Source organism: Cryptomeria japonica, chromosome 3, assembly GCF_030272615.1.
Source record: "Cryptomeria japonica chromosome 3, Sugi_1.0, whole genome shotgun sequence".
NCBI classification, from domain to species: domain Eukaryota; kingdom Viridiplantae; phylum Streptophyta; class Pinopsida; order Cupressales; family Cupressaceae; genus Cryptomeria; species Cryptomeria japonica.
Window position 1 is genome coordinate 46,200,012 of NC_081407.1, and position 63,590 is coordinate 46,263,601.

The window sequence follows — 63,590 nt, forward strand, 5'->3', positions numbered from 1 at the left end:
GTTGCGAGGTATAGCAGCCCAGTTGGAAGTCATGGAGATAGCCCAAAGAAGAGGCCGACATATTGAAGATGTCGGTGAAGATGAAGGAGAAGAAGCCCCGATAGAACAAGCAAACCCATCGGTAGTTGATCCGGATGAGGAAAGGTTTTTTGAGGGTTTTGATTAGGGCGAATACTATTGGCATAACTGATGCAGATGAGGTGATGCAGTTAAAGACTGATGAATGAACCGGTAGAGAATAGAAGACTATTTGTGATGAAGAGATTGAGATTTTGTGATTAAATGACTTGATTAGTTATTTGTGTTGTCATTGATGGAAACTGATGTTAAATGATGTTAACTGATGTTTCCTGATGATTGGTTTGTCATCTAAGTCATTTAGTCTACCAGAGATAGGGTTTATCGGCAATATACAGAAGATTGTGAGATAGGACTTAAATCGATATATGTAGAGATGTTTTACTTGAAGCGGATGATTGGTGATGATTGGTGATTTGCGGTTTGGAATGTAAGATTTAATCTTGGTAATGAGTATTTGACCGGAACCACATCTTGTGATGACTATCAGAAGGCATGTTTCTAATTTCTGATGAAGTTTTGCCAAGGTCTTAGAATCGGTGAAGAAATCATAAAACTGGTAATGATTTTTGGTATGGCGGTGATCGAAATCAAGTCTACACATTGATGATAACGCGACACAAATCATATGAAATATTTGAAATATGTTTTGGCACATTTGGAGAGGGAATTTCTTGGGAATGTGCAAAGTGGATAGAGGATTGAGCTAAGGGTTTGACTTTGTACAAGATCGACTTGCCGTGATGACTTATGATAATTCAACAACTGATATTGATTTGTAATTGATTGTAATGTTCTATATGATGATCTGTAATGTGTTGTAAATATCTGTGATGATCTATGATGTAATTTAGGGTTTAGTGGCTGAACTAGTGGAAAGCATTATTTATGCTGGCTTAGTTGATGTTCATTGTGTTGGTGGTCTTAGAGAAGAGTTTGAAGCCGTTCTAGAGAAGAGTGAGATCTATCTGAGAGTTCCAGATAGTGGAGTATAACTGGATCTGATTTAGCAAGCTGAGAAGTGCAAGTAACAGATCTCTTTTTCACTTTTGTTTCTATAGATAGGAATCTAGAAATCATCAAAGCAAATAGGAAATTGGTCTAGCTCAATCATGAAAACTAAAATGCAGTGACAAGAATCCTAAAAACACTCAATAGAGATAGGGAAATAAAACATTCAAATGAAATGCAAACCATCGCAAACGTGAATGTCTCCTCCATGATTCTCCATTGTCCTTCTTTCTCCTTCAAATAGCTTTGTTTTGTGGATCTCACCTTCAAGTGCATAAGTATAATGTGAAAGCAAAATTGACAAGATGAGACGACAACATAAGGGTACTATAAGTGTGATTGATTCGACCAGGGACTCGAAAATGTGATCAATTGGGATTGAAGAAATTCATCCAATTTATAGATAAATTGGATAAAAGACAAGATTAGCATGAATTAGATTCAAATGGAAATTGCAAATCAAGAATGACAAACATGACAAATTATGACAAATTTGCACTTTCTATGCAAAATTGACTGATTGTCAATTATGACAAAATTATGACAAATTTCTATGTCAAAATTGATTGATTGTCAATTATGACAAATTATGACAAATTGAAATGTCATTCCCATAAAATTAGGAGAAAAAAGGAGAAAATTGAAATTAGATGAATTAGAAATTAGGAAATTAGAAAATTGATGAAATTAGGAATTAAGTGAATTAATTAACAATTTTTCATTTATTAATTAATTCACAAAGAGGGATGAATTATTTAGCCAATTAAATAAACATTTAATTGTGACAAGAAGACTTAGGATAAATAAATAAATTATTTAACCTAGAGGGAGAAATGACAAACAAGGTTAAATGAATAAATCATGAAACCCTAGAAGATGAATTAGAAATGCAAGGATGATAATTAGGTCTTGATTGAAGGATCGATTTGATCATGATTCTAACTTGATAAAAGACCAATGCTGATAAATGATTTGGTTGATAAATGCACCAATTGACGAGGAACAATGACTAATTGATCCATATTGACATGATTAAGAAAGATGACGATCGATGACAAATTGATCGCAAGACGACAAGATTGAAAATGACAACGATCGATGACAAATCGATCGCAAGACGACAAGATTGATGACAATTTGATCAAAGGACAAGGATCGATGATGAATCGATCACAAAATGACGAGATTGACAAGTTGATAAGAGATTGACAAGATCGACCAAAATCATGATTAAAGATTGCTATCGACAAGACCTAATTCGAAAGCGAGAAAAATGAGGAATGCAGAAGAAGGACTCGATTCTCGCAAATGATAAAGACCAAGTGCGCGACATAGAAGAAATGTTAATGTGACGCAAAAACCTAAAATAAGGCAATGCGCCAATGTTAAAATACGACTCTGCAAGTGTTGACCATTTTTAGACGTCTACATTTTGCCCCTCTTTGAGACAATGTGATTTTAAGCGTTGTTTCAAAGAACAATAATGAAAATGCCCTAGATGATAACAATGACATATGCATGCCCCCTCAAGGAATTGGCTAGAAAAATCCAGAAAAGAGGCCAAGTGATCGATAAGAATGACAAAAGACGATAGGTTCGAACAGATCAAACGGATTGCCAAGACTGACGGAAGAAATGTTAGTAAGAAGAAATTAGACAAAGGATAGTTAGAGATGAAGGAAAACTTGCTTTCACAAATGCACATAAGTAGGTGAGAACCTTTATTTATTGTAGAAAAGTGGATGCAAAGCATCATGGCATTGAAGGCCAGAGCTAGAATGCAACCCCTTTTGCTAAAGACAGACACATCGCACACAAGGAATGAGTGAAGCATCCTAGGGTGCATACATCAAGGGTTGAGGTATGTGCGGCGTTCACAAAGAGAACGTACTTATCACAGACACCCAATGATATAGTTGCCCCAGTTTGTGACAAACATTCCATAAATAGAAAACACAACAAAAAAGGAAAGGGACCATGAACCATCCTGGTCACTCTAAATCACTCAGTGACATCATCGAGCAACATAGGAACATGATTGAAGCCAAAGATAAATCAGTAAAAAGATAAGACGCACAAATTCAACCAAGTCAAACAAACAATCTGATCATCATTGTCAAAAGTGAAAAACAAGAATGATCATGCTGTCTGGTTTCAGGAAATGTGGTACTCCGTCTAAGATAGGACACAGTCTGGTTTCGAGTATACCACACCCTGTATAAGACCCATGATAATAGTGACAAGGACAAATGATATTGATGTTGATTGATTGATATGACAATTTTGATCAATTTGAATGTCTGGTTTGATTGAAAAAGTTCATCTGTTAATGCATGATTTCATTAAAGCACAATGCGTGATTGCATGTCATTAGAGGGATGCTCAGTGATCTGTCTTATGCACCAAGAGGATATATTTTTTGTTGTTTTGCTTTTCGAGTGTGTACAATTTTTTTGTGTTCATTTTTTTTCAGGACTTTATTTGACTTTTTAGGGATTTTTTTCAGGACATTATTTAATTTTTAGGGATTTTTTCAGGATATTATATGATTTTTTTAGGGATTTTTTTTTTCAGGACATTATATGATTTTTTTGGATTATTTCAGGATATTTTTTGATTTTTAGGGATTTTGCCCCCAGTGTCTAGCAAGGAAAGGAATATGATAGGTGAATAAATAGGCTTGCTAAAATGTTGGTGGATAGAGGGAAGACAAAGGCCTTTTATTATGGAGACAACGTGGATGCAATTTTCAAGGGCTATTGCATGATGGGACAAGAGACTGGATATGACAATGTAAAGTAGTGACATGGCATGAGGGACATGTCAAGAGGTTTTTGAAACCATGTTTAAATTTTGCGTCTTTATGTCAGATCAAGATCAAGGAATGAAAAAGGGTGTATGGATAGTGATAAGATATGGATAGGATAAGCAAGACCAAGAATGGATAAGGGACATGGACTGAAGGTTGGGATAGGATACGAGATAGTGACAGAAAGCTACAATAAGCTAGGGAATATAGATGAAAGGTTGTAATAAGAAAATGGATAAAAACCAAAAGCTATGATGGACTAAAAGCTGCAAATAAGATGCATGATGCTCATGACGGTCCTTAGCCTTGTCAAGATCAAAGGTGGAAAGAAGAAATGGACATGAGGGACAATAGGATAATGGAGGAGTAAACCTGCCCCCAAGTGTGGTGTGCAAGAAGTTCATAAATTACGCATGACGCCTGTTTGCCAGGTTTTCATCATGGTACTTTCCCAAGGTGCCTGTTTGCCAGGTTTTCACCAGTGGACGAATTATTTTTGCTTTTACTTTTTTTCTTTTGTCTTTTTTTTTTTTTTTTTCAATTTTTTTTTGAATTTTTTTTTTTTGTATTTTGACTTTTTCAATAGAAGATGGACACATGATAGGGTATGGAAGAAGGACTCAAACATCTTTTTGTTTGGATAGTAGCTTTGAAAAAAATAGACCATGACATGGAAAAAGAGGTGAAACTAAGGCAAGGATTTATGTAAAGGATTGGATCAAAGGGATCGAAGGATGGAAAATATGCATTGGATAATGGATAGGGTATTGGAAGAATTGGGCTTCAGTGGATGGAAATGAAGGCAAGATCAACATTGGCACACACCTTGAAGGGTGATGGACTGATGGAGAAAAAAAATGTATTTTGGATATTGAGATTTGGATGGAGGAAAGGATATGGATTTTGGGACATAAGGGCCCAAAATGGATAAAGAAGGTGATGGAGGAATAGACTTGGAATGTTTGGATGGAGGAATAGCAATTGTTGATGCCAATTTTGATGTTTCTTTAGGATTTTGTGCTTCAAGGAGCCGCTTAGGGATCCACATGGTTTTTGATTTTTCATGCTTTTGTGGTTCCTTGGAGTGCATTGCCAACACAAGGGATTTAGGAACCCATATATATTTTGACTTTGCTTTATTTTTCTCAGTGGGCCTTTGTGGCCGTTTGGATATTTCTTTTTCTTTATAGATCATATTGTTCTTTTTTTTGACATGTCGATTATATTGGACATGTTGATCCTTGAATACATGTGGATTTTTAGACTTATGACTTTTACACTTGGCATCCAAATTGCTTGGAGGGGGAAAGGAATGCATGGATGGATAGGAATGAAGTGGACTTCTTTTGGGTTGATGAAATTTACTCAAGGATGTGTGCCTTTGCTGACCTTGCATAGAGGACAAAGGAATATAAGGACCTAAGATGGATGGAAGGGATGATGGGGAAGGTGTATGTTTTGATTTTGATGGAGGGATACCAACGTCTTGAGAGTGAGTTGTGTAGACATGACCCTTAAGATTTTCTTTGATATGGAGGGGTTCTTTCTCATGAAGGTCTACTCCTTTGCCTTTATGAATATCTTGACTTGTAGGATACTCTTTTCTTTGGGAAGAAGACGCGAGTCCATTATGAGGTGGATATGATATGAGAGAAATAATGAGATCTTGAAGTGGATCGGATTGCACCAAAGTGGAAGAACCCAGTATGCATGTCGAGGGTTCATGAACATCTTGCACTGACACATTAGAATCATGAGGGGTATCAGGATCATGAGGGGAACTAGGATCATGTACTGGACATGGTTCAATGAGAGGCTCTTCAAGAGATGGAATGGGAGAAATAATGGGATCATCAAAAGAAATGCGATCTTGGAGTGTATATGGAGCATTAAGACAAGGAGATGGAGGAACAAAAGGATCTTGTGGAGGATTTAAAGGAATAATTTGATCTTGACAAGGAGGAAGATCATTGGAATCCTCTTTAAAGTTGCTTTTCTCTTGACTTTCAATGGGATCATCGGAAAGGATGGAAAGGATACCTTGATCTTTCTTAGGAAGTGGAATGTCAATAGAATTTGAAAGGACATTGGGTTCTTGGATAGAATGGACAGGAATAAGTGAATCCTTGCGAGTGTCTGGGGAAATGGGATCTTGGTCAACAATTGGATGGGATGATAAGGTTTCAAGATCTTGATCTTCATCTATTTCAAGATGCATTTCTTCATGCTCTGAATTATCTTCTTGACATGGGGTTGGACTTTGGATATGCACGGGGGATTTTGACAAGGAATCAATGTTTTGGCATGAAGGAAATGCACTTTGAACATTTGTGATGGATTCTGGCAAGGAATCAATGCTTGAACATGAGGAAGAGGGACTTCGAATGGGGTCCTCTAAAATAGATAATGGCAATAAAGTGCATGGTGGCATTGGGTCTTGTATTTCTAAAACATGACAAGGATGTGCATCATGAATTGGATTATCTTGGCAATCAATTATGGATAGCCCTTGGATAATTGCATCCTTGGGTGTATTGTTTGATGAGGACAATATAGAAGGTTCTTGTGAAACTTCTAAAGGTGTAGGGATAGATGCCACTGGAGAGTCAATTTGTTTGTGGGGGGATGAGGTATTGCTAGACATAATTGTATTATCTTGATCTTCCTCAAAGAACTCACTTGGTAGTTTCCTTAAGATCATTGCAATAAAGCCACCTTTCTTTCGAGGTTTTGACATAGTTGTATTTGGAATTTGAGCTTGTTTGCAAAGGAGTTGGTTCTGGTCTGATGTCATGTTTTGATATTGGACTTGGTTCAATTGTTCCAACATGTTTGAAACTTGGCTTGGTGTGTGCTGCAACCTTTGTTTTTGAATGTTTGGTTGTAGTTGTTGACATTGATATTCCACCATTGGTTGAACCATTTGTTGACATTGTATAGTTGGTTGGACATATTGTTGAAATTGGACCATTGGTTGTGTTGGTTATATATGTTGGAACTGTTGAACAATTGGTTGTGATGGTTGAAAATGTGGGAACTATTGAACAATTGGTTGTGATGGTTGAAAATCTGATTGATAGTAAACATCTTCTTGTTCTTGTTGTGGAGGCAAATAATGTTGAAATTGATGTTGTCTCTTTTCTTGAAATTGTTTCATCATCTCTATTTGTGAGAGGAGAGCTGGTATGTCTGATCGTTCAAGAAGAGATCTTACATCAATTGGCTCAATCTTTGGATTTTGACCTGGAAATTTTTGAAACATTTTGGACATTTGTGATCTATTCTTCTCAATGTTTTTCACTCTTTGTTCCAATATCTCCTCTTCTTGAGCTAGTTTCTCCTCTAGTTTTTGTATTTGGACATTTACATCATCATGATAAGTTTGATCCAAGTTCTGAGACATGATTGATTGCTCAATTGTGATGACATGGATTCGTAAGAAGGTTGAGACCTCATTTCAACAAATATGTCACTATGCAATGCAACTAATGGGACTGACAAATGCAACCTAAAGGATGACAATGCAGCTTAATGTTTTTGTTGTTTTTCAGGATTTTAACAAACTCATGAATGCAATTCTAAAAATGAGACCCTTAGGAAATTGAAATGATGTCTAGACCTCAAAGGACAAAAGGACCAAGTGACAATAGGACAAATTGACAATGTCTCTCCTATATGCTTGTATACTAAGCTAGGTTTGACCAAATGACATTGATGACAAAAAGACAAAAGTTTGATAAGGTCAAGACTTCCTAACAATAACTTAGGGTTTATCAAAGATTTTCATTACTCAAGTATGACAAAACCTAGTTTTGACACTATATGCAAAGGGACAATTACTATGCAAATGACCCTAATATGATATGATAATGACCTAAGCTTGATGAAGAGACCTAGGGTATGCAAATGCAAATGTATGACAATGTCAACCTAAAGTTGAATTATGAAATGGTATTACTCTAATGCAAGAGGACACATGCAAATGAATGACCCTTATTGATATGCGAAAGGAGTATGACCTAGGTGAAACCTAACCTTGGCACTTGACAATGACTTTGCAAAATGCAAACCTAGGATGAACCTAAATCTAAGTGACATGAATGTTGAGACAAGATTTTGAAAAATGTTTGACAACCATGTTCGAAGATGTTTTGAACTTTGTTGGATGAAATGTTCTTGTGTTTAACCTTGTTTGAATCAATTTGTCTTGGTTTTGAAATGAGACACAACTCAACTTTTGACAAACAAAGAAGACAAGATATTTCAACTTAGACTCAAGATAATCATGCTCATTCACACATTTCTTATGGTAGGCAAGGGCAGTAGGTACTTGAGAGGTAGACTCATTATGAGATTCAAGGAGAATACATAGATGCTTGACCCCACGGGCTCCCCTCCACGACACTCACTTCTCAAGGCAACCAAGCATCAGTCCCCATGGAAATCTCCCCATGGCGAACTTAGTATCTCTTCCAAGTATCTAAACTTGTCGTTCTCAAGAAACTAGAAGGATTTTTGGCCTCTAAATACAAGGTGTTTAGTCAAGATTTCTATTAAGCGTTACTCCTTGGTGTCACGCAAGCGTGATTGAGACATTAAGCCCACCAAGATACCAAACAAATGTAGTCACGCAAGCACGCTTTAGACTGTGAGGTCCTACTTAGATGTTGATATGAGAAAGAGTCCAAGGGTCATCACTTCCCAAGTAACTACAATTCCCACGTAACCCTTCCTTTAAAGCTTTTGCCCATCAGGTATTTATTTATAGTGAGTTAGAATGCCAAGGTATTCTAGCTGTACTCACTTTGGGTCGTTCCCTTCTCATGATTATCACTTGCTTGCAAAAGAAAGCAAATGGTCGGGAAGGCAGGCCCTCTAAAGGTAACAAACAATCTAAACCAAGAGAATGGTATTGAAGATTTGGATTTCTAATCACCCTAAGAAGGATGAGAGCATACTCTCCTACTCCGATGTCAAACTCAACAATCAAAGCAAACACAAATTCATTCCATCCTATTTAGCAATAATACTAAGTGCCTAATTATGAATTACAAACACCCAGTTTAGTTGGAGTGTAAGGCAACCTGCAAAACCACCAAGTCAGAAGTTTGATTTTCTTAGTCTTTGACTAGCGAACCTGCATAGAATGTGTTATTAGTTTCATTTGTTGTCTTTGTCATGTGTATGCCAAGGTGCTGCACAGAGAATCAGTACCAAAAACCAAAAAGCAGAAACAGAATGCAAAACAAAATAATTTGCAAGTAAAAAAAAACACTGCCTTTTACCTCTGTTTCTGGCCCTACACAGGCACATAATGTCTCACACAGGCACAAAATGCTTGACACAGGCGTAGACTATCCTTGACACAGGCACAAAATGCTTGACATAGGTGCAGATTATCTCACACAGGTGCAAAAGTTCTCAGAAAACCCTGCATTACCCTGTTTCTTGGGTTTTTCACCTGCAAATCAACTCAAAAGCATGATTAGGGGGTTAGTTCACATTGGGTTCACCAATTAATGTAGATAGGAATCTGGAAATCATCAAAGCAAATAGGAAATTGGTCTAGCTCAATCATGAAAACTAAAATGCAGTGACAAGAATCCTAAAAACACTCAATAGAGATAGGGAAATAAAACATTCAAATGAAATGCAAACCATCGCAAACGTGAATGTCTCCTCCATGATTCTCCATTGTCCTTCTTTCTCCTTCAAATAGCTTTGTTTTTTCAATCTCACCTTCAAGTGAATAAGTATAATGTGAAAGCAAGATTGACAAGACGAGACGACAGCATAAGGGTACTATAAGCGTGATTGATTCGACCAGGGACTCGAAAATGTGATCAATTGGGATTGAAGAAATTCATCCAATTTATAGATAAATTGGATAAAAGACAAGATTAGCATGAATTAGATTCAAATGGAAATTGCAAATCAAGAATGACAAACATGACAAATTATGACAAATTTGCACTTTCTATGCAAAATTGATTGATTGTCAATTATGACAAAATTATGACAAATTTCTATGTCAAAATTGATTGATTGTCAATTATGACAAATTATGACAAATTGAAATGTCATTCCCATAAAATTAGGAGAAAAAAGGAGAAAATTGAAATTAGATGAATTAGAAATTAGGAAATTAGAAAATTGATGAAATTAGGAATTAAGTGAATTAATTAACAATTTTTCATTTATTAATTAATTCACAAAGAGGGATGAATTAGTTAGCCAATTAAATAAACATTTAATTGTGACAAGAAGACTTAGGATAAATAAATAAATTATTTAACCTAGAGGGAGAAATGACAAACAAGGTTAAATGAATAAATCATGAAACCCTCGAAGATGAATTAGAAATGCAAGGATGACAATTAGGTCTTGATTGAAGGATCGATTTGATCATGATTCTGACTTGATAAAAGACCAATGCTGATAAATGATTTGGTTGATAAATGCACCAATTGATGAGGAACAATGACTAATTGATCCATATTGACATGATTGAGAAGGACGACGATCGATGACAAATTGATCGCAAGACGACAAGATTGAAAATGACAACGATCGATGACAAATCGATCGCAAGATGACAAGATTGATGACAATTTGATCAAAGGAAAAGGATCGATGACGAATCGATCGCAAAATGATGAGATTGACAAGTTGATAAGAGATTGACAAGATCGACCAAAATCATGATTAAAGATTGCTATCGACAAGACCTAATTCGAAAGCGATAAAAATGAGGAATGCAAAAGAAGGACTCGATGCTCGCAAATGATAAAGACAAAGTGTGCGACATAGAAGAAATGTTAATGCAATGCAAAAACCTAAAATAAGGCAATGCGCCAATGTTAAAAAATGACTCTGCAAGCGTTGACCATTTTTAGACATGTACAGTTTCCTATTAGTTGTAGCAGATTAAATCCCTTAACCAAGTAGGTCCTGACATGCCTTAATCTTATAAATCCCTTAACAGGGTATCTCTCAAAAAGAGTGGTAAATCCTCTCACGAGGTTGATACTAAACATGTCATTAAGTTCCTAACTAGTTTGCACTTCCAAATCCCTTAACCAGGTGACTCCTAACAGGGTTTGCTCCTAACAGGGCATATTGTAAGATCCTAACAGGGCTAAGCTCCTAATAGGGTGTATTTCAAAAGAGTACAATTCTTTGTGGGTACTAACTCCTACCGTGGTTTTTCCCTATTTGGGTTTCTATGTCAAAAATATGGTGTTCATGTGTGGAATGATTTTCATGTGATATTATTGATTATCTTTAGTTTATTCATTTTTTTGAATACATCGATTATAGCAATTTATCATAGATTTATCAGTGGTTACCAGTACTATTTAATGAATTGGCATATGTGCTAAATGAAGTTGGATTTGTTGTAAGTTTGATGTGGAGTTTAGAATTTAAAATTGGTGTTAATACTAATTCACCCCCACTCTCAGTATTAACCAGATCCTCATAGAATTAACAATTGGTATAAGAGCTTTGGTCCTTTGTGTGCAGAAATCCTAACCGCTTGAGGGAAAGATTTTGAGGAAGTCAAGATTATGAAGAAAGAGGGTCCTAAATTCAATAAGTATAACTACAAGATCTGGAAAGATAGAATGAAGATCTATATCAAAGGTCTTGGTGTACAATTTATTGGAAGCAAATTGAAATAAAATATGTTGCTCCTACTACTACTCCCCCGACACTAGATGAACTCAAAGAGTAGCAAGAGAACATGCAAGCCTTGGAAGCTATTGTTAGTGTATATACATTATTCTTCTATTAAATAGTTTTTTTTTTTTTTAGGAAAAAGTGGCAAGCCACTATATTATTTATTAATCTGATTCAAAGAGGTCAACTGGGAAAGAATCAGTGAAGAAAACCCAGCATCGTCCCTAATATTTACATATATTTAGATATTCTGAACAAGTGATTACAAAGGATTATCACCCATCGTTATACCAAAACCTGAAGATAAACAACACTAATCTTTGGCAATCTCTAGATACAATAGCTTTGGCATCAAGTACCTAGACATAGAACTTCAACATACAAGACTAATCACCAGTTGAAGACTGCTTATCCAGAAAGGTACAATTAGTAACACAATTGACTCCCAGAGATTCTGATCAATTGGCTGCAAATTTACTGTCGCTATAGTCGGCTGCATGGAATTTGATATATTAGGATCCCTTTGCAATTCAATCATAGCCAAGCCCACTGAGTTTATTCTTTCCACCAAGAAGCTCTACACCAATGATGTGCCGAATAGCTCTTCGGACTGTGTTTATAGTAAAAATTATCCTGCTGATTTGAGATTATCCTGCTAATTTGAGATTTGATGAAGATATAGAGCAATGTTCCATTATTGAAAATGCTGCACATTCAAACCTGTGGCTCTCCAAGCAAATGCTGAATATTTTTGCCTAGTTGAAAGATTGATAATTTTTGGGGAAATTAAAAACCCCATCCTCGGAAAAATTGCTTCTGCCGTATAATTTGACAATTAACTAACCAAATGTGAAATTGGAAATAAAGAATCATGTTTCATATTGAATAATAGTGGCTTCCTCTATGACAAGCCATTCTATTTCCCCATCGCCAACTCCTCTGGTTCCTGAACAGCTCTTGATCTTTATTTTCCAACAGCGGTTGAGCACCAAAGCAATATCTGATGCATTGCTCTGGGTACCAGTCAAGCCTCTTCTTGAATTTAAGATAGGTTCTATCAACATTCAAAGCCCTGGCATGCTCATATTCTTCCCCTTCCCAGGTTTCACCATTTGCATCTTCAGAGACATAATTATGTGCTGCTTGATAATCTAGAAATGTATGCAAAGCGGACAAATATTTTTACTCAGTGCAACTGTCATTCCAATAGGAGAGGCAAATTGACCCTATGGTTCCAAATCAACATCAACATGTCTATATTTACTGCTAAAACTGTGCTCTGTCTCAAGACCAGTGCCAAGCTTGTGTTGCGAGTTGATCAGAGACCCGTGGAGTGAAGATGGAAAGGCAACCTAAGGTAGCATAGTTGTTTTGAAGCCATGAGAGTCAACAATCTTTTGAATGTCCTTGTCCACGGTTGAGAAATCCTGCCGAACTCGAACATGGGTGAGAACCTGTCTGCTCACATTCATGATAATTGGAGGGGAGCCGTGAGTTAGCTGCTGATAGGAATGATTAGGCGGTGTTCCTACAACAATTTGTGGATTTGGCTCATACTGACAATAATTGGATAGAACATCCATTGTGTGAGTAGTTTGATGGCCAGTGTCAGTGTCTTCACTCATAAACTCCTTGCGAGCTTGTCTGACGGGATGTTCTATAATCTTGTGTGCAGCATGATGAAAAATGCGACCATGCTCGCAGTCCTCTGCATTCTCCTGATGCCAAGGGTCAAGATTATCATCGAATTGGATATAGACTTTCGTGCATTGACCAGCTGTACCAATATTTCTAGTGCAGGAATCTTTGGAGGTAACGTGCCTATGAATGTGACCATGTGTCTTAGCATGGAGTGTGCCTTGATCACTATGCTTTCCAATGTCTCTATACTCAAATAGAGATTTATCTTCTCTATTTTGATTTGGATTTGAGGAAGATAAAAAAATATGGGAGCACAGGCAAGCCAGTATCCAGAATACCAGCTTCATTATGACTTATTTCTCCATCTAAAAGATGATTGCCCTCATCTTGACTCTCAGATGGATGAGCAGCCATGTAACCAGCTTCCAACAAAGCCCTACCAAGCTCCCGCATATCAAGAGATCCAGCACTATCTTCACCATTTGTTGAATGTCTCCATGTGTCATCCTCCCACCATTCATCCATACTGGAGTTAAGCTCCTGCTCTTGCTCACCAAGCCTGTTTGGTGATTCTGTCCCTGTTAGGAAGTCATCACTTGAAGATGATGATCCTAACAAGGACCCTCTAAACATGCCACCAGTTTGAGATGGTTCCACAGGAATTCATTTCTGAACTCATATTGTATGCCAACTCAATGGGCTGATCCCACAATTTGGGAGAGGACATCCAAAAATATAGAGTGTACGCTCTTCAATATGTAGTTTATCAGTCTCAAAAGAGGCATAGATCTGTGCAACAAGCCCAAGGTCTCGACCACATACACCACACTTCATCAATTCAAGATTGATTTCTTCTGCTGGAACTAGCCAGTCTAGCAAGCCACCAATTTTTGTGGTAAAGTGATCAGAAGCTTCACAATTCTCCTATGCCCATGGCCCAGGCATACCCAAGATGGTAATTTCCTGCTAAACTCAGCACTTTAAACATTACTGCTAGTAGAGGCTTCCATGTCATCATGAATAAGATTTTTTAAAACCTTATTTTGCTCAATAAAAGGTAGAGAATGAAAAGTAGAAACAGAAACCCCATCACAACCCAAGTTTGATAAAAAATCTGCAACTTTATTCCCTTCTTGATAAATATGCGAGATGCAAACATCCGAACACTCATCAAGGAGTCTCCAAATTTGGTTAAGAACATATTTTAGTTTCCAAGAAATGATGCGCCTATGTATACAAGCATCAATAATAACTGATGAATCCCCTTCTATATGTAGCCTATTGAAATAGCCTCGTTTAGCTAATAAAAGCCCAGCCAACAGGGCGTGAGCCTCAGCAATGTTATTTGTGTCAATAGGCAAGGGAGATACTATGATTGCTACAACCTCTCCAAGAGAATTTCTAATACATGCTCCAAAACCCGATGGCCCTGGGTTTCCTCTAGAGGCTCCATCAAAATTCAATTTCCAAAAACCATCTGTTGGAGGACGCCAAGTGTTCTTCCGGGGTAAGATATGAGCTGGAGGATGACTAATTTTCCACCCATTTGGAATAAATAATTGTTTCCATTCTTGGACAACTTGGGAATCCCAATGAGTCACAATCGGATTGAATTTAATCATTTTTAAGTTGGAATTAGTCACTTCCGAAATAGATCTTTCAATACCAATCAAAACAATTTCTAGTGGAAGGGATTCCTTTCTGAAAATATGCTTATTTCGTTCCCACCAAATAGCCCAAACTACCGAGGCTGGGATACATTTCCAGAGGTTTGCAAATAATGATTTTTGATAAAGAACTGGCCATGCTTGAAATAGATCCCAAAGGTTGTTTGGCAATGGGGAACAATACTTAAGTTTATTCAAAATAAAGCACCAGCATTGATAAGCAAATGAACATGTAACAAACAAATGGTCCACAGTTTCATCATGTTCCTCACAAAGAACACATTTAAACGGAGCAACAATATGTAGTCTACTCAATCTGTCACTAGTTAAAATCCTGTGTTTAAGTGCCAGCCATGAGAAACAACCTGCTTTAGGAAGAACTACTGGATTCCAACAAAATGAAAAAGCTCTGGAATTAGGTTTGTTCAAAACATTCTGTTGTAAAATTTTATACCCCTCTTTCACTGAATAATTACCATCCTTAGCTGGAGCCCAAAAAATCTGATCTTGCGCTTCAGAAAAGTAGACTTGTCTTGAGCTCAAAATATTTTGAAATCGATTAATGTCCTGGGGTGAAAGAGGTAAAGAATTTGGATCCTTCCAAACTATTTTCTTTGAGAATTCACAAACATATTCCACATATTGATTCAACTAGGTCCCCCAATGGATTTCAGCAACTTGAATAATGTTCAAAGAGATCCCACTCTTAGCCAGGGGAATTTGACCATTCCAGGAATCATTCCAAAAGTTAATACTTAGTCCATTATTGACTTCCCAGGAAATATAATCAACTATGATTTTGCGTGAAGCTATCATGAAGTCCCAAATGACCGATCCTTTTGGAGGATTAGAAATAGTGAAGATTCTAGAGGGATCATTGTTATCTAGATATTTTTGCTGCATAATCTTGCACCATGTGGACTGCGACTTACAAAACATGTGCCAAATCAATTTCCCACCAAATGCTTCATTTCTATTGGATAGATCATGTATTCCTGCCCCTCCAGCATTAGGAGTATGTGACATATCTTGCAAAGAAATGAGTGAAATCTTACGAGATTCATCCATATTACCTGACCAAAGGAAACCCTTGATCAATTTATGAATTGTAACTAATACTTTGGATGGGATCTTAAGAACAACAATAAAATAATTAGGGATTGCAGCTAAGACTGATTTGATCAACAAAATTCTTCCCGCCAGTGACAACCATCTAACTTTCCAAGCTGCAATTCGACTCTGAATAGGCTGAATTACTGAAGACCAATATGAAGATTTATTTGAACCCATGAAGAAGGGAATGCCCAAATAGACTGAGGGTAGGAAATCTTCTAAAAAACCCAAGATCTGTATAATTTTATCAGAAACCATTTTCTCAGTGTTGAAAAAATAGATCTTGGATTTCTGAGCATTGATAATTTGACCAGACACTGCTAAATAAAGATCAAGGATATAAAGAATATGGCGAGCTTCCTGAACATTTGACAAACCAAACATGAGAGTATCATCTGCAAAAAGAGAATGTGTGATAGATATGTTTGTACCTGAAATGAGAGCTCCTTTCCATTTATTTAGCAAATGTTGATGTGAGATGGCTCTACTAAAAGCTTCAGCCATAATAATAAACAACACTGGAGATAAAGGATCCCCTTGTCGAATCCCTTGTGTAGAAGGGAAAAAACCCATAGGCTTACCATTAATGATCAATGAAAACCAAGCTCCCAAAATACAAGCCTTAATCCATTTGCACCAAATTTTTGAAAAACCCATTTTAGCAAGTACTTGCAGCAAAAATTTCCAGCAAACTCTATCATAAGCTTTCATCATATCCAGTTTGATAACAAAGTTAGAAGCTTTGCTTAAATTAATAGAGTGGAGAACTTCATGAGCCACGAGAGCCCCTTCCATGGTTTCCCTTCCTGGAACAAATCCACCTTGCTCTGGGGAGATGATACGCGGGATAAGATGCTGCATCCTAAGATATATGGCTTTAGTAATAATCTTGTAGGATAAATTGCATAAAGAGATTGGTCTAAAATCCGCAAAGGTTTGGGGATCCCTAATTTTTGGAATGATGGAAATATTAGTAGTGTTAAAATATTTCAGCATGGATTTAGATCTTCTAGATTCTTCCATAGCCGCCAATAAGTCCCAGCCAATTATATTCCAGCAAATTTCGTAAAACAATGCAGTAAAACCATCTGGTCCAGGAGCTTTATCAGGCGAAAAAGAAAAGACAACTTTACGTATTTCTTGAATGGTAAAGGGAGCCATCAGAATAACATTATCCTGTTCTGTTATCACTTGTGGAATAGTATCAAGGAGGTCCTCAACTTGTGATGCAGAAGGAGAAGGCAAAACATCAGGAGCAAGAAGATTCTTAAAAAATTTGATGCCTTCATCTCTGATAAGATTTTCATTGGTTAGGAGAATACCGGAGGAAGCGTCTTTGATATGAAAAATGGTACTGTTAGTTCTTTTTTTCTTGGCTGAATTATGGAAAAACTTAGTATTTCTATCCCCATCTTGAAGCCATAATTCTCGAGATTTTTGTCTCCAATACATTTCTTCTCTGGAACACAGTTCCTCCCATTGTTCTTGCAAGTTCTTTTGAGAAGAATATGTTTCTTCATTCATGCCCATTTTAATGATCTAGTTATATACTTCTTCTAGCTGATCTTTGACTATAACCTTTTGTTGAAACACATTTTTGAAAACTGTTTGATTCCAAATCCGGATTTGAGACTTGATATATTTTAATTTCATTGCAAATTGATGCATTTTCAGACCTTCCGCTGGAGCTTCATTCCACCACTGTTGGACATTATGTAGAAATTTTGGATGCCTGAGCCACATACTTTCAAATTTGAAAGAAGAATGAAAGTGTTGATCGGAACATTTGTTATTGCAATTGAGATTTAAAGAAATAGGAAAATGATCAGATCCTGGCAATGAAAGGATTTCTGAGGAAATGTCTGAGCAACTCAACTTCCAATCATTAGATAAGAGAAATCTGTCTAGACGAGCAGCAATATTTGCAAATCCAGGTCTCTTATTAGTCCAGGTAAATAATCCATTATTTGGGTGAATGTCCATCAGATTGTTATTATCCACAAAAGCATTAAAATCATGTAGCTTTTTAGGGGGGGGATAATACCACCAGTTTTTTCTGAGTGAGCTAATAAAGCATTAAAATCACCTCCAATAACCACTTGCTGTAGATCTTGCATTTGAAGAGAATGTGTGATGGATTCCCATAAACATGCTTTATCCAAAATTGAAGCAGGACCATAAACATTAATCAGGATAAAAGAAATATCAAATGCAGTTATATATATCATCTGCCAATTACTTTCTTGTTGAAGGAGCTGTGAGTTAACTGTAAGAGGATTCCAAAGAACTGCTAAACCGCCAGAAGCACCCAAACCTTGCATATGATAAGATTTCCATTTATTCCAAATTGCAATTGATTTATCATAATTATGTTGGGATAATTTGGTTTCCTGCAACAAAACGATATCTGCCTGCAAAGAATCAATAACTTGTTTGATTCTTTGCCTCTTGTCAGAGGCATTTAAACCTCTGACATTCCAAGATTAATTTATATTAAATAGTTAATTTGAAAAGATTAATTTATTTAATTCATTTTCATGTCTTTCTATTAATTAATATTTTATTAATTAATTTATTTATCCTATTCTTCTAATTAATTAAATATCTAAATATTTAATTATCTTCTCCAAACAATTAAATATCTAATATTTAATAGTTATTCTCCTATCCTATAGTCTCAAATGTTAAATAATTCTCAAAATTATTTAATCCCTTATCCAACTCATTCTTCCATCTCCACTTCATCTTCCCTTTTCCAACTCATCAAACATGTGGCTAAGGAAATTAATATTTCTTAAGTATTAATTTATCATTTATCTCCAACTTCCAAACTTAATGAAAATTGTGTACATACACATATTTCATAACCATTTCCTATATTCTCTCCAACACTCCCTACATCTTAGGAAGGACTTGAGTCCACTTGTCCTCTCATGCCTAAATTTCCTCCAACCATCCCTAGATTCCCTCAGTCAACAACCCAGTCAAGGTGAGATGAGTGACACTTGTCTTCTCCTTCCCCCTTTCTCTCAACCTTCACTCTTGCTCATAGCCATCCAAATCTGTAGATCTGATCAGGAACGTTGATCTAAGACACATCATCTAATCCTCTCAAAGTCTATAAAATCCAGAGCTTCAGTTCAGAGAGTTAATCTTCAAGTTAGACTTCAAGAGACTACAAGTGCATTTTGCAAGCTAATCTTATGCATCCGTGAGTTTTTGAAGCAAATAGCAATATAGCAATTATCATATAGCATCATAGTATAATCATTTTAGCATAACCATGTAGCATTTGCATATCATAGTGTCAGTTAACTATAAGTTATCAGTCCATTCTTCATATGCCATCCTAGAAGCCAACAGTGCATTGTCTGAGAGCACACCATCTGCAACCAGGAACAGTGGAGTTAGGACACAATGAGACATAAGCCATGAAGGTAAAATAATGTTTTATTTTAATATGTATTTCATGTAGTTTCATTGGTTGAATTTGGATTTCCTATATACATTTCCATTTGTATTTTGTGAAACTAACTTATTACAGGTAACATTCTGAGGATGAAATTCAAGCTCACACATTTTGGCACCCACCGTGGGGCTCATAGACCTCGCATATACCTTTAAAAATCTTGCAAAAAGTAGAATTAGCGTATTTGTAATGCAGATTCACGCATGTGTGAATTCTGACAATGGTTTTGTTCGATAGGTTAGCGCATTTGCATCATAGGTTAGCGCATATGTCAAAGAAATCGCACTTTTGTATCTATAGAGCAGCACTTTTGTAGTCTAAGTTAGCGCTTTTGATCTACAGTTTAGCATTTTTTGAATAGAAAGATAGCGCATATGTTAGGTTAGCGATTCTGTTTATAAAACTGACAAAATTTTCTTGTAGGTCCGAATGTCCAAGAAATCAGATTTTTTAGATTATTAACATGCGTGTGCAGGATGGCATTTAAGGCAAATTTTATGCATTTTATCATCTAGCTAATTAAAAGTCTTCATTTGGGAAGTAATATATCATATCTTGTTCATCTAGTTTAACTAAGAGGATGAATTGACAACATGCAACTTGCATTTTTGGTATTTTCTCTAAAATAGTTGCACATAGACTTTTAAAAGGGCTAAAATGAACACCATACTTGTTGGAGCAACATATCCAAATAGGACTTAGCCAACAATTGCTTTGAAAAGGTTAAAAAGAACACTTGTATTTCCTATCTTGAAAGTGATAGGTATATTCTCTCCCCTTAATTGGGTGACCAAAAAACCAAACCCACTCTTTTACGCTTTCTTTACTTTCAAGCAATTAAATCCTTTTAGAGGGCCTGCCTTCCCGAGCTACCTTGAGTGGGCTAGTGAGAGGGGAATGACCTAAAGTGGAAACGGGCTAATACCGAGTCCTTCCAATCCACTATAAATAAATTGTGTTTGTGACGAAAGTCCCAAACAACATGTGCTGACAAGTTCATACTGACACTATGTTTCCCCATAAACCCTATGGAGCGTAACCTCTATAAGATAGGAACCTTCTATATTTACAGAGCTGAAATTGCTGCATGTATGGCCACATGACTGAAAGCCTTTACTAAAAACCACTTGTACTAGTTACCAAAATCCTTCTAGTTGTTGGTGCAGGAGGTCAGACCTCTGAAGTGGCTCACATACATATGGTTCCTAGTAGAGATATAAATTTTTCCATGAGGAGATTTCATGGAAACTGGTGCTTAGCTGCCCTGAAGAAGTGAGTGCCGAGGGTGGAGCCAGTGGGGTCAAGCATCTAAATATCTACTTTGAATAGCGTAGCCTCGGGGGAAACTCCACGTGAGATTCAACAACTATTGTCTCAGCCTGCCATAGGGATTGTACTTGCTTGTGCATTTTTTTTATTAAACAATGTGTCTTCTATGTCTATAACATGTTCCGAATGGTCAAAAACTGAATAAAATTATCATCTACGAGTGAGCAAAAATCCAACAAATTTCTGAAAAAGTTTGATCAAAAGGGTAATACAAAAGCTTTCCAACACTTGAAACACCAAATCAAAATCAAAGTGTCAAAAAATCAATATCAAAATAATTCTTGAAGTAGGTTTGTCTCTAAAACCATCACGTATTTTCAAACTAGCTCAAACAACTAGGTTGCTAATCCAACAGGTTATACTCAAAAGGTTTTGTAAACATCAACATTTAACAAGCTATCGATTCAACCATCTTAAGTGAAAAAATCAACATCTTTGTCAAGTTTCTCATCAGGATAATCAAATCCTCTATCACGAAGCTTGACCAAATATATACTAGGTTCCTAATCTTGGATATATCTTTCCTATTTTGAACCTAGGTTATATCAAAACCAAAATCGCACCAACATTGGAATCAAACAAACTTGTGAATTGTCAAATGCTTATATGACTTTTAAGTATCATCTTAAGAAGAGAAAACCCAATTATAAAGCTACTCAGAAAAGGATAAGATTCTTGTATATCAATCACAAGATCTTATTGAAACATAGGACATTCCTACACCATTTTCGTCACTACTCACGTGGCTGCGGTACAGAATTTGATGGTGAAACTTTACAAAGACATGCCTTTCAACAAAGAGACGCTTTATCCCAATGAAAAAACAATAGTGGTAAGATCAACAAATCATATCTTCCTAAACAAATGATGACTTATTGACTTTGTCCTTTGAAACTTTCAACAACTTTGAAATAAACACATGCCAGTTTGGACTAGAGCCCAACACGAACAACTTAGAAAACAACAACAAATGGAGGAAGAAGATACTTTTGTATTCCACACTTTTGGATTTACAGCTATTGACGAAGAAGCAGTCAATAGCACCATTAGAGACCTTGAGCAAGATTTCAAATTTGATAGGCTAATGGAAAAATTGTTGGCAAAACAAAAAGAAAAATATCTCTTGATGTTGGCAAAATCTAGAGCTAAACTACCACAAGACTTTAACATGGAAAGCTTGAAACAAGATTTAGAGACAAGTAACACCCAAAACACAGATGAGCAAAATAAGGAAGATGTGAACAAAGAAAGTAACGAAGAAACAAGGAAAGAAAGGGATGATAAAAGAAAAGAGCATAGTGACAAAAAGACTCACGAAGAAACAAGAAGAAACTATGTAGATAATCCCTTATCAAACCTTACTCAACAAATACAAACTATTCAACAACAAATACAAGACATACAAAATGGGACAAGCTCCAAGAAATATTCATTAGAAGATATATGCCCATATCCTTTTGATAAAAATCTGAATATGATACCATTTCCGCAACATTGCGAGATTCCTAAATATGACAAATACGATGGAAAATTTGATCCTCAAGATCACATTAGGGAGTTTTGTACTATGAGCATGGAATTTGCTCACGATGAAACTTACCTTATGCATCTTTTTCCTATGAGTTTAAATGGACAATCAATGGAGTGGTTTTCAAGATTACCATCCGGAATCAAATCCTTTGAAGAACTTGTGAATAGGTTTATTTCACAATATTCCTACAGTATAAGGAATGAAATAACAATGCTAGATCTTTGTAATGTTAAACAAAAGAATGGTGAATCCTTTATGATTTTATTACAACGATGGAAACACATGTTTAATAGGTATCCCCGAGATGTACCTGATCAAGGAAAAATGGACATATTCATTGATAATCTTATCAGTGAAATGAGTTATCGACTAAGGATGCAATGTCCTCCCTCTTTTGCCAAAATGATCAAGAATGGTCTAAAAATAGAGAACGCAATGGTAAAGAAAGGAGAACTAAAAATTTACAATAATTCATACAACAACAACAACAACAACAACAATGACAAACCCAAGTTCTGGTCAAAGAATAGGAATGTTAGCAATGAAGGGAATGACGATAATAGTAATACAAAACAACAACAACCAATTTTCAATCTATCAGGTCAAAACCCAAGCAATAACAATCTGGAAAACAACAAAGCTGAGTCCTTTTTCTCCAATCCTCGAAGAAAATTCACAAACATTGGAGAATCTTTAGAATCAACTCTAAAAACTTTACTTGCTAATAAATTGATTGTTTTGCCAGAAACAAGAAATTATGAACCACCAGTCAAGCCCAATTGGTGGAATGACAATCATTTTTGCAACTATCATCGGAATAAAGGACATCTAACAAATGATTGTTAGAGATTGAAACACCTTATCCAAGATCTAATCGATAATGGAACCATTACAGTGGATATCCATAAAACGAACGAATCACACTTGACTTTCAAAACTCCATTCCCAAATTATGACAAAGGCGAATCATCCCAATTAAAAGATAACAAAGGAAAAACAAAAGTGAATTACACTTATACATATGATGATGTGGTAAATGTAATCATTATTAACGAAAATTCATCTTCAGAGTCAATCAATGTTATCACGAGAAGCAAAGAAAAGGTTACCTTTCCAGGTGTAGCAAAAGATCCAACACCCAATCCACAACAATACAATTTAGTAGAGCAATTACAGAGAATACCTACTCAAATATCAATTCTGGAACTTCTCAAGATTGCACCTATGCATAAGGAAATTTTGGAAAAAGCTTTAGTGGAAATAATAGTTTCAAAAGATTTGGATGTAGATTAGTTCCAAAACATGGTAGGACACCTTATAGCTCCTCATTGCTTGTCATTTTTAGAAATGATGATGCATCATTACAACATCCTCACAATGCTCCCTTACATGTTGAAGTCTCCATAAATAAAACTTGTGTCAAACATGTGCTCATAGATGGAGGAACTAGATTAAACATTTGTGCGTTAAGTTTGATAAAAGCTTTGGGATATTCAGAGAATGCAGTAGATCCGAAAAACAAAATAACTATCAAAGCTTATGATGAAGCAAAGCATTCTTCTAAAGGAACTATTGTGCTACCAATAAGGATAGGACCTCTGGAAAAAGATACATTGTATTAGGTTTTAGATTTGAACCTCTCTTACAACATTCTTCTAGGAAGGCCATGGATTCACAAGATGCAAGCAGTTCCTTCTACAGATCATCAATGTGTAAAATTTCTTCATGAAGGAAACTAGATCACTATAATTGCAGATTCTAGTCAATATTGCAATAATTTGAAGCCAACACAAGATATGAGAGTTCCACATAACAGAGAATCAGTATATCCTACCAAAGAAATTCAAGTAAAGTTATGGGAAACTTTTGAAGAAAAGCTCAAGTTAAATGATGAAGGAATGGGAAAGTATTCTTTGCAAAATTTTCCACTTTCCCCTAAGTCATATGGCAAACCTACAGATATTCAATCAAAAGCATTATGAAAATCAAAACATATGTTTAAAGGAACCTTTGTTAGTGCTGGAACTCTTGAAGAACAAAATGAAGACAAAGACATTCTTGGTTGGTTGTACAAGGATGAAGATAAAACTATAGCAACAGTAGCAGAAATCAATATTCCCATAAAACAATATGGCAAAGGATATGAAATTATGCAAAAGATGGGATATGAAGGAAAAGGACCAATTGGTAAGCAACATCAAGGTATTTTAGAACCCATTTGTCCACACTCACAATTCACAAAAGATAAATCCAGGCTAGGATATCTGAAGTCTAATCAAAATCAACATAATCATCAACAACGAAAATGGAGAAAGAAATCAGTTTCTAAAAAATAAAATTGGCAAGAAAAACTGCATCAAGCGGTTGTAACGGTAACCAATAAGAAAAAGAAGCAAGAAGAACATGAAAAGAAAGAAGAAGAGACTACCATCAAAGGTGAAGAAAAATCTTGTCAACAAGTTCTAGAAATACAAACAAAGGCAAAATCCAAACAAGATATTACAGGAGCAGTAAAAATAGAGATGGCAGAAATCAAGGAACTTTTTGCACCACATGACATTCTAGTATGGTATAGTGGAGTAATCTTAGATTGGGATTTAGAGACAAATTCCAATGAATATGAATGGAGTCTAGATACCTTATCCACTACATCAAGTAAGGAACACAATGAAGATCAAGCAGCTATCATGAAAGAAGACTTGTCTATTGCAGAACAAAAGATGAAGTTAGAAAGAAGACAAGAGAAACTCAGAACTCAGAGAAAAGAGGCGTATGCAAAAAGAAAAGATAATGAAAAAGACAGAGAAGCAATGCCATAGGAAGTGCAAACACAGATCAGATATGGAAGAACCATGAAAGAACTAAGAGATAGTCAAGTTGGACTAACTATTAGTCCAGAAGAAGTTGAGTTTGAAAGGAGACAAAATCTATTAAAAGAATCTACTTCATCATGTGCACAAATATGTCAACTTCTAAATGCAAATGAGGTTAACCAAGAAGGAATTTGTAGCATCAAAGATGTGCATGTGGATATAATCCATTCATTTAAGGGACAAACGTCAGTTGAAGAACCACTTGAGTGTGAACTGCAAAATGCTAATATAAATTTTGTTAAGACTAATTTAGAAATGCTTGAGAAAGACAATTCTCACAAACATTTAATCTATGACAATATTTATTCGACACCAAGCTGTGATCATTATGTCATGAACATTGAAATACCTAATGATGACAATGATTATGATTTACCCCTTCTACATCCTGAACTAATCAATTGGGATAATTTAGACAACCCTGAACTGAATGTCTTTTCCAATGATCATGACTTAGCCATATACCTTAACACTGTTGAACCCATCCATCCTAAGATATCTTCCATTGCAGAATCAAGTGATGTTTCTTGTAATCAGAAGAATGCCAAACTTTCCAGTCGCAAAAATGAAATAAAACAAGGAAAGAGACCTATTGTTGAAAACCATTTCATGGCAACATTAGATCAATCAAAAGAGAAAACAAAGGGCGTATCTAATGGTGAAAACCTCCTTGAGGCGCCAGAAGATGGAAAGTTTGATGTTTTTCCTGCATATTTTCAAGAGAGATCTGCTATCTTGATAGAACCAATAGCAGCAGTAAATATTGATACATCAAAAGATCCTAAAATACTTCATTTTGCTACCTCATTATCAGAAAGAGAGAGGAAAGAGTACATGGAATTATTTAAGCAAAGACAAATAATTTTTCTTGGTATTATGTAGATATGCCAAGACTTAACCCAGATCTTATCATGCATCATCTTAATGTTGATTTAAAAGGAAAACCTATTAAGAAGAAGCTAAGAAAGTTGCATCCGCATATTGCTCTCCTTGTCAAAACCAAGCTTAAGAAACTATTAGAAGTGGGTTTCATAAGACCAGTTTCTTATCCATAATGGGTCTTAAGTATCATACCAGTATCAAAACGAGATAAGAGAATAAGAGTCTACATAGATTTCAGAGATCTAAAGAAAGCATGTCCAAAAGATGATTTCCTGCTACCAAACATTGATATCATAGTGGACTTATCAACAGGCCATGAGATGTTTTCATTAATGGATGGCTTCTCAGGATATAATCAAATAAGAATCACACTTGAATATCAAGAGAAGACAACTTTCACCTGTGCATGGGGAATGTACTACTGGAATGTTATGCCATTTGGGCTTAAGAATGCAGGAGCAACTTATCAAAGGGCTATGACGACAATTTTCCATGATATGATGCATACATTCATGGAAGAGTATGTCGATGACATACTTTCAAAATCTCACACAAGAAAAGATCATTTGAACATATTAAGCAAGATTTTTGACAGGCTGGAAAGATATCAATTGAGATTAAATCCAAAGAAATGTGCATTTGGAGTAACCTCTAGAAAGCTCCTTGGGTACATTATATCAACTCGTGGCATTGAAGTAGATCCTGGAAAATTTAAAGCTATCATGGAGATGGAGTCACCTAAGAACATAAGTCAATTGCGATCTTTACAAGGAAGGTTGCAATCAATCAGGAGATTTGTTTCTCAATTGGCCGATAGATGTCTTCCATTTACCCATCTTTTACATAAAAATATTCCATTTAAATGGGATACACAATGTGAAGAAGCTTTCTTGCAAATAAAAGAATATCTTATGAGTCCTCCAGTACTGATATCACCAACCAAGGGGAAACCATTGTTACTCTATGTCTCAACAACAAGTGTATCATTAGGCGCTCTCCTAGCTCAACATGATGATGAAGGAAAAGAAAGAGAAGTTTATTATATTAGCAGAATGCTTGTTGGCTATGAGTTAAATTATTCCTCAATTGAAAAGATATGTCTAGCAGTTGTATTTGCAACCCAGAAGCTGCAACATTATATGCTGATTCATTCTGTAAAACTAATAGAAAAGATAGATCCTCTCAAATATCTATTGAGAAAGTCAACATTGACAGGGAGACTAGCCAAATGGGTTATGATACTGAGTGAATTTGACATAGAATATGTTGACCAAAAAGCTATCAAGGGACAAGTTATCGCTAATCAATTGGCTGATGCACCTTTACAAAATAACATGCCTTTACACATCGAATTTCCTGATGCAAATATCTTGATAGTAAGTACAAACTTTTGGGAATTGTACTTCGATGGTTCTTATACCCAATATGGTTCAGGCGTAGGAATCTTTTTCATCACATCTCAAGGACACACAATTCTAAAATCCTATAGACTATGATTTCCATGCACCAATAATACTGCAGAGTATGAAGCATTAGCTATAGGGCTTAAAATGGCCATTGAATGGAATGCCAAAGAACTACATATCTATGGTGATTCACAACTTGTCATAAATCAAATAAATGATGAATATCAAACAAAGGATGATAAGCTTATGCCATACAAACAACTGATAGAGGAATTTCAAGGAAACTTTAAAGAAATCACATTCACCCAGATTCCCAGAAATGAGAATAAAGCAGCAAATGCGATGGCTACAATAGCATCTCTTTTGCAAAATAAAGAGAATCAACAGCATTACGAATTTCTCATGGAAGATATCTTAACCCCTACCATCCAATCCCAACATACCTATTGAATTTGCCATATATTAGGAACCAGTGAATCCTTATACGGTCAAACCTACCAATATTTTAAAGATCATATCCTTCCTCTAGAATTATCTCATAATCAACGAAGAAAATTTATCTGTCAGTCCTCTCGCTATACCATTATTGTTGATATCCTATATAGGCATGGTCTAGATGATACATTGTTGAGATGTCTTGAAAAAGATGAATTTGAGAGAGTTCTTAATGACATTCATGCGGGTATTTGCGGTACACACTGAAGTGGTTTAACATTGGCTAAGAAACTTATTCGTATGGGTTACTTTTGGCCTACTATGGAAAGAAATTCATTCACCTATGCTAGAAAATGTAAACAATGTCAGATCCATGGAAATCTAATCCATGCACCAATACAAGAGTTATATCCTATGACGGGATCATGGCCATTTTTACAGTGGGGCCTTGATTTGGTAGGAAAGATCAATCCCTCATCTTCTAATGGACATAAGTTCATTCTGATAGCTACTAAATATTTTACTAAGTGGATTGAAGCAGTGCCTTTAACAATAGTGACAGGAAAATAAATATCATCATTCATCTTGAATTATATAATCTATCGCTATGATGTTCCTATGACCATTATCACTGATAATGGAAGACCATTCAAAAATCAAGATGTGAAAGAACTATGTGAATAGTTTCATATCCAACATAGGTTCTCTACTCCATATTATCCACAAGGAAATGGTCAAGTTGAGGCATCAAACAAAAATATCTTGCAAATCTTGAAGAAAACAGTAAATGAAGCTAGAAAAGACTGGCACATTCAGCTAAATCCTGCTCTTTAGGCATACCAAACTAGCGTCTGCACTCCAAAAGGGGAAACTCCATATTGTTTGGTCTATGGATCAGAAGCTATATTACCTATAGAAGTAGAGATACCTTTTCTACGTGTATCCTTGCACGGTCTTATACTAGAAGAAGAACAACAAGTCTCTTGACTCCAAGAACTAGAACTGATTCAGGAATGTCGCCAAAATGCAACTGAACATTTGAAAGTATACCAACAAAGAATGGCAAGAAGCTATAACCACATAGTCAAGCCACGTATTTTCCAGATTGGAGATATAGTTCTAAGGGAGAATACAAGAAATCAGCAAGACCGAGAAAAGAAGGGAAAATTTGAACCAAATTGGCTAGGACCTTTCGTCATAATAGCAACATATGGATCAGGAGCATACAAGTTATCTACCCCTGAAGGTGATTGGTTTGATGAACCTATCAATTCTATCCATCTCAAGAAATTCTATGCTTGAGATATAAAGTCCTAAAAAAATCAATAAAAAGCATATAAAGTCCTGAAAAAATCAATAAAAAGCATATAAAGTCCTAAAAAAATCAATAAAAAGCATATAAAGTCTTGATAAAAATCAATAAAAAGCATATAAAATCCAAAAAAAATGCAATAAATGTAGATGGTGAAAACCTGGTAAACAGGCGCTATCTAAAACGTGAGTTCCTCCATCTATGAGATCACTTTGCGCACCTATCCACTCCATCCTATCACATCTATCATTGCTATCTATCGCTAGCTTATCCATTCCATCTTTCGCATCCATTGCTCTGAACCATTTAGCAAGAAATATGCAGCTTACCAACAGTTAACTAATCTTTGACATACTTGTCGTAGTCACTATCTTAGATTTTATCAGCATCGATCGATCTGCATTTGTATCTTGCCATGGTTTGGATCTTGATCAATTCATACATCCATAATAAATTTTTGTTTCCACTGGGGGCAAAATCCTAATTCCTTTTTGATAAGGTGATCTTTTGAATCTTTAAAAATCCCAAAACATTCGAAAAACTTAGACAATCCAAAAACACCTAGGATTTTGAAGCAGATAACGAGCAACAAAGCAACGAAAATCAAGGCATTTCATAACAATTGAATCATCAAACTTAGAAAATGAAGAATCAACCAGCAAGCTATAAAGGATTATCAAAGATAATTCATTAAGATGATTATATCAGTTAATGACCATTAGAACATGTGAATGACATACAAGATTCGGTGTTTATATCTTGATTTTATTGCTAATCATGTACTCTATGCGACTCAAGGATGTCCATGACTAGAGAAGCTATGATGGGGCATGATTATTTTCTTTGATTGTTGTCTGTGGTTTATCTCTTACTACGGTATGAACTTGTCTGAGGATATGATCAACAAAAGATCAAGGAGGACGTCCCAAGTCATGCATGAAAGGAGATAATCCTTGTCTGTTCTGCAAGCAATACTCAGGTCAACTTGATCCATTATATCACATTACTTGTATTAACCTGCTATATCAAAATCCATGTAAGAAATACTCAGGTCATCTTGAGTCATTATGTCAAGTTGCTTGTATTTTCTTACAACATTTTAAAGTTCATGATGAAATCAAGCACTGTTACAAGATTGCATATGAAGAATGGCAGTACAATTTTTTAGTTAAGATCATTTCATTAGCTCATTATTCATCTGCATTATAAGCATTCATGGTCAGTTGCATTATAAGCATATCATTTCATTAACAGATCAACGGTCATAAATAAAGATTGAGTATATAATTTGCATTTAATCATTATAGGTGCATTCATTTCTTAAAATCATTTTAATCATCATTCATTTCATTTAGTTGCATTTCAAAAATTGCATTAATTTGCATTTAAATAAGTGCATTTTATTTATCATGTAGTGTATCATCATTATTATTTGCATTATCATTCCATTGATGATCATTTAGTTGCATCTTTGCACTTAGATTCATAATCATCAAAAAAATTACATTTAAAATAAAAAACATTCCATATAGATCATTGCATTCATATCATTTAAGTTAGAAATCATTTCCATTTTACATCCAAGATCATCGAAAATCAACAAAAGCATTTATCATTGCATCATCATATGAAGTATCATCATCAAATAGAATAACATTCACAACATCATACATATAATCACTGCATCCATATAATCAAAGCATATAGATCATTAATGCATAAAAGCATCATCATCAAATAGAGTAACATATAAGCATAATAATAAAGATCATCATCATATAGAGTCCATGTCTGCATATAGATCATCATAAAATAATAAAAGTCCAAGTATACAATGATATAAGATAAACAATACAAATGCCTCATCCAATGCAAATCAAGTCAAGGCTGTCTTGTACCACTACCACCTGACTCTATCCGTCTCTGTGGCAGTGGGTGAGAAGATCCTCCAGATGCCTGTCTCCCATGATCACCACTCCTCTGAGGAGGTACCATGACCCCACCACTTCTAGTATCCAACAACACGGTGGTATGATAACTACCTACTCTTTGGCTCTCTGCAACTGCCTCCTCATATCATTGTCACTAGTGGGAAGTCCCCTTCCTAGCCCAAACTAATTCTCTAACAGTATCTGCCGAGAGAGTACCTGATCTAACCTGCTGAATATGATCTAGAAGACCCTGAGTATCCTGCTATCTCCTAACAGCTCTATCTCACTCAGTCATAAGAGTCTACACCTGTGCTCGAAGCTGATCAATCTGTGCTCTCAGACTGTTAATGGTATCATGCTCTGACACATCATGCTCCGGTATAACCACATCTGGCATATCATGCACTGGTGAAACCTGCTCTTATACATCCTATTGTGGTGCATGAACCCCAATCCCCTCACCACCAACCTGTCCAATTGCTGGAATCTCGGTCCGAGTAACTCTCCGAACCCATTGTCTAATCAGGGGAACATGATCCTCGGGATTCTCATCATCTCCACCATGCACTGCAATAACTCGAGGAACTAGCCAAATCTATCCAAAATCAATGCCTCTCCTGCAACCCCCATCCAGTCTAGTCACCCTGCCTCTTGTCAATGGTAACCCTCTCGGTGATCTCATACCAGTCCTGCCATGCTCTCTCCCAATCCGTCCAACATCTCTCCCACCCATAGGACGTGGTCTCTCAATCCTACTAGCCAGTCCAAATGGTCCTCCATGAACTTTCAATCGACCTCCCCTCCATCTAGGTCTCCTACCATCACCACCTCCATCCCCACCATCATCTCCACCTCCCCCAACCTCATGAGCAGCTCTAAGCTCTCATCTCTATCTCCGTCTCCTAGAAACTCGATCATCTGAATCATCATCCTCATCTCCTGAGCTGGGAGGAGGATCTGCTGGATCAGTAATGCGAGGCAAAGGATGCGCTAATATATACTGAGCATAATCTGCAGTAACCCCAGGATCAATAATATGTAATCTCATATCATTTAAGCCACTCTCGGAGTAGCAACAAACTCTGCACGAGCAATCTCAAATGAGAACAATGGTCCCCAATCTCGCTTATCTCTGTACAGCTAAGCATATATCGTCACACCAGTAGGCATAGGCTGGATGATACCAAACTATCTCAAAATCTGACCAATCAACTGTCGCTCAACAATAAAAGGTGTCCACCCAATGAGATATCTACTCTGCATAATACATGGTAATGTCTGTGCATCATCCATCCATGGCTCACAATCAAGATATGGTCTCCAAGTGACGCTATCCAATGAATCAAGCACCCAACGCCAATACTACAACTTACCCAGCTTATGCTGAGTAAGGATACCTGCATAGAAATATACATATGGCTGCCTCTCTCCACGAACTCTGTGATGGATAGGCTAAGTAACAAAAATGTGCTCCCAGCACTAGATCTACAATAAAGTGCATCCAGTAGATAAACTCGCACTCTCATCATACACTACCTGATGAAGATTGTGATATAAGTGTGCCAGCATGCAAACACCCCACGCATATCGAGTACGATGTTGAATCATACTAAGGAGAATCTCACCCCATCCAACAGAAAAACCTCATGATCTCCTATCAGGACATATAAATCTTCCAATCAAACTAGCAAGAATAACAGGAAGAGCCTCATAATACATCACCATATCTACCCATCGGATCTCTCCTCTACCAATGCTCTCATCAACAAACACAACTCTACAAGCCTCTGTACGAACCTGATCCTGATAATCATACTGCACTAGCTCACCAGTCACTGGGATATACAGAATCCTGTAGACATCCTCCAGAGTCACACTAATCTCACCTGTCGATAGGTGGAAAGTGTTAGGCTTGCTGTGCCATCTCTCGGCCAATGCTATCAACAAACCTCTCTTATGCGTAATCTCAGACATATATAACAAATGGCGTAAACCACATGCATCTATGTGTCTAATCTCAGCTTGGGTAATCTTTGGAACTAAATGACGCACCGCCGGTAATTTCTCCCAACACTAGAGAACATCAAGTTTCTCCTATTTTGTCAAGAGAAATCAAATTGAATCATCAAATCTATCTATCTATCAAATCAAATTGAATCATCAAATCTATCTATCTATCAAATCAAAACTGAATCATCAAATCTATCTATCTATCAAATCAAATTGAATCATCAAATCTATCTATCAAATCAAAACTGAATCATCATCTATCTATCTATCAAATCAAATTGAAGCAACTTATGCTATCAAAACATTTTAAAACCCTATCAATCATGGTTTTTATCAAACACTAAGTTTACTCAAAAACTCTGCTAAGCTGTTATATCAGAAACTAAATCAGTTTCTTAGAGCTACTCCATCGATCCAATCTATCAATCAAATCTATCAATCAGGCTATTCAAAGCAATAAAATATATCGATCCAATCTATCAATCAAATCTATCAATCAAAGCAATCAAATCAATCAATCAACCTATCTATTCATCTATCAGGCATGCAATCACTCAATCAAGTCTCAATTTTCATCATTACTATGTATTATACATGTTAAATCTACTTATCAAAGTGATTTTTAGCTTTTGCACTTATCAAAAATATCAAATTTAAGTAAAAGCGCTATCCTATTGAGCATTTGCGCTAAACTACAACAAAAGCGCTAAAACTAAATGCAAATGCGCTAACTTAGTCCATATGCACTATTCTTTTTAACACAAGCGCTAAAACTATAGGCATAAACACTAATCCATGCAAAAACGCTACCTTTTTGGGCATAAGCGCTAACAAACAACACATTTGTGCTACCTTATGCATATGCACTAACATCTTGAACATAAGCACTAACATATAGAGCATATGCGCTAATCTAGGCATTTGTGCTAAACCTAGTTGCATATGCGCTAAAACAAACTACAAAAGTGCTAACCTAACACCGAAAAAATTTGGAAAATTTGGAAAATTCAAAAAAGCACCTAAAAACATGAAAATTTGAATTAAAACTTGCAAACAAGGTTAGGGATAAGATACATACCAGATACCCATACTCGATAGGTCGCTGATAACGCTGAACTCGCTCAAATCGATGACACTCCACCGAAATCACCATTTCGCCACCTCAGCAAGAATATCTTCTTCACAAGCTGACAAGGATAACAATGAAATTAAAATTAGCCTTGGTTAATTTTATATTTACTATTTTGAAGAGTAATTAATTTCAATGGGGCAATTTAATTTGTTTTTTCAAATGAATTTAATTGACTAAATTTTTATCAATTATCATGAGATTAATTGTTCAAACCAGAATTTTCAACAATTTCATAATCAATCTCCTGAGGGGGCACACAATCAGGATTTTCAATCTCTATCAGGCATGTTGAGACTTGATTTAATCTTTGAAACAATGTTGTCTCAACATCATTTCAAAGAGGGGCAAAATGTATACACATAAAAATTGGCTATGAGCAGTTAAATAAATATTATATATTTATTTAATAATTATTCTTCTATTAAATAGTTAATTTGAATAGATTAATTTATTTAATTCATTTTCGTGTCTTTCTATTAATTAATATTTTATTAATTAATTCATTTATCCTATTCATCTAATTAATTAAATATCTAAATATTTAATTATCTTCTCCAAAAAATTAAATATCTAATATTTAATAGTTATTCTCCTATCCTATAGTCTCAAATATTAAATAATTCTCAAAATTATTTAATCCCTTATCCAACTCATTCTTCCATCTCCACTTCATCTTCCCTTTACCAACTCATCAAACATGTGGCTAAGGAAATTAATATTTCTTAAATATTAATTTATCATTTATCTCCAACTTCCAAACTTAATGAAAATTGTGTACGTACACATATTTCATAACCATTTCCTATATTCTCTCCAACACTCCCTACATCTTAGGAAGGACTTGAGTCCACTTGTCCTCTCATGCCTAAATTTCCTCCAACCATCCCTAGATCCCCTCAGTTAGCAACCCAGTCAAGGTGAGATGAGTGACACTTGTCTTTTCCTTCCCCCTTTCTCTCAACCTTCACTCTTGCTCATAGCCATCCAAATCTGTGGATCTAATCAGGACCGTTGATATAAGCCACATCATCTAATCCTCTCAAAGTCTATAAAATCCAGAGCTTCAGTTGAGAGAGTTAATCTTCAAGTTAGACTTCAAGAGACTGCAAGTGCATTTTGCAAGCTAATCTTATGCATCCGTGAGTTTTTGAAGCAAATAGCAATATAGCAATTATCATATAGCATCATGGTATAATCATTTTAGCATAACCATGTAGCATTTGCATATCATAGTGTTAGTTAACTACAAGTTATCAGTCTATTCTTCATATGCCATCTTGGAAGCCAACAATACATTGTCTGAGAGCACACCATCTGCAACCAGGAACAATGGAGTTAGGACACAATGAGACATAAACCATGAAGGTAAAATAATGTTTTATTTTAATATGTATATCATGTAGTTTCATTGGTTGAATTTGGATTTCTTGTATACATTTCCATTTGTATTTTGTGAAACTAACTTATTACAGGTAACATTCTGAGGATGAAATTCAAGCTCACACAGTTAGTACTTTATCTGATTCAAAATATATTGATGTTCAAGGATACTGTAGGTGAGGTTTGTGAAAAGTTAGATATAATCTATGGAGGAGATGAGCATGTACAAAGAGCCAAAGAGGAAATATTGAGAGGAAATTTAGATGACATGAGAATGCTTGAAGGAGAAAATATTGCATAGTATGGTCAGAGAATCAAAGAAGTTGTTGGTGGCATAAAGAGCGTTGGAGGTAAAATGGATGATGATGCAATAGTAAGCAAAATGATTATAACTCTTCAACCTCAGTATGCTATAAGAGTCTGCAATCCAAGAACTTAGATCTATTTCAAAGCATAAGGTAGCTGTTGATTCATTGATTGGTAAGCTTATAGCTTTTGAGTTGAATAGTTTTGATAATAGTGTGACAAAATCTACTGAATCTGCATTTAAAGCTTCTGTTACCGGTTCATTTGCTACAAAAGGAAAAGATATATGTCAAAATCATGAGTGCAGGTCAAGTCATGGAAGTAACAGGGGATATGAAGACAATGAAGATCAGGTGATGGAACTTGAGGCATTGTTAGCAAAAAGATTTCCAAGAGGCACTGGTAAGTGTAAAGGAAAGCTACCTTTGAAGTGTGTTTCCTGTAGTAAAATTGGTCATATTGCTGCTAATTGTCCTAATGCTGATAAGAAAGATAAATTTAGAAGATATAAAGGAAAGGGCAAAAAGCAATGTTATGTTGCAGTAGATGAAGATGACAATGAGTAAATTGTGTTTGTAGCTGTGAAGGAGGAACTGACAGATGAAAAGGCACTGGTATCTCATATGGAGAATAGTGATGAATGGATTATAGGCAATGGTTGCTCACACCACATGACCAAAGACAAAAGTAAGTTCATGACCACTAGATGTTATTTTTAAACTGATGGAGCAATATAATTTGGTTGTATATCCAAAAACATAGTCATTTGATGAATCAAAACCCAAGCTTGATTAGTATAAGGAGAATGAGTATTATGCGTATCATCTTATCAAGGTCATTCCACAAACAAGTGCATGAAACTGAAACACTTAGTCTAGGACCTTATTGACATGGAAAATTGATGTTGACCCCACCATAGGAAATTTTCCAAATGCCCATTTGCATATGCATAAAGATGCTCTTCCTAAACATCAGGGGGAAGCTAGCACATCTGATTCTGGTTAGTCTTGCACAACCAATCACATCAACTACTACATGGTCCCATTTGATTATAGTAGCATAATCAATTGTATTTGTAGACACCTAAATTAACCCTAGCCTAATTGAATAAATATTTTATTTATTTAATTATTTTATCTTAAGCCTTCTATTAATTAAATAGATTTTTATATACTTAATTATTTCACTAATTCTTTTCCAGTCTTTTTCTATTTATTTAAATTATCCTTTCGCTAAATTAAATAAATATTTTATTTATTTAATGGGTCCCACCTATTATATTAATTAGTATATTAGTTTTTTCCCTCCATGACGCTTGTCATTCATAGCTTAATTTACCTTTAACCACCTCTCTAATATTTTCCTATTTTCTATACCTACCCTGTAATTTGAGCTGACCATTTATCCTTCCACCTCATAATTCTACCCCTCCATTTCTAGGGTATTATTTATAAAAGAGTTCTCTTTTCCTCCCTTTCATATCAGTCAATCAAGTGAAGCACCTGCACTCTGTTGAATTGCATATACGACCACAATCTGTTCTCTAGTATTGAGCTCTTATGCACACAAAAACTGAGAGCAACCATAATATCAAGCAATATCAATGGAGATAAAAACCTAGGAGAATGTGAAGGTATAACATCTCTTTATTTTATATTTGTATGATCTAGGTTCTCTATTGGTTTTATGTTGAATTCATTGTAGAACTAGGTTTAGTGGTTGAATCTAATAGGTTTTACAATTATTTCAGTTTCCAATTCCAACATAAACATTTTGGCATGTTCAATGGGACCCTAGCCCCTATTTTCTAACATTTTAGTGTTGTTTTAGAGTTTTTAAGTTTGTAGGACTGTAATTTGTGATGATTTTTATGCGATTTCACATTTGTGGCAATTTTTGTTGTGTCTTTGGTCTTGTTAATTATTTCTATTTTTTGATGTCTTTTTGCAGATTCCCAACTCATTTTTGTAGGTTCTCGACATCTTTTTGTTTATTTTTGTCATATGTTCTGTTAGGGTTTTCTAATTTTTAATAGTATTATAATCTATCACATTTTTGGCTAGTTTCGACCCATTTTCGTTAGTTTCTAACACCTCTACAAATGTCCTTGCTGTGTTTTTTATTTCTACTAAATTTATACATTTTGTTTTGGGCTTGTTTTCATTAGATTCTATTGTGTCTGTGGTTATTTTTTGCCACATATAGGGTTTTGTTCTTTTTGCATCTCAGTTAACTCTTAAATAATTTTTCTCTGTTATGTTATGTCTGTAATTTGTAGGTTGGTTGAGGCTTGAAACATAGAAACTCGATTGTAGCAAACCCATTTGCTTTAATTTTATGTTCTAATCTCTTTAGTTACAAGTTGGGGTAATTTTGGAAAAAACTATTAATGCATTTGTGCTTACATGAGTAGTATAGAAGGGTGCTTATCTTTTAATATATTAGAAAACACTTCAATTTGGTGCTTTTAAAAATAAAATTTTTGTTTGAAGTGTTTGGTGCACTTGCACAATCTGTTGTAGAACCCTAGGTGTTTAGTGAAAGTATCCTCTCCCCTTGCCTTCATGGATCTTGGGTATAAGGGAAATCACTAAATATCTATTTTTTGGGTTTTTTTACAGGGACCTGCTTTGGAAAGAAGGGAACAAACCTAAGGCAGATATTTACTTTGGACCACTATATAAATTGGTTGAGATGAAAGTCAAGTCCTAACAATCATTAGCCTTTGTGGTACAATGTCAATTGAAAGGAGATCCCATATAGCTAACACCCCATACCTAACAATTGAAAGGAGAATCCATGTAAATGTTGACACTTTATTTAACCCCACAAATGACATACCAACATCATGGAGACCCATTCATCTCATAATTCTCATGATGAAGATGACTCTCCTACTCGAGTAACAATTGATCAATTGGGAAAACTTGACTAAAAGTCGGATTATCTCTAAAATTATGAGTGAAGAATACTCGAATAGTGAGGCAATCTTGTTGATTGAAGGATTGAGGAGAATGATTCAAAATGATGCACATATTGTGGAAGTGTTGTGTGGCATTACTCATATTTTTGATACCAATATTATGTGTATTCAAACTTGTGTCGAAGTTCTTGGTTATTCTCATCCTACTAGTCAAGTTCAACATTCATTTCCTATGCCTACATCCTTACCTAGTGTGCCTACATATACATCTACTATCATGACTACCTCTACACAAAATTCTAATCCTACACATGCTAGTCATGGGGGTAATCTTATTAATCAATACTCTTACGTACCTCCTTTCATGTATCTTCTATTTTGTTTCCTAACCATCATCTATACCAACTCAACGACATTACTCCTCCATTAGAATCCAATGTGTCCAATTCCAATTCATCCATTGAAGCAACTATCAATAACCTAGCTCAAAGTGTTTCACCTTACAACAACAATTGACTTCTTTAACCCAATCCAAATTTAATGTTCCCACATATGATGTAGCAATCCCACTATCTAATGATATTGTTCATGCAGTTGCTCCTAAGAATGTGGAGATCCCTCAATTAGAGTTATACAATAGAAAAGGTGACCCTTGACTCATGTGAAGACATTTTAAACATTTTGTAGTGGTTTTTCTCATGATCAAAGACTCGTAGAAAAATTATTTACTCAAACCTTTAGAGATAAAGATTTGCAATTATTAGGGTTTAGGTAGATCCAAAGAAAATACGAATTAACAATTATGTGCAGATACAAAACACACAAAGATGAAGAAAACCACAACACAAAATAACACAGTGATTTAATGTGGTTCACCCAAGATGGGCTACATCCACAGAACATATCTGTCCAATCTTTTCTTATTATCTAGTAGATCAGTACAACACAATTACAATTCCTTATGCATTCTAGCCGCTTATAACATGCAATTTTAGGGAAACATACAAAGTCGGCTAACAAAGAATAACCCTAACCCTGAAGGAATATTCTTGTAATCTTTTCCTTGTACATGTATTCTCATACTCGTACACGTAGGAGAATTTTTTTGGTGAGCTTCAATTGCTAGGAGCCTTCATGGTATTATAATTTTCCCTTGAAATGATACATTAATCTATATCCCCTACCTTACAGTCTAAATGAGTTGTTCATTATTAACTGTTGTGAGGAACTCTTGAATCAAACACTTAAGAACAAATTTGACATATGTACTTCTATTTTTATCTATCCTTGTTCTTAATATCTACACTAAAAGTAGGGTGTTAAATGAAGATATCATATTGTTGCTTATATAAACTATTTCATGTTAATAATTGTATAGATGAGATTGAAGCCAATTTATTAGATTGACATTAATCTTTTTTTTCCATTAATTTTTAGAGAGATTAAAGCATCTATAACTAAATTTAATTGCATTCAAATTGGAACTATGTACTTAAGGTACATGAATTACACATCATTTTACTAAACTTGATTAACCCCTTTTGCTTGATTAGAAGTTTATCTTAGCATGACCATAACCGAATGAAGATAAACTCAAATTGAGACAAATTAAAGAATTTATATAATCTAAATCCAGATTAAATTGACATCATAACACTCAAATTACGCCTTTTGAATAAAACCCAATCCAAGAGGCCATCGTCAATTGATGAACCTCAAAAAGCTTAAAAATCCAAAATAATCAAAACCAAAATTTGAGAGAACCCATTGGTCTCCATGCAACCAACAACACAAATATGCATTCAAATCTCCCTTCCCATAATCCAATAAAAGTTTATCTATGTTTCCCCATATAAACCCATGCTTTTCAAAATATAAAACATACAAATAAGATACTCATTCAAATGAAAATATTTAAGAAGGGAGAATGCTTAAAACCACACTACAATCATTTTGCAACAAATTTTAATTCAAAAGATGAAGAAATGAAGAAGATATGAGAAGTCATACCTCATTTTTCTCCAAAATGAAAATGCAAATAATTCCCAACAAATCAAACTAATTTGTACAATTCTTGGACATAATTGAAAACCTCCGAATTCCTACTCCAATGCAACAAACCCCACTAAAATCCACCCACAAACCAATTCATTCTTCAAAATCCAAAAATCAAGCAAGAAGAGGGCTTTTCTCTCCAAAAATTTGACCAAGTTCTTTTTGTTTGTAAACAAATAATTTTGTAAAAATAATGAAATGTTCTCATCTTACCATGATTTGGAAAACTCCCCTTTTTAAATAGAAATCCTACCTTCATGCATTTCATAATTATTCTCTTCATGCATTTCATAATTATTCCCTTCATGCATATCATGATTATTCCTTTCATGAATTTTATGATTATTCCCTTCATGCATTTTTATAATTATTTCCTTCATGAATTTTATGCATAATTATTCCCTTTATTATTAAAAAATATCATTTTAAAGAAGACATTTAGTTTATAAATAAAAGGATATGTATATATATATAAATCTTTAATAAAAGCATTTTTTATATGTATAAAATATACACACTTTATTATTGTTATTCTTTTTATTTTAATTTTATATATCTAGAGAAAACATCTGATTTTGAAACATAATAGTTAAAATAAATATTTAACATTTAGTTTTAAACGTGACATTTTATAAAGAGAATAATTTACTTTAAGTATTTGTAAAGAAATTCACTCCTAATCAATCTAATTCAACTTAAAATAAATATTTAAAATAGTGAGTTAAGTTTAGGGTTATGACATAAAGAGCCTAAATCTATCATCCCATTCTTCTATTTGTATTTCAATTCTTCTATATGTTGTATCAATGCTATGGCGTACATGTGCTATTATTCGTATATGTGCCTTTGTGTTATCTACTTGGGGACAATGCAAAGCATTGAGATCTCTTTTTGGTCTCTTCTATATTGAACCAAAAGAAATTTGTTTGTTAATCTTATTTTCTCTTCTTTCATTGTGCTTGTAGTTCCACTACCTTTGGGGGATGAGGTCAATTCAATGAAATTATTCTTGATATGCATTATTTATCAAAAGTACATACTAACCCCAGCTAGTGGGTCCCTTATATACTTTTCACTATATGTTTTATGACTATTTCCCTTTGATTTGGCGTTTCTTGGGGGAATATTATTGTGGCAAGCTTCTTGTCTTTTGGATGCATGTATTCTACCTTAAAGCTATTGCTCCTAGTAAGGCATACACTCCGCTCAATGTTACACTTGATGCACACAACATGAGTCTTGGTTTGTACACTTTTGATCACACACCATTAAAAATATTTGGTACATGCTATAGTACTCATTTATAGTCAATTTAGTTCAATAATCAAGTTAATTTGCAAATTGAGCCTTTTTCTTTGTACTATTTTGCACTAAACTTTTTATTTCAAATTTTCCAATATAACATGACTCATAGTAAGCATAAGCCTTACTAGGAAAATAACAATCATGCTCTTTACATCCTCTTCACGTGTTTCTCCTTTTATGTTGATATTAGATTGATAAGATCCTAAGTCCATATTAGCTTGGTGTGTCTTCTCTAGTATCTTGGTGAACGCTTTTCAATATGAATTTGTACTTTACTATGAGTATGGGCATAGGATCACACTTTTGGTAAAGTGGGGGCTAAATGTAACATCACAAATTGTATCCCTATATAATTTTATCTTCACCCAGACCATACCTTAGCATTTTGGCCTTCAATGCTTCATACCTTCTTTGATTCTACTCACACCATCCCAAAATATGCATTTTTAACTCTTTCTTCATATTTTGTTCAATTTTGAGTCTTGATTGATAGGACCAAGATGCCTTCGGTGCCCTGGTCTTCCCAAAAGGGGCCCAAAATTGGACCCCCCAATGGTCACTTCTTGTGAGCAAGAAATTTGGCTCCTTTTCGACCTACTCTGAAAATTCAAATAATTATGACACATTTAGGTAAAAAAGGAAGCCTACACCCCTCATTTTTTAAAATCTCAGATACATACCTTTATCAAGATCTTAATTAAAATATAAAATTCAAGCGTAAGTGAGCAAGAAATCAAGCATTCATTAATCATTGAAGGAGAGGTCAAGTCAAGTTCAAGCATCCATGATCAACATTCTATGAAGACATTTTACATGCCATCTGAAACCCTTCTATGATGATTCAAGCAAGCTTCATCAAGGTATCAAGTTCAATTTAAAGCATTTTTAGATCTAGCCTTTCCCTCAAAAGAAAATCATTCTACTTCAATTCAATTCCATTTGAAAATTCAAATGCTATTTCAATTTCAAGCTTAATTCCTAAATAAAGATTTGAATTAAATAAAATCCACATCAACTAACATATTTATATCAATTTGTGTGTAGGAAATTGACGTAGGAGCCATGAGCTAGAAATTCAATACAACAAACAATGACAATTAGATCTAGCTATTGAAGGTGCAAAAGGTGGAGGATCAGGTCACCCCATACTACCTGGTTCAAGGAATTTATAACAACCTTTTGACAAGAGATTTTGTACATCATTCTGATCTATAAAAGATTCAGTTTGTTTGCCTCCAACATTCATAGGATTGGATCACCCTACATCTCCTAGTCTTGACAATTCAACCTGAATTTTCTGTCTTAAAATTTGATATTTTTCCTATTCTCAGATTCAACTTTATAGCTCTTCATGACATCTAGAACTTTCTATTACTATTATTTTACGTCAAATTCTTATTGTTTTTCCTAGATCGAGCATTGCAATTCAAACCTAATTCAAATATGATTTCAAATGAAACAAGGACGATTGATCTGATATGTATTTAGTCCTTTTGGGGTTGGATTAGTCAAATTCAATCTCCTTAGTGTGACGTGGTCCCATGAAATTAGTGGCTTTATTAATATAATTTGTGAAGTCCCAATTCCTATGCCAAACACTTTCAATGTGCCAATCATGACATGAAATCATTTACTACTTGACTCAAACATCTAAATTTTTTTGACTGCTCTCTCTTTTTATATGGAAATTCTTGGGCTTATACAACCTTTTGAATATATTTGCTATTTTTTTCTAGTTGGATACATCAATCCATCGATAATTAATTTGCACACAAAATTTCATAGATTGTCCATTCCTTTTTCTATTCCAACATGACTTTTCAGTGTTCTTCAACCCATAAATTGAACAAGGGTGAAGATCCCAACACTTCTCTTTTTTATGCCCTTATATGTGACAATGTGAACACTACATACATTGGGTTCCTCCATCTAATTTGCATGAACGTATAACATTGACAACACATTTTAATATCTCTTGCAATATCTAAGGCATTCATACTTTGGTCTCATAATTGGGTGAATGAGCTCTTTTATTCCTTGCCAATGCTTTTCTAATTTTTTCCAATATTTATTCATGATCTTTAAACCAATATTATTTTCAAACTAGCCTTTTCTATTAGCATCACATACTTTAAAATGCCAAATATATCATTACCTTCAACTTCACACTCTTTACCTAAAGAAATATTAGTTATATCACCTATACCAAATGAAGAAAATAAATCACTAGTATCACATGAAACATCAAACTTGATAAAGGTTCCAACCTTAGATTCTCATTTCCCTTTTCCAACAATGAAGTAGCTTGTTTTCAAAATATCTATTCTTGTTTTTGAATTCATCATATAATATTAACTTTTCCTTTAATTCTCCATTTTTTGTTTTCGCCTTCTCTGATTATTTTTGAAGAATATCATTTTCACATGAATTTTCATAGATATCCTTTCTCAATTTCTTTATAGTTTCTATCAATTTTGAATTAGATCTTTCATCTCAAATTCACTCACCATAGCAATTTCAAAGTCATCCTTCATTTTAGAGCTACTACCCATATACAAAAAGTCATCAACATACAGACTTATAATAATAATAATATCATTACCTACTTGTTTGTAGTAAAGGGTAGGTTCACTTTTACTTCTCATGAAGCCATTTTCCTGAAAATATCCATTAATCAGATTGTTTCTCCTTCATGCATTTAGCATGCAAAACTAAAACAAATCTAATAATTTATGCAAACTAACATTCTAAAACTACACATTACATAGAAGAGTAGTAATAGAATGCAGAATTGGAGTGAACAATGTGCATGGCAGTGAGGGTCATGTGTTACTTCTTAACAATATGGAGGCAACTTCAACCAACTACTATGACAATTTTATATTCTATTTAAACTTTAAATACCTTCAAGCAACTCGATTGAATAATAGTTTTCTACAATTTAGATCTCATTGAAGACCACGTTTCATTCAAAGGGTGGCTATTTTTTCATTTTATTCAAAAATTTAGAAGCGTCGATATATTTGTCTTTAGAGAGCCTTAAAACTGGACCCATTTTATCGTTTAAATCTTTTGCAATTATGTATGGATAAATTTTCATATATGATTGAAGTGGACATTTTTGTGTGTGTGTGTTTGTTGCTCACAACAATAGAGTTTTGTGTGTAGATTGATTTGGTTAATCTATCACAATTAGTGAAGACAACCACTTGTGCAAGAATGTAATTGCAATAATAATGTTATTAGTTGTGAGTTTGCGGGAAGTGTTTTAGATGGTTACAAGTAATAGATAAGTGCCATCATTTTTTAACAAATGCAATTAATACAAGTTAGAATGTGTTGTGTTTTGTTGTGAATGTCTTTTAAAACTAATTCCTCCTATCAAATGATATCGTATTTTCTTTTATTAATCTTTCTTAATCAAGAACTAATTCAAAAATGTCCCTAAAATAAAATAAATATTTACCTATACACATAAAACGATAATGATATTGGTTGCAGAATAAAAGGGTCATAGATTAAGTCCCATTACTTTTTGGCACTTCAAAAACAAAACGACACAAACATAAGAGTAGAAATAAAAAGATCATTATAAGAACACAACAATGATAAATCTACGAGTAATCAATAATATAAGCACTTAATCAAAAATAAAAACATTGAAATAGAGAGGTATTAGTGTTCATAGGGACATAGTGCTACTGGTACTGTTTATATATTTTGGTCTTCCATGGACCCAGGTTCATCAGCAATGTGAGGGATGTAAACTGAGGAAGGTTCGACCAGTGCGTTTTCTTGTGAGTTACTAATATTACTAATTCTCATTGTCTGCAGAGTGGCTCTTTCTACAGAGGACTGCTCTTCTGGATCATCGTTAGGCGGTAACATTTCGAGCGGATCAGGGGAAGCCGGATCGGTCTCTTGCCCAATAACGTTGGGATCGGTCCCCGAGCTGTAGATGAGATTGAAGAGGAATACGATTACAACCAACGTTGATACGGATACTGTGATTATGAACCAGCCCAAGAAATCCTTCACGCCTAAACTCTTGGGCGTTTCTTGTGCATTCAGCCTCGAAGTGAAATTGGACGAATAAGTGGTCACAATGATGGACATCACAAGAAGCCAAATTGCAATAACAACTCGAGCTAAATTGCTCTGAATCCTCACATCTACAAAGTAGTATGTTTATATTCAAGTTAAACCAGTATTTTTTACACTGTCAATAAATATTAGAGATTCGAAGAAATATTCAAGCGAAGACTTACTTTGAGATAAGGACATCGTAGAGACTGCAGACCTGTTAATGTTTGGCATATAAAAAGGGAAAAAGAAAATGTTTAAACACGTGAGGAGAGGGTAAAACAGCATAAAATTATAACGACGAGACAACAAATATACAAAAAAATTTCTAAATCCTGTTTCCGATTTTACGATCTCATCCATTTTTAAAACAAATTCGGTAATAAATCAAAGTATCTCAGCAAACTATAAAGTTAAGTGAAGCTTTAAAATTGAACGTGTTTTGATTAGGCTTATTCTTTTTCGAAATCCCATGTAGTGAGCTTACAAGCTTTATTTGTCTTTTTATTCTTGCAAAAGATGAGAGGGAATATAAAATTGTAAAATACCAGATGAGAGTGAAGACCTCCATTGTGGACATTTCTCTATAGAGGAGAGGATTTAGTTTTTGCTCAAGAAGCCACACCACAAGTGCCGTATATATCATAACTCCTGCTATTGTACACCACATTCCTGGAGTGAATGGCTTCATGAATGTCCATATACTTGCTTCCTCCTTTTCCTTAGGAATCAGCATCACACGACGAGAGTCATCGTAAACATTAACACCAGAAAGGTAACCGAGAGAAAGAGGATAAATTTCAGCAAATTCCTGTAAAATTTGAAGGAGAACGATGAGTAGATAACACTTGAAGAGGAAAGAAAATCAATGAGGCAATGCCAACTCGTAAAAATAACCCCTACACAATAATAACGTGGTGGAACTTTACCTCCCACTCAATTTGAAAGCTACTGTAAGGAGATTCGTCATATTCAAGATATCTTTTCGATATCATATATGTTGGAATGAGGCCGCTCAAATTGTTTTTAGATAGGTTACGATATCTGGGCCTGTTTAATGCCACAGGTGTTGGAATGAGGCCGCTCAAATTGTTTTTAGATGATTGCAGATGTACGGACATCGTCGGGTCAAAACAATCCGGCATTGATTTGATAGAACAGTTAAACGACTTACTACACCTAGACATGTCAACATATGTGAGTTTTGGTATGAAGCCACTCAAATATTCCCCATTTTGGTCATAATTTCTGGCCCTTAGATATCTAAGTTTTGATAGTATAGATGCTGGCATGCGACCATTCCAACAGTTATAACTGTAATAATGCAGGTCAATAGATGTGAATTTTGATAGCAAATATATTTGGACGACGCTATTCAAACGATTAGAACACTTATAATGCAGTTCAAGGTATGTGAAGTTTGATAACAAAGATATTGGGACGGGACCACTTAAACAGTTAAAAGAGTCATAAGGCAATCCAAGATATGTGAAATTTGATAGCAAAAAAGTTGAAATAGTGTCACTCAAATAGGTGAATTCATAATAAATGAATTCTTCTCTCCTGACCATGAGAGCATTTCCATTTCTTCCTTGGACTTTTGATCCTCTCAAGTCCAAATTATCAACCACTGCATTCACCACAAAACAAATTATCAGAATAAATTGCCTCAGAAATCCGTACAATCACTAAACTCAACTATTAACTCTGCAATTGATGTACATGAATACCGAACTACATGGCTGTGATCTCAAGTCGGTTTTTGTTATTACTCCATATGTCAATCTCAACATTAAAACCCTGAACTAGATCTGAAATATATGGGAGACAGAATATTTTTAGCCTTATCTGATTGATTATCAACTGAGGGCACATTTTGATTGCAAAACAAACTCAGTTTTATTAAATATCTAGATCGCTATTGTTCGATTTCTATTATTTCTGTAAAATGGCCCAAAACAGAGCAACAGGGAGATACAAACCAAAAAAAACAGAAGGTTGCAAACAGCAAAACAGAGCACTAGAAAACAGAATATATGGCTGAGAGAATATTCAAATTTAAAACAGTCTAAAGACTGCCATTTTTTGCAATCTTATTTTCATTTTTTGAACGAGGAACAACTTTATATAGTAGTCTAAGGAAATCTCTGATTTTCCCTCTAACTTGAGGAGCTTTTAAGATATTTCTAGAAAATCTCTTTTTCCTTAACTTCCAACGAAACAATCTTATTTTTTCCTGAACAATTTATTGCACATATCAGTCCATTTGAAAGTTAACTTGTCATACATTTGAAAGGTGGAAATTATTTTAATTACCAGAACAAGTGTTTTCGCTCAGTCGCGCCTTCTGCAACCTCTTTATGCCAAGCCCTAGTCCATATGGTGTTGATTCTACAACACTTTCAACCACTTCTCTATTAACATTGTCATTGAGAGGATATAGATTTATAACAACTAAAACACAGATAATGGAAAGTTGCAGCTCTATTTTCTTTGATATCTGCATCTTCTTTGATAATGGATTCAGTGACCACTCCACAAAGCTCGTTAATCATTGACCTTTATAAGTTGAAAACATCCTTTTCAGTTTTTGGTGGCAATATCTAGTTGCGCTTCCCAGAAATTTCTTGGGAAGTATTCGGGCCCGATAAGAAAACTGTAGGATGCTTCCCGTTGTCCCAATGTCCAATTTCTGAGTCAAGATTTTGACCATTTTACCGGATCACTCCACAAGGCTCATTAATCATTGATCTTTATAATTTGAAAACGTCCTTTTCAGTTTTTGGTGGCAATATCTACGTCCTTTTCAGTTTTTGGTGGCAATATCTAGCTATCATTTTCTGAAGTTTCTTGGTAAGTATTTGGGCCCGGAAAGAAAACTGCAGGATGCTTCCCATGTCCAATTTCTGAGTCAAGATTTTGACCAGTTTACCTCATCACTCCACTACCATGTCCATAAGCCTCGTTATTATCTGCCTTTGCTAGTCAAGGACAACCTTTAGTTTTTGATATCTGCATATGTTTATGTTTCCCTTCCCTGAAATTTCTTGGTAAGTATTTGGAAAACTGCAGGATGCTTCCCATGTCCAATTTCTGAGTCAAGATTTTGACCAGTTTACCTCATCACTCCACCACCATGTTCATAAGCCTCATTATTATCTGCCTTTGCTAGTCAAGGACAACCTTTAGTTTTTGATAGCTGCATATGTTTATGTTTCCCTTCCCTGAAATTTCTTGGTAAGTATTTGGAAAACTGCAGGATGCTTCCCATTTCCAATTTCTGAGTCAAGATTTTGACCAGTTTACCTCATCACTCCACTACCATGTTCATAAGCCTCGTTATTATCTGCCTTTGCTAGTCAAGGACAACCTTTAGTTTTTGATAGCTGCATATGTTTATGTTTCCCTTCCCTGAAATTTCTTGGTAAGTATTTGGAAAACTGCAGGATGCTTCCCTATGTCCATATCCTTGAGTCAACATTTTGAAGAGTTTTCCTACAGCTGTTTTGAATAGGTTGCCCTTACTTAAGATTTTTGCTCTAAAATATAGAAAGATTATACCACACGAAAGAGAAGTTTTGGGTTGTTTTCTGATTATTTGAACTGTGTAACAATAACTTACATCGCTGGTCTTGCTTCTCCTTTCCTATCACATATGAAAGAGAAGAACGAATGAATAACATAAAAACAATCAATCAAATAAAACAATCTTTTAATGATAAGAGATTTTCACAATCCATAGGATAGATCGAAAAGTGTTTCTCCAATTTTTGAATCAACGTTTCAGATCATACTCTATGATCCATCATCAGAATAAAGAGAGCTAACGGAATCATAATGAATGCTAACAAGATAAAAACAATCCCCACAATTTCAATTTAAAATTTAAGTACTCATTTTGAATGCTAAATTTAGAATTTTACTTTTTTTTGAATGCTACTCATAATTATAAGTTACAAGGCTAAAAGGACTCCAATCCTCTAGTGTTGTCTGCAGAACATTTGTAGAGGAAAGCCATGAATCATTTAAAATTAAGCCGTACAGTTTAAGTTCGTCTCATTTTAAATAAAAAAGATTTAACTTACATCAGTAGGTGGTCTCCACTCCTGTGACATTTTAAAGAGAAGGATGAGTGAATAACAGAAAAACAATCAACCAGACAAAAATAACCCCTAATTCGTCTCATTTTGAATTTACGACTAATTATAACTTACACCGGTCAAAGGTATTTTCTGTAACGTTCGATGAGCAACGATGAGTTGATATACAACAACTAAAACGCAGATAGTGGAAATTAGCATTAGCATATTCTGAGAATGTTATTGAGTGATCACTCCACTACAATTTCAGTTTTTGGGGGCAAAATATGCTGTAATACACCACATTCCTGGAGTAAATTGGCTTAACGAATGTCCACATTCGATGAGCAACGATGAGTTGATATACAACAACTAAAACGCAGATAGTGGAAATTAGCATTAGCATATTCTGAGAATGTTATTGAGTGATCACTCCACTACCTTTTCACAGGCTGGTTAATCATCTATCTTTACCGGTTGAGAACAAGTTTCTGTTTATTGGGGGAAAATATATTGCTCTTCCCTGAAGTTTCTTGGTAAATATTTGGCCCCGCAAAGAAAGCTGCAGGATACTTCCAAATATCAATTAATTTCTAAGTCAAAATTTTGACCACTTTGCCTGTAGCTGAATGGTTATGCAAGAAAACTGGCCTTCCCTAAAGTTTCCTGGCAAGTATTTGTTAGCGCAAAGAAAATTGCAACATGCTTCAACTGCAGGATGCTTCCCAATCTCGTGATTTTGATCAGTTTGCCTACAGCTGAATGGTTACTTACCACTTTTTGGAAGGTTTTAGGTATGAAATTGTTATAATTTTTACGCCGAAAACGAACACCCTGACTTTCCTTCACCGTTCATCATGATATTTTTTCTGCCGTCACTGTTTTCACATGTTCGTTCCGCATTTTTACTCTCCCGTTTTATTTTTCGTTCTCAAGCGTCATGTCAACTACTTTCCCCACACTTTTTTTAATAGAAAACAAAAATTATTTATATTAAAAAGATTTAATTTGAAATTTATTTTAATGAATTTGTAAATAATAATTAAAAAATGTAAAATCAATTTAATTTATATTTAAAAAATATAAGTAAATTATGTCGAGAGATATCTTATAATAGAAAGAAATCTAACGATTGCAAGAATATTAGTAGTATATAAAAGTTTCAAAAATATGGATAATAATTGAGTTGCTTAAGTATGACAAGTGGCGAGGGTTCTATTTTATTTGGACTAATAAAATAACACCTCCACAAAAACCAAAGATGGCATATTTCATGCATTTACTTGTCATTTGCATGTCAAATTGTTTCAAAATTGAATTTTTGTTTACGAACATTTTGATGTCATTGTAGATGCCTCTCGACATAATAATAAAAGAACATTTTGATAATAATTAGAAAATTTAAAATCAATTTAATTTATTTATCTTAGTATTTTACTTTTATTTTTAAATATATATTAAATATGCTGAGAGATACCTTATAATAGAAGAGAATCATGTGTAAAATAAATGTTCTTCTAAAATACGAAATGCCAAGAATACAAATCCATTAAAGTCCTGTATGCAAAAAGTCATGAATCTAGTTGGAGACAAGTGGCAAAGGTTCTAGTTTATTTGGAGTAATAAAATAACACCTCCACAAAAGCTGAACACATGGCATATTTCATGCATTTAGTTGTCATTTGCATGTCAAATTGTTTCAAAAATGAATTTTTGTTTACAAACATTTTGATGTCATTGTAGATGCCTCTCGGCATAATTAAAATTTTATTTATTATGTTGAGAGGCATCTACAATGACATACAAATATTCGTAAACAAAAAATTGATTTTGAATAAATTTGATGTGTAGATGATAGGTAAATGCATGCATGTTTCATTGCAACTTGTCTCTAAGTATATGAAATTGTTGCATCTTTAATGAGAGTGAAAGAGTGCATCATTATTCAGCTCCATGTCCTTCTTGACAACTAATAAACATGCAAGACAATTATGTGATATCTCTTGACATTATTTTACGTTTTTTTTTTTTTTTAAATATAAGTATACTAGTTATAGATTAGTTATATTTTGAATTTACAAAAAAAATAAAAAATTGATGAATATAAATGTGTTTTTATAATTAATTGTCTAATATTTTTAGTATTAAAATAGGAAACAAAAATTTAGTTGTATAATAATTTTAATATTAAATAAAAAATGAAATTTATATAAATTAAAAAATTATGTTTGAAATTTATTTAATTATTTATTCTTTTATGAAATTGAAAAATAATAATTAAAAGTTATTAGAATTAATTTAATTTATAATTATTTATCTCTCTATCTATATATTTTCCTCCTTAAATGTGCAATGGGTACATTGAAGAGGTCTTAAAAGTGAATTATCATATACTCAATCAAATAACATACAACCTTACGCTTACCTGCTCGAGGACATGTTATTCTTAGATTGTTGGCACAAAATGATTTGTCAAAAGTCAATTTATCTCTCCTTTCCTCTTCCCTTGTATCTCTCCCTCTTTCTCTCTACTCTATCTCCACCTATTTCTCTCTCCCTCTCTGCATCTATATTTGTCTATTTGTACTTTTGTTTATCTCTCTCACTCTCCCCCTCTTTGTATCTCCTTATATCTATATCTCTCTATCACTCTATTTCACCATATATATATATATGATTACTCCAAAGGAAGCTTCATTTGGTCCAACTGCTAGAAAGTTAGGAAGGATGGTTCTCATCGAAGGCAATGTGTTCTTCCGAGGTCGAGATAGTTATTGTTCACCTGAGCCAATGAGCAGGCAACAGGTTTTAGAGAAACCCAGTAAACGAAATAGTTTTTTAGTGAGAAACATCTTAGGGGCCCATAGAATTTTAGGGTTGTTGGCACTGTTGGCTAGTCCCATCCATTTAATTGAGGAGCCCCGCCCTCACTCCCCCCCGGATGGCTTAATTCTCCTGGGAATTCTAGGTTGATGGCACCCCCGGTTCAGGATGGAATGGTGGCTATAGTTCTTGATCCACCTATCTCTATCCTTGCTTCTCCATCTACCTCTCTTTATCTCGTTATCTATTTATCTCTCTCTCTCTCTCTCTCTCTCTCTCTCTCTCTCTCTCTCTCTCTCTCTCTCTCTCTCCTTATCTACGTATCATTTCCCTTCTTCATCTCCATCACTAACTGCATCTCCTTACCCATGCCCTCCCTCTCTTGCTCATCCCCCCTCTATCTCCTCCTATCTCCCTATTTTGAACAAACATGAGACTCTCGATAGTGGATACATAGTTGATTTGAAGCTATCATTTCTCCATTGATACATTTTTTGCACAAACAACATCATTTTCTAAATATCTTACCAATTGACCTCATGTATCGCACAAATGTAGGCAAGAAATAGACCAATTATTTTCCTAATCGACAATCCACACCTTTTCAACGTAGCCATTGCACACTAAGGTGCGATTGCTAGTTTATTTTATTTTATTTTATATATAGAGAGAGTAAGGTTATTAAATATTTTTTACTATTAGTTTCAATAGGATTATTATTTAATTAGTTTTATTATAGGTTTTTTTGGTATCTTTTTATTTAATTTTACTTAAGATACTTTTAAGGCTTTATATTTGGATAAGTGTTATATAAAGACAAGGAACTCATATGAAATATGTCATGAGTATTATCTGCATTTCATAAATTGGTAGAGATTACAAAGTGACCTCCTTCCAAATAAATATCATCATGTGATGTTTTTGACTGTCATAGGGTTGATGTATTTTTTGAATGTTTAGAGTTTTTTAAGATCTAGTATTAAATCTCTTTCTAAAGAAAAGTGAGATTCTGTGTTGTTGATATTTTCTAATCAAAGATAACATTTTTTTAAAGGATTGTGTGGCTTGCATATAACTTGAAAAATGGCATTTTTTTAAAATTTAAATTAGAACTTCAAGAGCTTTCCAAAATGTAGTTAAACTAGAATTTGAACTAGTATCAGGTGAGATATGGTGATTTGAAGTTGACACTATGATCCGATTTTTTTTTTTGACATTGATGTCAAACTTTGGGAAAAAAAACACATTTTTAAATTTTGGAGAGGAAATAAACTTTGCGATGGTTGGTTTCTATATCTGTTTAGTTGCGCCAACTTAATTGAATTTGATTGTGTGAATGGTGTGTATAGGACTGAAGTTCAATATCATAACATGCTTATTTGTTATTTTCACTTTGGTTCGTAATCATTTTAGAACCATTTATGGTCTGCAGTGAATGTATGGAAGGTTAAGTGGTTATTTGGTCAACTTGAGGTTAAATATTTACACCTATTCTTTGAGGTTTTCACTAGCATGAGATGCATGTTAAGGAGATTTGGACCACTTATTTATCTTCTGATTTAGTTTGTAGTTACTTCCTCTCCATCATTGAAGGTATTGGGATGACCTTATGGACATTGTACATTTCATGTCTACACATTTCATCTTGGTCAATTAGGAGAAGATTATTTGAGCTTGCACCATGTTTTTTTTTCCCATACCACTATGAGAGGTTGCATTGAGATTTTTTTGGATTCATTTCAACCACAATGTGTTATTTTTCTTGGCTTAAGTGTTTTGAGGTCAATTGGTGTGATGCTACATGTTTTATCTATATGCCACTTAGCATCAACCTAATTAGTGTTTTAAAGGCTTACAGAGAATATAAATAGAAGATTATTTTTTTGTACTTGGTTTGTTTGTGTGGTGATTGTGGAGTGTGTGAAGAAGATCTTAATGCAAGTTGGTTGCAAAAATTTGAGTCCACTTTTTGGCCGAAATGTGGAAGTGTTTTCCCTAAATTTTAGATTTTGTCACATTTGACCTAAATATTTGAAGCACATAGAGATTGAATTCCTAAAAAAGTTATGAATATGAAATGTAGCACTTAGAATCTAGTTTTGAAATATGCATTTTATTTTAATACCCAAATAATAGAAATTACCTTTCAAATGGGATTTCATAAAACCACTATTTAAAAAGCATGTTTCAAGACCATACATAGTCAATTGTTTTTTATTTTTTATTAGTTTTCATAAAAAAAATAGGTGTTTGCATGCTCAAATTTGGTTTTTTTAATTGTATCCACTTTGAAAATCAATAAAACATCATACATTCATTAAAAAATTGGTGGAAAAATTGGACATAAACTACACAGTCTGAGCTAATTTTTCACTAAAGCAATTTTTGAAATACTAAAAAAAGTTGAAATCTTAGGGGCCACACATCAACTACTATGTTATATTTTTCTGACAGAAATAGAACTTTGTGTGTTGCCCCTATTAGAACTCCTCAATTTCTACAATTTAAAAAAAAACATAAGATGCCCTTTTGGTCCCCCAGATCCAGGCACATACCCTATGATCCTCTTAAAATACTAAATCATTTGCATAACAATTATTATGTTCCTCTTCTCCTCTCATGGAGTCACATCTAAATGAATCAAGATTATCATCCTCATTGCCATAGTACTAAAATATTTATCCTCATAAGGAAATCCATCCTCTTCGTTTTACTGAGAGGATATTTAAATTTCTGTAGATGGCAAGTTGAGCTCTTTTCAACTCAAATTTTGTATTAAGAAATCCATTCCTTAGGATACTCAACACTCCCAATATTCAACCTCTTCTTCATATGACAACCTAGAAGAAAAGAGATAATGAATAGTATATTGTGTTTCCACATCTTGATGTCTCATGCAAAAAAATTCTACCTTTTAAGATTTATCCTCATCTCTTCCACCAATACTTATATTAATAAATTTTATCTAATCACCCTTGTCATTGTGATATTCTTAAGTAGGATAGTAGTTATTGCACAATTGGATTGTAAAGTTACATAGTTGGTCTATAAGTTGTGTAGTTGGTCTATAGACTTGTGCAGTTGGTCTATAAAGTTGGACATTTGGTCAAACTAATTTATTTTCATTGTTGATCCCTAACATGTAGGGAGTTTGCTAGTTTTATAGGTCACATCCATGAATTTAATTAATTATGGTTTTCATTTTGTAGTTTCTTAGAAAATATAATGTGCATTTGCAGGATTTGATGAAATTTTGAATGTCTTGTTTTAATCAAATTTCTTAATTAAGGACTTAAAACAAACCACAACTTTCATCTAGTCCTAGTTAGGGGTTAATAAACTTTTAATTTTAGTAACAATATTCATCTAGTCCTAATTAAGGTTTAATGAACTTTCAAATTTAGTTACAATCTTCATCTAGTCCTAATTAGGGGTCAATGAACTTTCAATTTCAATCACAATATTCATTTTAGTCCTAATTAGGAGGCTAATTGAGTTTCATTTCAAGTTCACAATCTTAATCTAAATCAAATTAGGAAGTCAATCCACTCTTTTCATTTCAGTTGCAATCTCACATAGCTTAAATATGAGGGTTTTAATTGAAAGAGATCCAAAATGGTTCTCCTTGGTGAGAATGTTACACCTATAGTCCAACCCAATCTTGGAACACAAAAAATAGCTTCAGAGAGTACATGTGTACAAACTTTTTGTTAGACAGAGAGGAAGAACAAGTGCAAAATCTCAAAGAAACCCTACATAGAGAATGTGAACAAGAACAAAAACAACAAAGACAAAGATAACAAGAACACCAATAAGATTTTCAAGCATCTCACGAACCTTGTCAATAATATTTCACATTATTTTTCATCAATTTAAAACATTTTGTGCTTAATTTGTTATTTTACAACACCAATTTGTCAAATTGACTTGAATTTCTTTTTGATTTGCAGGAGTTAAGAGTTGCATAGTTGGTCAATAGAGCTACACAATTGGTCAATAGAACAATGCATTTAGTCAATAAAGCTACTTATTTGGTCAATAAAATAATACATTTGGTTAGTAAAGCTACGCATTTGGTAAATAGAACAATGCATTTGGCTCATCTTGCAATGCACTTGGTTAGCATAGGAGTGTAGTTGGTCTCTATACCTATGTAGTTGGCAGGTATAGGTGATTTGTAGAGTAGGTTTTTCCAATTGGATTTTAATGGTTTCAATTTAGTTTTGACATAATATTTCCAGGGGCACTAATTAGATTGTGTAGCAATTTGGCATCTATGAGTGAAGATCAAAACAAAATCAAACTACTAATTTGCTTGGTATAGGACGATTGTCAATGACTTAAAACCCAAACAAATCTATGTGTTTGATTTATTTCATTAGCTTAGCTTACAACTGCTTTGCTTAAAGGAAATAAATGTGTGTCTTTTGTGTTTTGAGTGCTTTCTCATTCTATAGGGTGGACCCACTATTGCATCAAGTAACTTTTACACCCACCTTTGGGGTCTTGGGAGGAAGAGAAAGGTGAGAACAACATCTGCTTTTCTTTTTTAGTAGAGGAATATTTTTGTGTGGATTACATCACTTCATAGGGGTATTTCAAAATACGAATAGCTCTGGGGATTTCATCACGTCTTAGCAGTTTTTGAGGAGTATCTCTCTTTAGGCTGCTATATAAAAGGGTTTTCTAAAAGGTTGCTTGTGGTTGGAGTGTGATTAGAAGTTGGGTCTTCTAATAAGGATTTTCAGAGATTTAAGTATCTTGCTTTGTGAGATCTACATACCAGGTTTGTTCCTCAAAGAATTACTATTAGCTAATGTTTTAGTAACCCAAATACCTTTGCTTGTTGGTGCAAGAGGTTGGACATTGAAAGCTGCTCCACATTGCTACTATTCATTATAGAGATAATTTTCCTTAGTTCATAAGATCTTTAGATCTTCAGGGAAAAGAGATTTAGTGTGCCCCTGTCGTGGAGGGGAGCCAGTGTCACCAATATCTCTAGTTGTCCTATTGTTTTAGTATTTGGATTTATCCAAGTGGGGACTCAACAAGTAGTATCCTCTTTTTAGCCTAGGCAGTGCATGCTTCAAAGTTATTTATTTGTTCGTTCTAGTATTGCAAAAATATGGGCTAATCTAGGCTCCTTTTAGTCATAACTCTATAATTAGAGTTAAGTAAAGTCAAACAACTATTTTTGTCTATTGTGTCTTCTCTGATTGTTCTTGTTAAACATTGTCATTGAAACTTGTCGGGAGCTTAAAAAAATTCAACACTTGTCCAAAACACTTCAAACATTCCTAACAATTAAACAAGAACTTATCCAACAAATTCAAGCAGTGTCAAACACCACATGGGAAATTGAAACTGTCTCAACCAAGCATAGGTTTCATCTTAAATTTTCATATTATTGTTATTATCCCTAGTTTAGGTTTACTTTCATGTCATTATCATTACCCTTAGTTTGGGTTCATTTTCATATCATTGTCATTATCCTTGGTTTAGGCTCATTTCCATATCATTATCATTATCCCCAGTCTAGGTTCACTTTTATATCACTGTCATTATCCTTATTTTAGGTTCATATCATTGTTGTTATCCTTAGTTGGGTTTATTTTCATATAATTGTCATTATCCTAGGTCTTAGGCTCAGTTTCACACTACATCAAAATCATCTTATGATTGAATTTAATTACCATTATCCTAAGTCTAAGATTCATCTTTGTATTTATCCATATCATTTTAGGATAATCTTTTGAGTAATCATTATCCTCCCTAGTCTCTAGGTTCATCCTAGTATTGTTCAGATTTCATTGTTAATATAAATCCCATATTGTCTTAGGATAAGATCTCACAAAGTGTTTACCCTCATAAGTCATAGGGTCAAATCATTATCTCCATTTTACATCATCTTCAAAATTAGAGTCTTCCCTAGTCCAAATTAAAAGTTGTCACATTAGTTCATTCACTTTCCCATTTAGCACATATCATTACTATCCTCATTTCAGGTCATATTGTTTCCGTAGTGTCAATTTTCACATTGCACTTAGATCCTTAAATCAAAATTTTGAAAATCCAAAAGAATATCAAATATTAGGGCCAAACCTTGTGTTATTGTTAAGAATTAAAAACCTCATTAGAATTCTAGCATCCATTATCAACACTATCAAGTCAAACCCTAGCTCATTAGTCTAGTGATGAGAACAACTTTATCCATTTTCATTATCTTTTCCTTTTTTCCTTCAGAGGTCTTGACTTAATTACAATGTCTTAGGGTTACACCTTAAGACTTGTAGTCTCAAAGATTTCCAAAAATCTTGAAAAAAGTCCAAAAACATAGGTGCATAGTCTTTCTTAGCTTGCATTTGTCCATTTTTTCCAAAATCTCAAAAATCAAAACAAAAACATAGGTGCATAATCTTACATAGATTACATTTGTCCATATGAAAAAATCTCAAGAATTCCAAAAACAATAGGGTTGCATTTTTCATCCTTAGGTGCATTTCATGTCAAAGATTCCAAGAAAATTCAATAAAAAAAGAAAAAATAAAAGCATTAGCCCAATCTCATCACCAAACATCCCGTCCCTTAGTTAAAAACAAGCATAATGACTCAATATTACCAATATCGTAGAGGAGGCAACATTCCAATGGAAATAGTATCATCCCCATATCAATCTTCCTACTCTAATGGGACCACGTCATTGTAATCAAACAATCAATCATGTCAATAAAACTTATACTTGTCCTAAAATGTGCTTCAAACTTATCATGACCCAACAAATGCCATCCTTATTTCTCCATCACTTGAGTAAAAACTAGCTCAATAAATAGAGAGCTTGGATTACAATGTTAAAAACAAGTGAAGAGACTAGATTGCAGATGCCCAAACTATTTTGAAAATTTAGTCCAAATACAAACTTAGAGCTAGTTGACATACAATATCTCATTGCAAAATTAGACATACTAGAACTCTCCTCTCATAAATAAACATGAGAAACCAATTTCAAACAATGAACACAAATCGAATCTCATTTGATAAAATTCCAAATCAAATCTTATTTGACCAAATTTAAAATCATGTCTCATTTGACCAAATTCCAAATCAAACATCACACAATCATGTTCCAAATCAAGCTCACTCAATCAAGTCCCAAATCATACCTCATTGGACCAATTTTGATATCAAACTCCATTCAACCATATCTCAAATCAAAACTTGTTTAACCCAACACAACTAGAGTTTGGTATAATTCAAAAAGGGTCACCACCAAAGATTGAACCAATCTTTCTTCCAATGCAACCAAGTGTTCCTCAAGCATTAACACAACTCCTAGTGCCATAAGTAATTGTGCAAACAATTCAACCCCTACTGAGGTCACATACAATTACACAACAAACATTTCCTTTGATTGCATCGCATGTCAGTGAATATCCTTTCATGTCATCAAATGCATTATTGAGGGTGTCTCAAACAAACAGAAGTGTAGTTACAAATATGCCACCCTTTGTACATTAACCAAATGTAATCAATGTGTCACCCATCACACAACAAGGACAATCAAAACCTTCCTTGCAGAACACAAACATTGGAATGATATCACAAACAAGGTCACCCAAACAACAAAAATGCCAACCTAAACTTCTTGATAGTTTGCTTCATCAAATAGGTTGTACATAAAAGACTATTTATGAACATGATCATCTTCCCATCAAGAAATTTACTCTTAAGTAGCCTCCATATCTCCCACCATTTCCTCATCCCCTAAAGTTTCACAAGAGAAATCTACACTATCTCCATCAAATGACACATCTAATGATGAAACCTCCCAAGGGCTATCCATAATAGGTTTCTAAGCTAATTTATAATAACCCACTAAACTTAATCACAAAACTCAATTGATTTTGTTTTTATATATATATATATAAATATTCATTTCTTATTCTTACTTATTCTTATTTATTTTTTCCTCAATCACATAGTCAAGCGCATATATCCAAACGAGATAGGCATCCATCCAACCGAGATGGGCATCTAACCATACAGGTTAGGCATCTATCCATATGGGACTAGGCGTCTAACCATATGGGTTAGGAATCTGTCCATACGGGATAGGAGGTTTCATCTATCCAATCCGGGATAGGCATCTACCCAAACAGGGTAGGCATCTATTCATAAGAATAGGATATGCTCTAGCCAGAGACTTTAGACTCATCGGGACCATCCGGGTCTTGAGCCACTCTCTAAAGACTGCACTCCCCTACTAGGAGTGCACCGAGGTCGCCATCTTTAGGAGTATTAAAATAATTACATAAACAAGCTTGAGTTCTGCCTCAGAATTCAACCTAAAGCATCGAGAAGTCAAGCGAATCCATACGGGATTCCTTCTCAGTATGCATTGAATTAATTTTAACCTTTCAATTATTATTTGCACCATTTGATTAAAGACCAATGAGCTTCAATAACCAACTATTCACCCATAACCAATCCTAATCCCCATCCCCGAACGCCTGAGTACAAGGGACAACTTCGTCCCTAGACTGCCTACATACCCATTTCGGCACAGGATCAAGCCATAAAGTATGTAGTTCTGGTTTCTAACTATGGTTTAATGTAAACTGTTCGGTGGGTAGGCAACCCTTTCTAGGGTCAATGTCCCAGACAGTTCCTTTGCGATTGCTACCCATGATGGTAGCTCTATAGAAAAATGGCAAAAGGTGGCCTTCTGCTTGTGGCCTAAAATAACTAAGTCCTAATTCTTATTAAAAACGTTACCCTTAAATCGTTATCATACTCTAAAAATCATCAAGATAGATAAATTCCAAATCATCACACACCACCAAGCCCTGATGGGGTTTTCTAAGGTTTAATTGAGCGGATATGTAAATTCATTTTAAAAGATTATCTTTTTAGATTAGTGATCCAAGGTGGATTACCCAACCCTTGGATTTTTAACTTCCATATGACCCTTATTTCTCCCTAGCGATTTATAGGGACGATGCCATAGACGCCGTTAGTGTAGCTTTATTAGGCGTTAAGTGCAGTAGTTCAACACGATGATATTACCAATAAGCTTGACCTAGAGGCACCATAAATACCCAACACTGCTAAGGTTTTGGTTTCGTCTCCTCTTGTTTAGTTGTCTAACTAAGAATTCTAATTTTGAAATCATTAATCTTATGTAAAGCAATATACTAATACAATAATGAAAAAGAATTATAGTATACAAAAAATTTTTGCTTGAAAACTTGTAAAATTATAACTTATGAAAAAATTCATGGAAGGTACTAAATTGCTTAAAGAAAATCCAATACCTAGGTAGAAGGCCTTAGAAATGAATTTTAACACTTGATTGAAGGAAAAACTTAATATTAATAAGCTTGAAAGTAACCACATTATTGATAACCATCTGATTCTCCCACATAAATTCTATTTTTAATTATTTCCCACAAATGATAACCTTTAAATATGAATCTTAATGCTTGAAAGACACTAATTTGCTTAAAGAAGATTAAATTATCTAATACTAATACTTTGAAAATAAATTTAATATTCACTTGTTTGAAGGAAAAAGAAAAGAACTACTAACGATAAGCTTTAATAACTGCAATATTTTAATCACTAATTGTTCAAAAATAAGATTAGAAGAGAGTCTAATACTTCCTAATCAACTAACATAAAATAGAGACCCTAAGAAAATTCGAATCAATCTTCTTCTAGTTGTTCTACGACCAGTGTCAATTCCTTTGCAATATTATAAGAGATAACTAACTAATTATTCCACTTGAAGTAACGTTTTACCCTTAGATATTTTCTACAAAAATAATAACCTTATAATTTTCAATTTCTTTACTTCAATTTAATTGCCTAAGTGGCCAAAGGATAGATTTCATGAAACTCATATTAAGGTGGGAATCCAATTATAACTTACTTCATCATCAAGGATAAGTTTCATTAAATATTCACAAAGGATGAGTACTAAGATTAAGATTACTCAAGATAACATCTCGTGAAAAGATATACAATTTTTTTTTCTATTTTCCATTGCTAAATTATTTATTTATTTATTTTCTTTACATCCTAATTAATACAAAGTTCATCTAAAATAGATTTTACCCCTCCAAATTTGTACGAAGAAAATCACATCTAACTTCTAAACTTTAATTAAATTCATCTATAATTACTTGTAATATAAATGTGCCTTCTCTTTTTTATAGTCCTAAGGTTCTTTGTAGCTAGAAGGTATTGTTTTAGCCTTGCATACTATATTTTTAAAATCTAATAAAGAGCAGTCAAATATTCAACTACACAAATTGAGGGAGAACTATTA

General features: G+C 34.3%; 2 protein-coding genes across 2 annotated transcripts; both read right to left on the minus strand.

Moving 5' to 3' along the window:
• Positions 1-12,930: 12,930 nt before the first annotated feature.
• On the minus strand, positions 12,931-17,529 carry LOC131873948 (uncharacterized). The gene is made up of 5 exons (XM_059217130.1): positions 15,565-17,529; positions 14,257-15,453; positions 13,966-14,143; positions 13,535-13,797; positions 12,931-13,296 (listed from the first exon to the last, which is right to left on the minus strand). The coding sequence occupies exons 1-5, from the start codon at positions 17,527-17,529 to the stop codon at positions 12,931-12,933; spliced, it is 3,969 nt and encodes a 1,322-aa protein (XP_059073113.1).
• A 28,370-nt stretch (positions 17,530-45,899) lies between these two features.
• On the minus strand, positions 45,900-48,869 carry LOC131874463 (uncharacterized). Its single transcript, XM_059217853.1, has 5 exons — positions 48,678-48,869; positions 47,291-47,991; positions 46,910-47,172; positions 46,547-46,578; positions 45,900-46,450 (listed from the first exon to the last, which is right to left on the minus strand). The coding sequence occupies exons 1-5, from the start codon at positions 48,865-48,867 to the stop codon at positions 45,990-45,992; spliced, it is 1,647 nt and encodes a 548-aa protein (XP_059073836.1). The 5' UTR covers positions 48,868-48,869; the 3' UTR covers positions 45,900-45,989.
• Positions 48,870-63,590: the final 14,721 nt, after the last annotated feature.

Coding starts and splice junctions, on each gene's coding strand:
- LOC131873948 (XM_059217130.1), bottom strand. CDS start 17,529: ATGGGCATGAATGAAGAAACATATTCTTCTCAAAAGAACTTGCAAGAA. Junction 14,144..14,256: donor CTTTTATTGAGCAAAATAAG/GTTTTAAAAAAT, acceptor CCATGGGCATAG/GAGAATTGTGAAGCTTCTGA. Junction 13,297..13,534: donor TTCTGGATACTGGCTTGCCT/GTGCTCCCATAT, acceptor CCTTGGCATCAG/GAGAATGCAGAGGACTGCGA.
- LOC131874463 (XM_059217853.1), bottom strand. CDS start 48,867: ATGCAGATATCAAAGAAAATAGAGCTGCAACTTTCCATTATCTGTGTT. Junction 47,173..47,290: donor GCTTTCAAATTGAGTGGGAG/GTAAAGTTCCAC, acceptor CAAATTTTACAG/GAATTTGCTGAAATTTATCC. Junction 46,451..46,546: donor TACGATGTCCTTATCTCAAA/GTAAGTCTTCGC, acceptor ACTACTTTGTAG/ATGTGAGGATTCAGAGCAAT.